The sequence below is a fragment of the Gigantopelta aegis genome, chromosome 14, assembly GCF_016097555.1.
Source record: "Gigantopelta aegis isolate Gae_Host chromosome 14, Gae_host_genome, whole genome shotgun sequence".
Classification (NCBI taxonomy): domain Eukaryota; kingdom Metazoa; phylum Mollusca; class Gastropoda; order Neomphalida; family Peltospiridae; genus Gigantopelta; species Gigantopelta aegis.
Window position 1 is genome coordinate 50,230,163 of NC_054712.1, and position 53,757 is coordinate 50,283,919.

Consider the following 53,757-nt stretch of genomic DNA (forward strand, 5'->3'; position numbering starts at 1 on the left):
TATGTACTTTCGCATACGCAGGGAATTGGTGTGTGTGTGGGGGGGGGGGGGGGGGGGGCAGTGCCAGATTTATAAGGGGGCAATTCCCTCAGGCCCCCTGCCAAAGAGGACCCCACAGTAAGGACTTCCTTTATATAAAAAAAGAAGTAATAATTATAAAAGTAGCTAATTTGTTATTTGTCAATTAATTTAATTTCTATGTTATGGGGCCCCCGAATCTGAAGTGCCCCGGGTCCCCTCAAGGTCTAAATCCGGCCTTGTGTGTGTGTGTTCGGGGGGGGGGGGGGGGGGGGAGATTTAGATTGTGGCAAGCAGTTTTCGGGGGGGGGGGGTGTGTATATAAAAAAAAATCGTCCATGATTTGAAACGGAAAAGTTTCAAGTTTCAAGTTAGTTTTTGTTTTGTTTAACATCACTAACATTTGATATGCCTATCCACACGTTTAGTAAATTTTCTTACATTCAGTCTTCAAAGATAGACAAACGTGCACATTTAGAGCAAGCTGTTGTAGTGCACGCCTGTCCTGGGCACAAGTATCGGCTTCAGCTGGTTCCTCCGTCCAGAACAGGAAAGGGTTGGGGAGGGTGAAGGAGGGACCGCCTGCACTGGCAGGTACAAGGAAGCACCAGCAGTCCAAACGTAGTTGGTAACAGGCGGGAGGTGGTATGGTGCTATATAATTTGGAATGTCCCATAGGATTAAGCCAACGGGAAATGGTGCGCATTTTAATGAAGGAAGTTTTGCGCAATTTTGATGGTCGTTCTAAAAATAAAGGGTAGGGAGTTTCGTATGAGTTTGGATTTTAGTAGGCCGAGAGTAGCTCTTTTACCTTTAGTAGCTAGGGGTCTTTTATATGTACTCTCCAAATGGCATAGGCGTACGGGCTCCCATTTTTTTGTATGGGGGAGGGGAGGGAGCAGGCTGATTTTTGCCCGAATTAAACAAAAGTGCTCGAATCTGGGTTACGTTTATATCAATATCAGCATTAAGCACTGCCAAACAACCATGAGGTTGCAAACGAATCGCCACGCATTTTTACATGGGTTACAACTAATATTTTGGATAGAATAAAAAATACATGGTGAAAATTTTTCAGGCCATCTCATTTTGCCCGAATTTCTCTATTGTTTTTGCCCGAATTTGATGATTTTCTCCAGGACTGGGGAGGGCAGTTGCTCCCCCCACCCACCCCACACACACACATCCTGTATCGTACGCGTATGCCCAATGACATGGCAGCACATACTACGGCCTTTGATATAGGCCTACTAATTGTAACAAAACAAGCCAACAAATTATATTCAAGGGTTTCGATGGTGGAGTGGTGTGTTGTGTTTCAAAGCGAATTTGTTTTTTTCAATGTATTTTCGGGCGAGCAGGGCCGGGACGTACGTAGCACAGTGGTAAAGCTCTTGTCTGAAGCGCTGTCGGTCTGGCATGATGTATATAAAAACAACCCCTTGCCAGTAATATAAAAATGTAGTGGTCCTTCTCTGCAAGTGTATATGTAAAAACAATTACCAATATTTGACACCCAACAGACTGATTAATAAATTAATGTGCTCTAGTACACGGCTGTACCCTCCTGAGAATCTTTTTTTCTACTCCAGAAAATAGCACATACATCTCGGGGTTTAATTTGTATAGTGTTTCATTTGTTTATAAAAAGTAGTGCCCCCGTGAGTTTTGATTAGGGTACGGACCTGCTCTAGCAGTGTCGTTAAACAAAACAAACTAACATTACCAAGCCCTGTTAAGTGGTATATTCTATAAGATGTCTGCATTGTGTATCTTCAGCCTGGTAGCTATTCGGCTCAGGGTGATCGTCGGTCAATGCTAAATTAAATGTGGTGCTGGCATCGTTGGTTTGCTGTTGGATGTACAGTTTTTCCTGGTATTTAGCTACGACAACCGTTTCAAATATATGTGCAGACTATGTGCGTGCACCAGGGGAGGATTATGCTTTAGGTAATGTGGGTTTCCGAAACAATATGTAAAGTTTATAATTTGAAATTATAAATTTTACGTGGACATTAATTTAGATCTATGTGGTGGGGTTGGGTTTTTTTTTAGCCGGGGGTTCCGTGCAACTGGGAACCCCCCTCCCCCATAATCCGCCCCTGTGCACGTTGGTGTAAGGGGTCATCATATAAACTGAGAACAGTTTTAGGATTTTGAGTTTGAACTCCCACAAATGGTGAACACAAATGTTTAAGACTTATTAAAATATTGGATCGGGCCTCAAAATAAATCGTGAATGAAATTTAAACTTTTCAGGCGAGGATGACTCGAACCCCCTTAAAAACCTCTAGACCCCACCCTGCAAAATTTCCTGCATACTCGTCTTGAAACCCGCTGCCGCGGCCACACAAACTACTTATACTCGTACCGAAAAAGCAACAAAGGACATACATCATAAACGAGGAATGCAAATAGCTATCGATTTTACTAAAATATTTTCCATGTAATGAAACAGCTGCCGACTTATCGACGCGAGTCGCCCAGACGATAATCTGGGGTCGTCTCCGTTTTAATACCTAGAGTGGCGGTTCCAGCTGGTGGGATTGGGGGGCAAGCTAGATATGTTTGTAGTCCCAAGAACTGTCTAGACAGATATTTGGATAATTATAATCACTTGTTATCTGGCGAGAAATTAGAAATATTCCCAGAATTAACGTCAGTCTACCTATCCAATGGCAGGAAATGAATGCACCGTCTTGCGTTAGCATTTCTACAGAATGGAGATAACATGCAAACCCCCACCCCCTACCATTTATGGATTCGCTTTAGGTAGGTATAATTGTAAGAAGGTGCACAATTATAAAAAATATATATTGTTGCCATTTGGTAAGACTGGCCTTAGTGGTGTAATGGTCACCGTGTCCAAACTCCCACCCGTTTAAGTGCCCCTTTCTATCGATTGCTATATTGCCCCGAAAACCGCATCAGACCATTTCAAAAAATGTCCGGGGTGCATGCCCCCGGACCCAAATTACACATCTCGCTTCAAACTCAAATTGCCCCCTTTTATAATTGAGACGCCCAACTCACCCACTTCTCCCTCTACAAAATCCTGATCTCGCCAATACACTTTGAACAAGTAATGAAATGTCAGTTCAGAAATACATCAGCATCTTTCCAAACAAGACCGTTCTGGCGAACATTACCGTTGGGACACTTAATTTCTAGGCTTCCATATCCTTCGCAAAGGATCAACTGAACCCATAATCTGGCCCATTTCCAATGATGATGTAGTGTGTAATCAAAACTGTCCAGTCTGGGTGAATGGATCGATGAAAATTGATCAAAAGTACAAAAGGATAAAAGGATAAAAGTATTATAACTAAAAACTCCCAAATGGCAGAGTTGAAAGCAACACGTTACTCGCTCAAACAAGGTGCTTAGGTTGCTTGATCGACAGCTCCCAATGCGTTTCATTTTGGACCGGTACCTTATTCACCAGTCCCAGTCCTGGTGTGACAACAAATCTTATGTTGATGTGGAATATTTTATTACAAACACATAAAACAGGTGTGAAATGAGGTGTATGAAAATAATGGTAGATACAATGAACAGGTAATTTACAGAACGTGCCCATAAAGCTACTTGTTACTAATGGTCCTCTAATACAGCACTAGTGGTTTCAATGAACAAAGACTAGGCCTCTAAAAAAAAAAAATTTGTTTGCATAAACCATGTATGGGTCATGCAAAAACAAATCCAGATAAACCAGTCTTTTTTTGCGCAACCCTTCAAAACCATTGAAAATGACAATTTAATGTGCAAATGAAAAAAAGGGAAGAAATGAATGTTTTATTTAACGACGCACTTGACACATTTTTAATTACGGTTGTATGGCGTCGAACATATGGTTAAGAATCACTCAGATAATGAGGAAACTTTGCTACTGCCAAGCAATAGGATACTTTTCCAATTAACTGCAAGGAATCTTTTATATGCAGCATCCCATAGATAGAAAATGTCGAAAAAAGGTTTACACAAAATTAGATTTGTGAGCGATGCTGAAACAACTATTGGTCGCACAATTTTCAGAAGCCTGAGACACACATATATCCAATTTATCAAGCCACCATCGTGAATGAAACACACATTGCAGCGACCTGAAATGCAGGGGTGAGCCAGCAATCAAAGCATACAGAATGGAACAGTTTTTGATCCTGCTGAAATGTGGAATTCCTGAAAATATCTACAAGATTTTATCTCCCTGGCACAATTATTTTCAGACTAAATATATTTTCCATCATGATTGTGCTCAAAAGAAAAGTATTCTTTGGTCATGAGTAGTTCGTACAACGGTAACCACTAGGTTATTACAACATACCCAATCATAATTCCTCAAAGTTCCGAAGATGCCTGCAACCCATATTCTAAAACAGTAACTGTCTATAAATAATCCCATATGACATCCAGAATCAATTAAGCCATCACAAAGTGCTATTTATTCAGTTATGTTGTTAGCCTCAAATTACACTATTGCAGTAAACATCTCAATTTCCAAACAAACTCACAAATATAAGGATTAATCATGATTTGATTTAAAGCTTCAATCTGCAGTTTAGTTTTAAAGTGACAAGTCCGTATTTATAAACATAATGAAATCAGATTTTACTTCCATTTTATAGTTAAGTATCTCCGAGAAGTAATGGTTATGGAGACTAGCTTGGTCTACTTGTTTAGTTCAAGCAAAAATATTCTCTGGAGAAAACTTGGGAGTGTTTTCTCTTTTATAGATACATCACCTGTCCTCAAAACTAGTGCATATTCCGTACGGTTAGTAGAATGGAAAGAACATCCCAACAGCCAATGGGATGGCCTAAAATTCTTCTACTGCACACTCCTTCCTGTTCCAGTCATGTTGAAAAGATATAAAGTATTAAGAGCCTTATCTTTTAAACCATGCAGCTTCCATGAACTGGTTTGGTGTAAATATATCACTTTTTATTGAATTTTTTTTTAGATGATCATCAACAGGAGTAAGTGTAACCCAACAAGCGAAAGCTCAATACAAAAACTTACAGCTAAACACTATAACCCTTCTAACATACAACTTAAAAACTGTTGGTGAAACAACTTTTGCTGGATTTTATCTTCCAATTTCAGTAGTAGTTGGGGTTAGAGGATGCACTTTTTATATATATACAGGTACAGTTTCCGCAGCATAGTGGAAATACTACCCATTCTACGTAACCGTCTCCTTGTTATGCTCCCATCCAAATACCTATTGATATTAGCCAGCAATGTTTTTTTTGTGTTTTATTCACATGTTCGTAAAAATACAAAGTATTTTTTAGGATAAATGCTGACTAATGTCAAATATTAAGGTATTTCAGATTGTTTGAATACTTTTCACGTAACATTACTGCTGAATATCTCAAGACTGCATAGAACATGCTTCCTTGGTCCTTGGCGTGGCATAACGTAGTTTCCATGGAATAGTAGCGTTATTAGCCTCGTCTTCTAGAAAGCATATCTTGTTCTGATATCTTCAAGTTTCTTTGACACCTGTAAGAAAAATATAAGCAAATTAACATCAGTTTCTTTTATCCATTGACAGCAACACAATGTAGTAATTTGGTTTTAACCTTCTGACTACTGAAGGCGATATATCTCGCCCGACGTCACGTCAGTCGATATACTGTACACTGTATACAGTGCATTCCCCAATTCATATTTCCCGCCGTTTTGCACACGACACTCACCGGAAACGGAAATATAATTAAAGAAAAAAGATTTTTTTTTCAAAATGGTGGCTTTTGTTTTGATTTTTTCAATTGAAAATACCTTTTCAGCAAGTATTTTCGCTTGACAACAATGGCGGCACGTCGCGGTCATTTTCAGGGATCGATAGCTGATTGTGACAGCTAATTTGATAATAAATTTGATCGTTTTACCGACAACGAAAATGACCAAATATTGCAATATGAATCTTAGTTCGGGTTTAAAAAAAAATTCTGGTCAGAAAACCACTGTTATCGGGAATAATGGACATAAATACTGGACAGCTGGCCACAAATGCCCGTAAGTAAACGCAACTTTTTAAAAATTTTGCCTAATTTTAATCACCATTAGCCGATCTAAAAATAATAAAAATTACAAAAAAAGACACGAAAATAATACTTACCGATTCATATATGAATTTTATTTCATGTATTTATAAAACATTTAAGTGAATATATGTGAGTAAAAATTATAAACTTGTACCCACTAACGTGGTTTTTGTTAAAAATTAATCCAGTAGTCTAAAGGTTAATGGCATTAAAAAATACACACATATGATATCCATACATAATTAATAAAACGATAGCAGCAAATGCACAGATGACATACTGTTGAATATAGCCAGAAGGGCAATAGGCCATTATCATATGATCAACTGCTCTATCACGGCTTTAGATTGCATCGACGTCGAGGCGATAAACGTGCCCAAAATACAGATGCCCAAATTAACTACAACCATGCTGACATAAAAATATTTCATCCGAAAACCACCGAAATGTTAAGTTTAATTGCATTAAAATAGCTTGAAATGCATTTATGAATATTGACAACTCTCCAACAGCTATCAATGACAGTAGTGAACTAACACTACTTTCCTGCGCTCAGAAAAAACAAAAGTCCCCATTGTGCCCAAATTATTGACATCTAAAGCTCAAGTCCATTACATCCTGTTACAACATATAACCCCATCACTAATTTATCCCAAGCAACTAGAAAAATAGCCATTATTTGTCATCCCAAAAGTGCTATCCTGTATGAAAGAGCATACAAAAGATTAAAGGGACATTCCTACTTCGCTGCATTCGTTTCCCACTAATAAAATATTTCTACGATTAAACTTACATATTAAATATATTTTCTTGTTTAGAATATCAGTGTCTGATATTCAATGTGTTTCTGGTCGTCTTAATATTTGTAAGACGCCTAAACTGGATTTTGTCTACAAATAATTTTGTACGTATGAAAATATTATATTTCAGGAAATAAAATAAAATTTAACCTAGTACAAATATTAGAACTATCAGAAACACGTTAAATATACAGCCACTAATATTTTATGAAGAAAAATATATTTGATATGTAATTACAATTGTTAAAAAGTCTGTTAGTCGATAACATCTTAAAATTGGCAGCAAACTCAGGAATGTCCCTTTAAAGAAAACCGTGTTTTAATACTTTGTGAGTTAGTGGTGCTACAGCTTTATCATTCTCACTTATTTACATTATAACATTTTATTAGCCAGAGCTCCTGCACACAAAAAAACTTTGTTTTGTTTAACAACACCACTAGAGCATACTGATTTATTGATCATTGGCTATTGGATGTCAAACATATGGTAATTTTGACACAGAGGGGAAACCCGCTACATGTTTTCATTAGTAGCAAGGGATCTTTTATATTCACCATCCCACAAACAGGATAGCACATACCACAGCCTTTGATATACCAGTCGTGGTGGCACTGGCTAGAACGAGAAATAACCCAATAGGCCCACCGACGCAGATCGAACCTGAACCGACCGCGCATCATGCGAGTGCTTTACCACTGGGCTACCATCCCGCCCTCTGCTGGACAATGGAAACCAGTATAAAAGAAGACCATTGTGTTTCTGTTACGAACCTCACTGGGTGTTCTCTCAAGCTCCTCGGCAACACTCTTCTGTTTGGAAATATCCAGCGAATTAAACATCTCGCACAAGTCGCCATCAAGAACATTCTACAAAATAAGCAAAACACCTGCATCAGATAGAGATGGGTCACAACATTTAAATTGGTAATGTAAACAACTGCAAATAAAATAAAAAAACAACGTATAGAGATACACCCCTCCCCCAAAAAAAACCCCAACAACAAACCAACCCAACATTTGTTCAACGACACAACTAGAGTACATTGATAATTAAAAATCAGATATCGATGTCAAAACACATAAACAAGCACTTCCACCTGTATTTGACATATCAATGGTTGTTAAGTTTAAAAAAAATAATAATTTACTTGGCCATTTAATGTTAACCTGTCTGTAGATAAGTCAATATTGCAAAAAGTAGCTTGGTGGCAAATGAGATTCCTTTATGACAATGACTAGTTGCAAATGGCTTAAGAAAACAGGACCGAATCTCAACAACATTGTAGGTAATCAGTTTTATCTGATGGAAGACAAATGTGCAGACTAATAACAGGAAGTTACTATAAACTATTCTAAGATCCCATCTGACAATTACCTTGATTGGATAATAATATGAACGGAATCCCAGGTGGTCACGTCCACACAAGGGAGGGTACTCTGATCTCATGTACATTTCTAAATGCTGGAAGAAATCGTGATCCTATAAAAAAAAAAAAAAATAAAAAATCAAATTAGAAGGGAGATATAATATATTTTTAAAATACCATACTTAAACAAAATTTACTTTAAATGTCAATTCATTCATACTACACCATTTGATGTAAGTTTCAAACGATGTGACATGTTTATGTTTTACCATTTACCATGTGTAACAAGAGGCTGTCAAATTATCAAATACATATTTTTATTTATCTTTATATCTTCGCTTTGGAATATTCTAGTGTTCATATCATAGATCACAAAAATATAGAGGTCCCTAAGTAGCAAAATATAACCAAATGCACTTTAATTTATTATAGATTTAATGACAACAATTAAAAGCAAAGTTTATTAGTGACTCAAGATGAAAATATCTGAAATGTTTGCTGACCAACCTCGTGTGATGTGAATGGCACCAGCATTCCTATAGCACCAGACAGCGTCGTGTAGACGAGGGACTCGGAACCTCCAGGTATCAGCGTCGCCTTCTGTAGAGACGTAATCACTTCACCAATGTGGAAACTCGCAACTATATCGGCCTGTTAAAAACAGAACGTCTTCACATTAGCACGATCAACAGCAGAAGGTAAAAACTAGAAACTCGCAACTATATTGGCCTGTTAAAACAGAACGTCTTCACATTAGCAGAATCAAGAGTAGAAGGTAAAAACTAGAGGTACAACACAGCAACAGTAATTCTAAAATTTTAAATGTATCGACATAATCAACCTACTGTCTACTTTACAACAATATTTTAAGTGTTTTCATCCATCGGTCCCTGCCATGTTAAATATCGATTTTACCAGTTCATTCATATCAAAATTAACATTTCTTTTTAATCTATACCTACGATCTGGTTAGTCGGAATGGGATTATTTACACTGATAACACCTAAGATATGATAATACACATGCATGGCTGTTAACAAAAGTAAAATGTTGTGACTGAAATTTCAAGGTACAGGGCATTGCCCTGGTTGGGGGTTTAGATGGCGGATGTCAGTGCCATGATTATATCACCATTCAAAATGGTAGTGTTTTACATGACAATTGTAGTCCACTTTAAATATATTTCTCCCAACCCAAACCCTGTTTGTTTTTTGTTTTATTGGACAAAAACATTAATTTGATGGGTCCTGCAGTGAACCTATATTAATAAAAATAGTCCTATTAGGCTGACATTTGCTGGGGTGTTCTTTCACAAGCTACGGACATTTTTTTTAAAGTTTGCATTATTACTTGATATTATTTATTTAGGCTTGACCGCCAGCTAATGGACGGCAAATATAATATTCAAATACATTTACATCGGGTCACCGTAGTCTTATTGCAAATTCATTATGGTAGTTAAAAATTGGGGTAAAAGCCAATGTCTGATACTGCATTACGCTAACGTTGAATAGTCCTCTGTTGATCTTTGTGTCCATTTAACAATACGTAACGCAAAATCTTGCAGTTTTAATACCCCTCTCGCTCGTGTAACGTTTTGTGACCATGTCATATTTTACTTTGGGGTCTTTAGTAATACATATATGTTAAAATAAAACGGCAATGATTGGTTGCATACTTTATTAATTAACATTACGTTGCACAATAACCCCCCCAATTACGTTTTGTCACACATCCCATAATTCCTACTCTCCTTAGTGCACGTTGAGTAGTTCTCGAATGACCCCATTATTCAATCGTAAATAATAAATAATAAAGAAGTAACATTTTTAAAAAGTTAATTTTTCACCGGATCAATTTTTATTAAGTCTCAATATCTATAATACGCAATCTAATAATCTCCCAGCAGAACTATTACATTGTAACAGTGTTCAAACTCGCATGTGCTGTTAGTTACATAATGTGACATCGGGTACGGCCATTACTTCAAAGGGAGTGAGTAGCACATTTAAATTAGGGGTTTTTTTTCCACTTAATTTACAACTACTGTAGTAACGTTTTTTTTAGGGGGGGTTTAATTACAAAAACTGTACCAAACATGATTTAAATTTTTTTTAAAATAATAATAAAATATCTGAAAAAAAGAGTACGAAACATATGTACACACCTTTTTACAAAATAAGATCGTCTGCTTAAAATAGCACAGCAAATGGTAATGCAGGATAATACTTTTACTTTCTACGTCCGTAAATAGCGGATTGGACGTGTTGCGATAGATCCCAAATATGTGTTAACGCAAATGGATGGATTAAAACAAAAAGTTATATTCTTCTACCAAAATTATATTATATCAGACAATGTAGGCATTATTACTAAAAACTACTGTATCAAAACAGGATACACCTAATTTGCATATCCAGGTCAGAGTTGTTCGTCATGTGTTCATAATCGATCGGAAAACCAAAACGAAACTTTTTCGATGTCATTTTTTTTTTAAATATACAATTAGCTAAATTTGTAAACATTTTTATGAGTTCAAGTGTCCACGATAAGAGCAACTTTGGGAATCTTTATTGTGAAACTGTTGGGTTGAAGGGTCTAATTGGGGAAAAGTTTGATATTGGATTGGGAATTTACGTTAGGGGAATGGGGCCGGTGAACGGCCCCAAAATGTATAGTAGTTTATACCCTGGGATGGGTCCCTAAAGGGGGTCAGTGGGGCAAAGAAAACGTCCGAAGCGTTGACATTACGGAAACCGAAAACGGCCTAAGTGATTCTCATTTAAAAAAAAAAAAAAAAAAAACTGAAAAATAATTTCCACAATTTCTCTGACGACGGAAATCCGTCTCACGACGGACAGTTAACAGCCATGCACATGCGCATTTGACACAAAAAATTACTCATTAAATTTATTTTTTAGATGGGGAAATAAATATATATCAAAATATACAAAAAAATTTAAAATATAAACACCACCACCACAAAAAACCCTCCAAACCCCAACATGTGGTCATCAAAAATGAAATGACAAGTGAAACAATATAGTAAAGTTCAAAGGCCTTGTTCCTTGAAGTTATCATACGTTTCATGGCAGAATTGAAATTAGAGTAATTTTCCACAACACACATGAATCCGGTAGATAGATTATATATCTAATAAACAGTATCTTTGTTAATTTTACCTTCTGTGACGCACCACTGAGAAGACCCCGGTCCCAGAGTGCCTTGTTCCCAGTCGGATCTTCATCAACATCATCAGACACGTCCGTTGGAAGGCGGATCTGATTATAACAAACAAGACAATTATCATTTACTGTTATACGTCACTGCAGATTAACTAGTACAGTAAGTGAAACAAAAAACAAATGATTAAGAAATGAATCCTTGGCACAAAAACATTAACAAAACATTTTAAAGGGGAAGGGGTACACAAACATACCCAAAATCCATTATTCAATCAGTTGTTTACAAAATCTTTACTTTTTAAAAAAATTTTTTTAGATGTAAAAGGTTTGTTTCTACGAACATAGTAAATTTTGTTTTACTATTTTTTTCTTCTGAACCAATCAAAATTAATAAAAAATCCTTACTATAGATATATTTCCAAATTTGTCTGCACCCGCTACGGTGGTGTAGTCGAGTTGACAAGAGCAGGTAATCCAGCGCGGGTTCGTATCATCGGCAAACACGATCAGCTGGTTCTCCTGTCGCTTGTATCGGACAAAGTGAAAACTTTCCTGGACGTCAGCAACCATCACTCGGTTTCCCAACGCATGGATCGACACAATGCAGTTCGGAACATGCTGGTGGAAAAAAGAAAATAAGAATGAGCAAACACTAGCAGCCTGACTAACTATAAGAAAAGGAAAGGAATGTTCAACAATACCTCGACATATGTCAGGAGGAAACCTACTGCTACCACATTAGCAACTTGTACCGAAAAAGCAGCAAGGGATCTTTCATATATTTGCACTGACAGGACAGTACATATCAGACTTTGGTGTACCTGTCATGTAGTTCTGACTGGCAAAGGAAAAACAATAATCCATCCAGGGCAATTGATCCTGTGACATCCCGCACGTCAAAGAGCACCCCACCACTAGGATAAATACTGTCCTGACTGACTGCAAGTCTCACAGCTAATTTGTAAGTTGAATTTGGCCACTGTGCAGACAGAAAACATGATGCAATATTACATTTAAATAGCTTCCACTTTCTGATTTCAGCAAGGTTTCTGAAAAAAAGGAGCAACCCCCCCCCCTCCCCCCACCTTTCATCAATTTAAGTATGTAAACGAAACTGACATACACGCCAAAACTGGATTGGTTAAAGCATGTTACTGAATATCTAAGTCGGCTAATAATATATACACAATAATCGGCAAATTACTGTTCATTTATTAACACATAACGTTTTCTACTAGCAACGCATACCTTGTTTTCACATTTCCTCAACAGTTTCTTCTTTCCCAGATCATAAACACGTAAATATCTGCCAACACCAATCAACGCACGGCCCTGAAACGCACAGATAGCTCCGGGTACATTGTCAACAGTTGTTTTATGAAGTAGTTCCAGTTTTGAGCCTTGATTGGTCAGATGGTATGTATAAAGAAAACCGCCAGTCAGAGATCGTGGGTTCAACACCAAGTCACGCGACACGCCCACTATCACAAACACCTCATCCGGCTTGCTTGAGAACTTCACAAGTGCTATGCTGTAATTAAAACACACAAATCTCAAATATAAAAGAAATATGATGCATTGCTAAGTGTACTCTCAAAATTCGCTATGGCAATGAACAATGCATTCCCAAAATTAATTAGCAATTTGCCACACTATTGGGTAGTTACTATTTTATACCCAACTGCCATAACAAAGTAGTCTGAATTAAAGGAATGGGGTGAATGTATATGCATGTCTGTGCGTCAGTGTACACACACATGCTTTATGTATTCATGTGAGTACATAATATTATATCTATTGTTATACAAACATAGTTCTGAAAAGATTGACACACATAATAACCAGTTTAAAACAATCAAAATTGCATCAATGCATATAAAGACATTAAAATATAATTTGATGTTCACTTTTAAAAATTGACTGAATTCCGTTTCTCAAAGCAACCCAACTGACCTGTCAACTCGATTACCATTATCCTCTCTCATTGGGATATTCTTCTCTCCTTTCCCACTCCCCTTTCTCACATGAAAAAATATCGATTAAAAAAAAGACAACAGATCAGGTTTCTGCTAAATTAATTGTTATGTATGATTTGTTAAAGTATAACCGCACCTGTGAGCTGCCTCGTTCTGTTCGAGCGAGATCTTGTCGAGTGTCTCTCCAGTGATGGGGTTAATAATTCGGATTATCGATGCCCACATCCCCGGTCCGGCTTTAGGAGCCCCGAAGATGACCTCTGACCGATCTTCATTCAGGAAAGCTGCAGCCATCTCGGCCGCCAACTGTTGCTCATCCTCCTGCTGAGCAGCTTCCACCATTTCCTGAAGAAAAGAACCAATAAAGTTTGTTTTGTTCAATGACACTACTAGAGCAGTGATTTATTGAACATCGGCTATTGGATGTCAAACATTTGATAATTCTGATAGTCTGAAGAGAGGAAACCCACAACATTTGTTTTAGTTGTAGCAAGGGATCTTTTATATGCATCATCCCAGTCGTGTAGCACTAGATGGAAAGAGAAATAACCCAATGGAACCATTGACGGGAGTCGATCCTAGACCAACCTCAAATCAAGCGAGCGCTTTACCACTTGGATAAACAAAAGAGACATAATACTAAAAGTTCTAAGAAAAGACAATATTTATTATGTTTAAAAGTAGCAGGCTGCCGATATCAAAGTATGGAGTTATTTTAAATATCTGCCTAAACAATGTCACTATCAGGGATCAAAATGAGCATGGTGCCTGGTAACCCATGTACAGGTTACCATACAATACACACCAAGTAACGTAAAGGTAATGACACATTTTAAAAATTTATAATTCCCACCATCCTTCCTTCATAAACACACTGATACTTTGTTATTCATTCATATCACTGTTCTCGATATACTGATTGTGTGTGTATGTGTCATGTGTGTCGTTGTGTGTGTGTGTGTGTGCGTGCGCGCGCAATTCTGGGAACATTTTGTTTTCAAAATTTTGATTAGATGTTTTTAGTGAAACTGAAAATTGATTAGCAACTATTATTTACTTTTCTAAAATTGTGTAGCAATCTCTGAAACCTGCGTAGCAAATTGCGATGCGATATTGAACAAAACCTTCCCTGTAATTTACATTAAAAAGCGCACAAATAAAACACTTACAAGTGATGGTATTTTTTTTGTTCAAAGAAGTTTGTGAACAAAGTACCATTTTCAACTTTCTTGACATGTGTAACTTCCTGGTAACCTGAACGACCGTTCTCAATTGATTTCCAATGGCTGCACTACCTAATTTATGGTGATCTGTACAGTGCAGTTGGCATAAGAGTTACAACAGCTGACAAAATTCGCCAGTTGCTGAAACACCCCCATGATATTGATTATTTAGTGAAGATGAATCACTGGAGAAATTAACATGTGTTTCGATATATTCTCAAGTACCCTTCAATGTAATGTCTTTGTGAAGTGTCTAACACTTGGAGAAATTGATGTGTATGGAAGCCTCAGGATAACTCTCTCTTTTCTAGTAAACATGTCAATGCAATGCATTTGGAAAATGTGATTATTTTTTATTATAATTTTTTGAATTATTTAACCCTTTCTGGCACTTAAATTGCGACAGACAAAATTCAAGTCTTGTAACTGCTCTGAAAGACATTAAAATAAATATAGATACATATACACGTTTACTACACACCACCACCAACAAAATTGGGCAATATGATTAACACCCACACTACAAAAAATACTAGTAGAAATAAGACACTTCTAAACGAAAATATTAGGATACATACGATGAACTGTTTAGGCAAACAGCGGGCAAGACCACAAAGTCAATGGTTTTCTCAATGAAGCCAGTTACCACAGTTCATTTAGCATTTGTCAATGACCAGCCATAACCGTGTGGCTACCAGGCTGGTGGTAAACAATGCATATATGATAATAACTGAAACAATGGTAAACTTTTGTGTTTTGTTTAACGAGACACTAGAGCACATTGATCATAGGTTAGTGGATGGTTAACTAGCCAGACTGAGTCATCAACCCTCTGATTGCTGCTGTAAGTAAGGATACACAAAATAGACCTTATGAAACATTTAATCTGAGATTCAAATCTTCAACGACATCTCATGCATGCTATTTGTTAAAGCCTGACAATCTAATGGGAGTCTCGATTCTAGATTCTAAACATTTATAAGATTGGACCAATTTGAAATTTGAACAACATAAGGAACATCCACTGGACATCAAATCTTGCCAATAGTAGCTCAGTAAGATTTAACTCTGGGCAGGATTCACTGCCTGAAGCAATCAAAGAGAATAAATAAAAATACAAGTGTTTCTTCCAGGATTTAACAGTCTAGGTATGCAAGCGCCCAAGCATGCAACTCGAGAACGTTAAAGATGCGAGAATGCTAGCGACCTACTTTATGGTTGATTTTGCATAGTTATTATATTGTTAGCAAATAGTTCAAATATACAGTTCAGCTGGGTCTACCTAGGAACTGGGAGGAAAGATCATAAGTCTAATTCTGTCCTCATCTTTACGACTTAGACTTGGGCTTGGGCTTAAAACAGTCAAGTACAGACAAGCTATATTGAGTCTGGCCTTTAATATTAGTCACCAAATTCAAATTTAATGTGCTAAATTATGAATTTCATTCTAGTGTTAAAAATGTTAAATGAACCACCCATAAACCACTTTCAGACTTCACACCTACCTCGAGTGATCAAGGTTTTTAAGTTGACTACTCCAAGGCTTCTAGAATTTTATAAAAATCCAATTGCCATGGGATGAATGATTTTTAAAATGTACTAGCCATGATTAAAAATTCACTAGCCCTACTTTAATACAATTTTACTAATAGTAATAATCAGATATGTCACCCAAAGAGAGATTGAGCTTAAAAATCCATAGATTGGGGCCAGTATATTCATATTTACAAAATATGTAACTGCAGCATTTGATATGCGTTTTTTCCCACTAGCTGTCGGGCTAGTTATAGTAATTATTTACTAGCCCAACACTGAATATCACTAGCCATGGGAGTTGGGCTACCATAATCTAGTAGCCCAGCACTCGCACCAACATACAAATATATATTTTTATATAATCTTTGTCTTGGCTAAATACCAGGAATGACTGTACATCCAACAGCAAACCAACGATGCCAGCACCACATTTAATTTAGCATTGATTTACGATCACCCTGAGCCGAATAGCTACCAGGCAGAAGATACGCAATGCAACACATGAATTCTGAGGAATTAAATGTCTCACATATAAAAAAAATATTTAATGCAGAACAATACTGTTCATTAAAGATTTATTTTGAGGCCTCATCCAAATCCTTTAAACATTTTCATTCAGCAGCCATCTTTGTTTGTGGGAGTTAAAATGCAAATGCTAAAACTGTTTTAGATATTTCTCAGCTTATACGACGACAACTTACACTAAAATGCTCAAACGCACACACACACATGCAAGATCTGGGCAGTATACTGTATATACCATTCAATATCGGTATTTTATCAATACCAATTTACTGTAACAAACAAATCTTAAAATACCGAAATGTCGGTATTGAAAAATGTTTCCCATCATTTAATAAAGAACTAACAATTTATCCGACAAATCCAAAATGTCTGAAAAGAAGAGTGGACGGATATTGTTCTATTCCTCAGAAAAACAGGTGAGTCTTAACTCGAGCATGCATTTAAAGCAGTCCATATTGGTATAGGTATTGTGTCAATACTAAATATCGTAACAATACCAAGGTAAATCGCCCAAAATATACTGATACTGAACCTGAAATTTCAATAGCACCCAGCTCCAACACATACATATTTTTAAAGTTTTGTTGTGGCTAAATACCAGGAAAAACTGTACATCCAACAGCAAACCAACGATGCCAGCACCACATTTATTTTAGCATTGATTTACGATCACCCTGAGCCGAACAGCTACCAGGCTGAAGATACGCAATGCAACACAAGCTGTGTCGAACCTGATGTAGAGCAACATTGTTCATTCAAGATTTATTATGAGGCACAATCTAATACTTTAGTCTTGGAAAAATTAGCGTTCAGCAGTCATTTTTGTTTGGTGGGAAGTAAAATGTAAGTCCTAAAACATTTTTTCATATTTTTTTATACCAACAAATGCACGAACACACATATTTTGAAGTTAAAACAGTTCTGTTGTGGCTAAATACCAGGAAAAACTGTACATCCAACAGCAAACCAACGATGCCAGCACCACATTTAATTTAGCATTGATTTACGATCACCCTGAACCAAATGGCTACCAGGCTGAAGATACACAATGCAGACACCTGTATAATATACCACATAATAGGGCTTGGTGTGTTAAAAGTTTGTTTTGTTTAAAGACACCACTATGTAGCATATTCACTTGTTAATCATTTGCTATTGGATGTCAAACATTTGGTAAATTTGACATTTTCCATTACTAGCAACGATCTTTTATAGGCACCATCATACAGACATTATAGTAAATAACACGGTATTTGATATACCAGCCGTACATAAGGTGAGTGCTTTCCCACCGAGTTATGTTACGCCCACTGGTAATGTAAACACAAGACAACAAAATAAGCTACAGACATCATAAACTGTTAATAGTTTAGGTGAAAGCTCTTTAACCGACCGAGTTACGACTAGAAAGCAAAGCAGGCAGGTACACACCCTTAATGATTAAACAAATGATTATTTTGAGACATTTCCATTTTTGCTCAAAGTTATACTTAAAATAAAGTAAGTTTAATCTCCAATATATAGCCACTTGTGGAAATGCTAACGTTTTACATATTCCCAAAATTAATGATGACCCCATTCATTAACACCATGCATTATTGAATTAATTCTGTTGTGGCTAAATACCAGGATACACTGTACTTCTGACAGCTATCCAACGATGCCAGCACCACATTTAATTTAGCATTGATTTACGATCACCCTGAGCCAAATGGCTACCAGGCTGAAGATACACAATGCAACACAATACTTCTGTGGAATGAAATATCTTGAAAACCATAACGTAATGACAGTTGCATCCACATTTATATAAAATAAAATAAAATCACAAACACAAAAAAAAACAATTTTTTTTTATGGAAGTTGTTTTACATGTTTGTGCAACTATAAATCAAGTTTTATTGATGTAGGACTTACAGTTGAGCACGAAATGTTAACACTGAACTAAATACAAAAAGTAATCAATATATCTAGCCTTTTCACTCGGTTGTCTTGTCATCAAAAACAACCTCACCCCCTTTGAAAGTGTAAATAATTAAAAGGCGATCTCTGTATAGTTAACAATCTAATTTAGCAAACCGAATGATGAAACAAGAATGAAAGAGAAAAACAAGACGTAATGAATTGAATAACTTGCAAGAAGTTGACTGTGCATGTGGAGAAGCTACCAGACTTCCCATTCCTCTCAGTGTATTTACATGACACACATTCAACACTGAGAAGACAAACCTTGGCAATCAAATTAAGCCCAATTATGGAAACATTACTTGGGGCTAAGCAATTCAAAGTTACGAAATGTAGAATGCATGCATGTCTGGGGTTTTAAGGTTATTTTTGTAGTTTTAAAAACAAAATCCACTGGTCATTATCCTTGTAATTTTAAAATTTTACTTTCCATGATTGTATAGAGAGTTCCCTGACAGGATACAATACTTAAGCATTGACTCTTGACAAGTGATTTCCATTCAGAAATGATTGAGAATGAATAAAGAGCACAGTGTTATTCAAAATTATGTGGTGAAAAAAACAATATACTCAGCATTTTGCATGTGTATAACTTGAACCAATGCACTAAAATACAATATTTTAAAACGGTTGTTGTTGTGGCTAAATACCAGGAATAACTGTACATCCAACAGCAAACCAACGATGCCAGCACCACATTTAATTTAGCATTGATTTATGATCACCCTGAGCCGAATGGCTACCAGGCTGAAGATACACAATGCAACAAATAAAAGCAAGAAAATAAATGAATATTGTGACATACTTTTGAATGTTAAAACATTAATTACAGGTAAATTAATTACAAGTAACATAAGCTTAAAGCTAAAATAAAGCAAAACCTCTTGTTTGTTTAATTTCTGTTTACAACAGCTTCAGAATAGCCCGATTAGCCCAATAACCACCACTCTATAATAGTAAAGAAAGTATTCACTCAGCTGTTAAGTTTTAGGAGAGTATAAAATCTATCACCGTGCAATACAAATTTCAGTACATCTTATCCATAGCTTCATGCGAACGCTAGCCTAGAACAGTTTCAGGAGTGATCTTCATCTCGACTTGGTTTTGCTCAGGACAAAGAATATTGTCAGTGCACTTCAATAACTGATGCAGGACCTAACCGATCAGTTCCAATTTATTTTGAGGTCAGACTGTTTTAATTGGGCTCAAGGTTGCAAAAAACTTGTACTCAAAATAAAATGGTAAAATCTGTGTTATAGAAACACTTGCAGGAGTCAAAATGCAATCCATATAAAGTGTTACACACACGCTCAACATTTATAATGACCGGTTTAATTAACATTCAAATGTGGGCACGTACACTAAATCCTACATTCATGATTAACTGGTTCTGTTGTGGCTAAATACCAGGAATGACTGTACATCCAACAGCAAACCAACGATGCCAGCACCACATTTAATTTAGCATTGATTTACGATCACCCTGAGCCGAATAGCTACCAGGCTGAAGATACACAATGCAACAAATAAAACCAAGAAAATAAATGAATATCTTGGCAAACTTACTAGTGTTAAACATTAATTACAAGTATATTAATTACAATAACATAGGCTTAAAGCTAAAATAAAGCAAAACCTCTTGGTTGTTTAATTTGTTTACAACAGCTTTATAGCAACCTGATACAAAAATACACATTGGCTATTGAGTCACAAAAGGTAATCACTGTTTGGAATGTTCGTGTTTATGCTTATATATTTCATACATAATAGTCATAAACACACACACACACACACGAAACTAGCAACACAATCTAATGTTTTATGCTTTCAACAAGTATATGGCCTTTGTATTAATTTTGTTTGTAAATAAGGGACTAGAGAAATATAAAAACAATAACCAATTTCCCCACAATGCGTGTATAATCAAGCTACAAATTTAGCACGATTCTGGGCTTCTGCAATCTCACATGTTGGGTGGGAAGTGTATGATTACAAGACGGAATCTCAAAATATCTATATAAAAATCATGTTTACAAGATTCTGACAGTAGCCTAAAAAAAAATATCCCCAAATTCAGTATCGTATAACATATGGTTAAGTTTAAGTTTTGTATGTGTTGTATTTAATTACCTCTGCCATCTGCTGTTTGCGTTGTTTCTTGGTATCCTCGGTGTACGAGTTGTAGTCAGTCTCCAGCACCACCAGGTGGTTGCTCTCGGTGTGGATGACAAATTTGCGTGGCGTGTACTGCAGAGGCCATGACACCTGGTTAAACACAGCACCCAGTTTCTCCAGAGCCAAAATCCTGCAATCAAAATCTCAACAGATCAACAAGTTGATTGTAGAGCTAATAGCACATTTACAAAGTTCAGTTCTGAAAGCTAATCTTGTAGAAAAGGAAGAAGTGAAAAGAGAGAAAGTGGTAGAAGAATAACATAAATGAAAGTATGTTTTAAGACACCAAGCAAAAAACCCCAACAACAAACCCTACTGGATATTGAGCGTCAAACGGAGGTAAGATATAAAAATGACTAAAATCACAACACTAATGAATGCATCAAATTAACTTACAAACCCCTTCCCTCCAACCATATAGAAAAAATCAAATAAAAATAAAGCTAAAAAACAAGCACAACCAATAAACAATCAACAATATTTATTTACTACCAGTTTCTTTATCCTCCTTTTAAAAGAACAATACAAGACAAAAGCAGTCTTTAAAAGATATTATGGACATGTTTATCCTTCTGACTACTGCAGGCGAGATATCTCGCCCGACATCACATCAGTCGATATACTGTACACTGTATACAGTGCATTCCCCAATTCATATTTCCCGCCGTTTTGCACACGACACTCACCGGAAACGGAAATATAATTAAAGAAAAAAGAATTTCTTTTCAAAATGGTGGTTTTTGTTTTGATTTTTTCAATTGAAAATACCTTGAAATTTTGAGTTCAAAAAGTGGTTTTCGGCAAGTATTTTCGCTTGAAAACAATGGCGGCACGTCGTGGTAATTTTCAGGGATCGATAGCTGATTGTGACAGCTAATTTGATAATAAATTTGATCGTTTTACCAACAACGAAAATGACCAAATATTGCAATATGAATCGTAGTTCGGGTTTTAAAAAAAAATTCTGGTCAGAAAGCCACTGTTATCGGGAATAATGGACATAAATACTGGACAGCTGGCCACAAATGCCCGTAAGTAAACGCAACTTTTTCGATTTTTTGCCTAATTTTAATCACCATTAGCCGATCTAAAATAATAAAAATTACAAAAAAAGACACGAAAATAATACTTACCGATTCATATATGCACTTTATTTCATGTATTTATGAAACATTTAACTGAATATATGTGAGTAAAAATTATAAACTTGTACCCACTCAACGTGGTTTTTGTTAAAAATTAATCCAGTAGTCTAAAGGTTAACAATGACATACCTCAGTGTATTTGTGGAGATGGCGACGATACCCTCTGGACACTGTTCTGAAGCAAACCCCGATGCGTATTCCAGACTCTCGTAGGACAGCGGTGTCAGATGAAATCGGCTCTGATAGGTGTAGCTCAGCCAAGTCCGGCTCGACATTGCTAGAACCTGAAAATATATTTAATTAACACTACTAAGTTCTAAATGGCAGATTCAAGTACATGAAGGTTGTCCACTTGAAAGACTATAATCAATCTACCATTTGATACATCATTCCATCCACTGAAGGTTCAAGATCCATCCTCCGAATTTCATGGCGAATACGTCCTAGACTATGAAGACAATAATTTGCTGAACATCAATTGTACAGAATTACAATTAAAATAATAATTAGACAAACATTTTATCAAAATGATCTTGATGTTACGTTTACTGAACCAACAGTATGCAGTCGATGCACTTCGTGAACAATGATACCATACAAAAGTCATTGATTAAAGAATTCATGACAAAGGACATTAGAAAAATTAAATTACCATAACACGGTCATGGGTTTGGGGGGCACACTATCTCAATAACACAATATGTGAAAAACATTCATTAAAGCAGGAAACATCTTGTTCAGTTATTGTGCTGTGATTAACTTTTAAGCTTTCAGAGATTGCTACAAAAACTTAAAATGTTAAATAGTATTTGCTTCAATTGTTATTCAATTTAATTTTTTTCAATATTCCCTGTAAAGGATTCAATTATCAAACGTTTAGTGATCTTTTACTTTTTAAATTAAGCCAGAAAAAAAAAAATATTGTTACACTTGTATAAATGTTGAATAGTGTCAGGTAAGAGGAAAAGAAGTGTGTTACAAAACTAAATATCAGGGGTGGGGATTGGTGAACTGTAAAAAAAAAGGGGAAATCTAGAGGGGTCCCGGAAATTCTTGAAATCCTAGGTTAAAATCTGTGCCATCCGACACATTTTGGAGGAAAGGATATTAAAATGCGAGAAAACGCAATGTTCCATGAGAGAAAAGCAGCTGATCCGAGGAGAATTCCCACCCCTGAAATATATGTTGATACGTACAGCCTCGGAGCCCTGCATTGATATTCTGAAGAGTTTGACCGCTCGAGATCCGATGTACCGAGTCCTCGTGTCAGAGAGATCACCTGTCACCAAGTCCAAGACAGTCCGCAACAGCACACCATTCTGATGGAAAAGAAAAGGAACATTTTGTTTAATCACATTTTAAACTACATCTATGTGGACATTTGGTATTGACAGGAAGGCATGCCATCTACTAAAAAGAAACAAGGTATCTTTTATAATCATGTACTTTCCCACAGGCAGAACAGTACATATCATGGCCTACAGTGTACCAGTCACATACAAATATTAAATAAAAATTTCAAAAGAGGTAAAGGAAAACAGTATGCAATCCTGTATCAACTAAGAAATGTAAATGTAGGTTAACTCAAGTCATTACTAAACATTCAGAAGACTTGAGATGTGCATTTAATATTTAGCTGTTAGTACAGATATTTAGCTGTTAGTACAGATCAGAATCGTAGTAATAATCACGAACAACTTCAGGTGAAACACGGATAAATGTCATCATTTCTGTACTAACAAATGTTATCCAGTTACATATATGTACATACAAGAATTGACATTGATAGTCCTCAACAACACACCATTCTGTTAGGAAAGGATAGGAAGAAACATTTAACACCTGAGCACATTTCAAACTAAGTCTGTTTGCACTGGCTGGAACGAGACAATCGGGACAATTTTTCAAAATCTTAGGTAACCAGAAGTCAGTTGAGTTTTACTTAGGTAACCGATTGTTCGATTACGTGAATATAGTTCTCGTAACCGAGGAGTTAGTCCTACCTAATCCTAGAAAACTTGCACTACAGTTCTGTGCTACAATGGTGGTTCAAATGTATTTAAAAACAAACTGATTTTCACTTTCATTACCGATATATGGTACCTTTTAATATTACAATGTAATTGCTCACCACATAACTGATTGGCGGTTCTCGTGATTTTAAAGTTATGTAACCAACATGCAAACAGAACAATGGTTCTTGTGATTTTAAAGTTGCCTAACCAACACGCAAACAGAACAATGGTTCTCATGATTTTAAAGTGGCATAACTAACACGCAAACAGAACAATGGTTCTCGTGAAATATTGTGCCCTGAACAACTATAGAGTAATAATAACACAAGACAGAAACTCCATACTGCTTAAACGACTTTACTGTCCACAAAAATGTAAATCAGGCTGCAAACTATAAAAGTAGTGGATGACAGTATAAACACGCTCATAAAACTTTAAAAACATATTATATGTCACATGCAAATATTAAATATGAATTTCAAAAGATCTAATGGAAAGCTTATGATTTGCCTTGTAACTGCAATCGTGTATCAACTAAGAAAAGTAAATGTAGGTGGACTAAACTCATTATTAAATAACATTCAGAAGACTACAGATGTGCATTTAATATTTAGATGTTGGTACAGATCAGAATCTAAGTAGTAATCACTAATAGCTTCAGGTGAAACACGGATAAATGTCATCATTTCTGTACTAACAAAAGTTATCCAGTTACATATATGTACATACAAGAATTGACATTGACAGTCCTCAACAACACACCATTCTGTTAGGAAAGGATAGGAAGAAACATTTAACACCTGAGCACATTTCAAACTAAGTCTGTTTGCACTGGCTGGAACGAGACAATCAGGGGACAATATTTCAAAATCTTAGGTAACCAGAAGTCAGTTGAGTTTTACTTAGGTAACCGATTGTTCGATTACATGAATATAGTTCTCGTAACCGAGGAGTTAGTCCTACCTAATCCTAAAACACTTGCACTACGGTTCTGTGCTACAATGATGGTTCAAATGTATTTAAAAACAAACTGATTTTCACTTTCATTACCGATATATGGTACTTTTAATGTTACAATGTAATTGCTCACCACATAACTGATTGGCGGTTCTCGTGATTTTAAAGTTATGTAACCAACGTGCAAACAGAACAATGGTTCTCATGATTTTAAAGTTGCCTAACCAACACGCAAACAGAACAATGGTTCTCGTGATTTTAAAGTGGCGTAACCAACACGCAAACAGAACAATGGTTCTCGTGAAATATTGTGCCCTGGACAACTATAGAGTAATAATAACACAAGACACAAACTCCATACTGCTTAAACGACTTTACTGTCCAAAAAATGTAAATCATTCTGCAAACTATAAAAGTAGTGGATGACAGTATAAACACGCTCATAAAACTTCAAAAACGCAAATATTAAATACGAATTTCAAAAGATCTAATGGAAAACTTATGATTTGCCTTGTAACTGCAATCCTGTATCAACTAAGAAATGTAAATGTAGGTGGACTAAACTCATTATTAAATAACATTCAGAAGACTTCAGATGTGCATTTAATATTTAGATGTTGGTACAGATCAGAATCGAAGTAATAATCACCAACAGCTTCAGGTGAAACACGGATAAATGTCATCATTTCTGTACTAACAAATGTTATCCAGTTACATACAAGAATTATGACATTGACATTTCTCAACACCACACCATTCTGTTAGGAAAGGTAAGGAACATTTAACACCTGAGCACATTTCAAACTACGTCTATATGGAGTCACATGGATATGTCAACATTTGGTCTTTACAGAAGAAAAAAACCATATAGCCAAAAAGTAACAGTATCTTTTATAATTACGCACTTTCCTACCATGTACCAGTTGTGAGGTGCTGGTTGGGTTGGGAAAGAAAACCGTGTGACCCATTCCACTTCAGGTGAACACTACTACACACACAAGTAAAGGTAAAGTTGTTTTGTTTAACGACACCACCAGAGCACATTGATTTATTAATCATCAGCTATTGGATGTCATTTTTTTAAATTCTGACAAGTCTTAGAGGAAACCCACTACATTTTTCCATTAGTAGCAAGTTATCTTTTATATGCACCATCCCATAGACAGGATAGCACATACCACAGCCTTTTATATACTAGTCGTGGTGCACTAGCTGGAATGAGACAACTACAGAGTAATAATAACACAAGTCACAACTGCATACTGCTCAAATGACTTTACTGGCAAAAATATAAATCATGTTGCAAACTATGCAAGTAGTGGACAAGAGATTTTGTGAACAGTATAAATACTCACAAAATTCAAAACCTATTATATGTCACATACAAATATTAAATACAAATTTAATAAGATATAATGGAAAACTTATGATTTGCCTTGCGACCACAAGTATGCCCCCTAAGTATGCAATCCTGTATCAACTATGGATTGTAAATGTAGGTGGACTAAAATCATTACTAAATGACGTTCTTTTAATATTCAGATGTTAGTACAGATCAGAATCGTAGTAATAATCACAAACAACTTCAGGTGAAACACGGATAAATGTCATCATTTCCATACTAACAAAGTTTTAAAGTTACATACAAAAATTATCTCATAAAAAATTTCGACTTGTGACCATGGATCCCCATTTATGCAATAGTACTCACCTGAAGGCCAATGTTCAGATACAACCCTCCTTGTGAACCTGGCTCCCCTGTTTCTTCTTTAGATTCTGATCCACCCATTTCAATAATACACAGTGATTCCGGTGGAGCTGGGAGAGCCTGCATACTTAGTGGAGAAAGACAATCCTGAAATACAAAATATTAATTAGAGAACAAACAAACAACTTCATAAGTTAGTTAGAGATTTCTTTTAATTTCTGCAATACTTGAGAAAGATACCACAGCCAGATCAATTGTTATTAAAAAAACCATACTGGGTTATGCGACGCAGTCCGAGAACTAATTTATTGCAGATTAGATTTTCTGTAAAAAAAAAAATTATTATTTCAATACAGTGTATATTTGTGGGAATCACCATTCTAACATATGCATTATAATATAACAATGCTGTAATCAGTTGGTAGCATATGCACATCAGTACACCAAGTTATAATCACAACATTTCAGGTGAAACACGGATAAGAAACATCATGTCTACAATAGAGTACATAAACTACATCAAAAGTCTTGCATATTATTCTCAAGTACCCATAAAAAATTAAATTCTGAAACGATCTTTTAAAAAAGTTGAAAAAATATTATCAAATAAAGTTGTATTGTCAGCATGTCTAATTAAATCCAGTCTATTTGAAAACTGTTTTTCACGCACAAAAGACAAAAAGCTAAAAGATCAATCCCTGCCATGCACCTTTATCGAAAGAAAGAAAGAAAGAAAGGTTTTATTTAACGACGCACTGAACACATTTTATTTATGGTTATATGGCGTCAGACATATGGTTAAGGACCACACAGATTTTGAGAGAAAACTCGCTGTCGCCACTACATGGGCTACTCTTCCGATTAGCAGCAAGGGATCTTTTATTAGCGCTTCCCACAGGCAGGATAGCACAAACCATGGCCTTTGTTGAACCAGTTATGGATCACTGGTCGGTGCAAGTGGTTTACACCTACCCATTGAGCCTTGCAGAGCACTCACTCAGGGTTTGGAGTCGGTATCCGGATTAAAAATCCCATGCCTCGACTAGGATCCAAACCCAGTACCTACCAGCCTGTAGACCGATGGCCTACCACGACGCCAACCGAGGCTGGTCGCACCTTTATCGAAGACTTACGGTAGGATCAAGGGAGATAATTCTGACTGTGTTGTCAGACAATCCGACTGCCAGGAAGCGAGACCTCTGCTCTCCGGTGGGGACTCGACCCAGTGCCATACACACGACGTCACCAGACATCTCCTTACGTTCAGTGTACTCATTCAGCTGGCCAGTCTACAAACAAACATTTCACATTATACATATTTACATTCTTGAAAATTCTGAGTCTCATGCTGTTCTTAAAGTTATAAACTGTAGATATCAATAATGATATCTTAACAATATTCAAGGCAAGCTCAAGATCCTTCTTGAAATGCTAGACAACCAATCATATGAAACTTAAATGAATGTTATTTAAAAATGTACTGCCGTGAGGACATAATGAATGTGATTTTAAATGAATAGTTTAAAAAACAAACAAGTTATGTAGTAAATATAAGTACGCAGATCAGAAAGCCAAGTTGTAAGCACGTCATGTCTGCATAGACACAAATTTTCAAATGTTAAGTTATTTAAAAATATACTGCAAGGTGATAAATTCTGCAAGACTTGAGGTGAACGCAAATGATCCATTACCTTTTCTGGTGAAGACTTATGTGGGTATATCTAAATGTACATTTGACACGATTTTGAAGACAAATTGACATTAACAATTTAATTAAGGGCACATTATATAAGGGTACAATGAAAGGTTATCACTTTTAAAATTGGAATATTTTTTCTAAGTCAAAGTAGACTTTTTTTTGCTTAGTAACATTCTTATTTTTGTTTTTTTCTAACTCATAAAAATTAAAATATATGCAATGGTTCTAAAACTACTTAACACACAAGTCTTGGTTTCAACATACTACCGTGAAAAATAAACGTGATACATGTTTACATAGAATAGTTTTAAAAACAAACAAGTTATGTAATTAAGTACGAGTACGCAGATCAGAAAGCCAAGTTGTAATCACAGGTTATCAGGTGAAACACGGACAAGATACATCATGTCTGCATACTATACAGCTGATATCAGATTCAATACAATCCCCGGCATCATACATTTTATTCAATGATCATTTTCAGGGCAAAATTACTCAACAAAATTGATTGTATCATTGCAATTTCAAATGCAGTGCTAACTGCAGTGTGTTCATTAAATTAGAAAATAGGAATTTGCTCGAGAAAGGAAGATGGTTATATATCCCGACTGCAATGATGTGCAAGTTAAGGTATTATACCTGAACTTGCACATCATTATATTAAAAAGCAGCAGCAGCAGTGACTAAAAATGGTCACCTACTGCATAACTAATGAAAATTCTGCACATTCCGGGTTGGGTTTTTGGCTATCCTGAGGCGGAACCCTGGACGGACATGCTCGAAACCTCTGTGGTATATGAGCATGATTAAACGTCTCACACACAGACACACACTCACGTGAAATAAATTTTCATGGCACTGGCTATATATATATATATATATACACATATATAAAAAAAATATATATATATATAACAAGAGACGAAGCTGCGGAACATACTGGGTCCATCTCGAAGTAGACAAGTTCTCCGCCAGTGAGGGCGATAACAACCTGTCGCTGATTGACAGCACACTTCACGATGTTCTTCTTTCCCGGGGTTTTCCACTCATTCACACGCTTGTCAGCTCTGATATGACGAATACCATCTGGATAAATCTAAGTATACAGAAAAACAAAAATCAGAATGCAGTCAGATGAACGAACATGGCAAATTTAGCAAAATGTCAAGAATTGTGTTATTCATTTTTCAAACAGAAAAATAAATAGCAAACATACACAGAGAATCTTAGGTATGGTAAATAATCTCTTTACTGTATCAAATATTAATGTATATATTCTAGATTAGACAAAAATGTGCATGGTAATTTATGCAAACAGAAGAAAAACTTTCAAATATTTAAATAAAACTAAGCTCATTTCCTTTTTGTGCAGCAAGCAGTTAAATCATATCTTATCCAATTTAAAATTTAAAAATAGGGGTTGCCTTCTATACCCTATTTAAAGGGGTTTTTTTTAACAACACTACCGCACATTCATTTATCCATTGGCTATTGGATGTCAAACATTTGGTAATTTTCATATCGTCAAGAGAGAAAACATGCAACATTCTTCTATTAATAGCAAGTGATCTTTTATATGCGCCATCTCAGACAGGATAGCACATACCATGGCCTATGATATATCAGTTGTGGTGCACTGGTGGGGATCAGAATCTATGGACTATTTTGTCTCGGGAAGAAAGACTACTTTTCTGTCTTAATTTTTCCATTCGAATTTTACATGTTAAAGCTTCTTACCTGTACCAGAGCATCATCTCCCAACTGAGAACACGAGATGGTGGGCGTGGTTCCTAAGAATCCGGAATCCGTGACTTCCTCAACGGTTTCTCCGATGGACAGCACAAGGGTGGCGTTCACGAAGGACACGATGATGTACGAGTCGTAGTCGTCTGAAAATAGACAAGAGGTCTGGCTAGCAACTCAAACCTCACAGCACAGACACACACACAGGTAGTGCTTCAAGTAACAAGACTGACCATGAAAATGCATTAATAAGAGCCAGATGTTCACCTAAGACTAAGATACTAAAAAAATAAAATTCCCCTACAACCAATGACTAAAACACGTAAAAACATTAAAATTCCCCCATGCCTGTGGATTATTATCCTATCCTGTAGAATGTCATTAGGGAACATTTTGTTTTTAAAACTTTGATTAGCAACTGTTGGTGATCTGTTGAAAATTGAATAGCTACTACTATTTAACGTTTTAGAATTGTGTAGCAATCTCTGAATTTTGTGTGGTGAATCACGACACGATACTTAACAAAATGTTCCCTGCTTATGTTTTGATATGATGGCGATTACAAACTTATTTTGGAGGTTTATAATCTTTCAATACAAATTTATGGACCTATTTTGATGAATTTCTTCTTTACCATGCAGAATCACTTTAATTTGTTAATTAAACTCAATTTCAAATTCAAACTACACAAGATGATATTCCAAATTCTTATGTATTGTCTGCCCTTAAACATCTCCTGATCCCTTAAAATGCTTAGTACCAGTCTACATTAGACTAAAATTGAGCACTTCTACATTTGTCGGAAAGCAATTTTCTAAATTATTTGCCATCGTCTTTGGCAACCTTTAAAATCAAGCCTGGTGACCTTCACAATTTGATCATGGATGTTGCAGAATTTAAAAAAAGAATTAGAAAAAATAGAAAGAAAAAAATATTCATATAGAATGGTGCACAAAAATTAATATTCCAAATAAAAATCTGTCCCAGGTCAGGTTACTGGTCATGCAAGAGATCGGACCTGGTACAGATGTGCCCGAAACCTCTGTGGTATTGAGGCACGATAATAGTTCCATGCCTGTGTCTAATAAAAACTACTGCCCAACAATTCCTCATTATACCATTACATCTAAAGCGACTTTAATAAACTCTTTACTTTCTCTTTTTTTTTCAAAATCAAACACTATCCCGAAACCTTAAACTCTTAGCCGATGAAACACTTTTGGAAAACCCCTCCCCACCAACCCTCCATCCATTTAGAATTCTATTTCAATTTATTTCTGATGTTCTAGCATCTTGTCTGTTTTTTTCTGTGATCATGGCTTTGTGATCAAGTTGCGAGCCATGAAACTTGACGAGTGCACCAACCTCAAACAATGTCCGTGGGAGTCCAAGCAGCTCCTGAAAAGAAGAACATAGGCTGGGTTGGGTTTTGACCATACCACCAGCCTGTGTTGATTAGTGCCTTCATCAAACAGAAAAAACCTGAGCCAAAGTCATCAAACAAAACACAGATGGATGAAAACAAGACACTCCACCCCTACCTCTAAGTAGTAAAGGAATGGCATAAGAATTTAGTTGGAAGTTAACATGTTGAACTCTGTTGCTTTTTCGACACTTGGTCTAGTGTGTAAATGGAAACCTACTTCTATACAAAGTAGGTTTTTTTTTAATGTGCTTTCTCAAACAGCAAAGCCCAAGGACTGTGGTGGGTGGGTTGGGGGAAGCGGGACCTACCACACTTTGGACAAGAACTTTTCCACTAAGCTGATCTTGCCCCATACTGAATTGGAAATCTAAAGACAAAATTATCACAGAAAACGGAGCTGGAGGAAGTAAATACTCTTCAACAAAGCATCTGCTGTATGTACACTCTCAATCATCACCAGTTAATTAGTTTCTTAAATGATATTTTGAATTAAATACCTAATTCATATTCATGATTTCTTTGGGATAAACTCAAGCAGAGTTCGACAAATCCGCTAGCCCGACGCCCGTGGCTAGTGGTTTTTAAGTTCGGGCTAGTGAGAACAGCCAAACCACTAGCCCGCAGGGCTAGTGGTTTCCACCCCCCTCCTTATCGCTCGATCGTGTTTTTTTGGTGGTTTTTTATTTTTCTCTCGGCTGAAATTTCGTTTAATAAATTTGATTGTGACGTTTGTCATCGAATAATATCAACAACGCAATCAGTATATAATGATAATCCACTTGAACTAGGTCTGCAAACTGCAGTAACATGCTATCTCTACATCGCCACAGTTACAGCATGCATTGTTTACTTTTCCCTTTCAAGTTTCTGGCACAGGAAATAAGTTTAATGACATGCGTGTTTTGATTGGTTGGACACGTCACGTGGTAGTTAATCTCGCACATATGAACTTGGAAATCTCGCACTTAAGAACTTGGAAATCACCAATTGCGACGACAGGTTAATCTCAATCAAGTAAACCCCGGTCATGCTTTGAATTTCAGTGTTTGTTTTATTTACCTGTTGTTTTCTAATTTTACACTTCGCTGACATGTGGTTATCGGCAATCAGGAAAACAATTTACTTTAATGGTAACGCACATGCAATGACTCTGCTTGACCTATTTGTGTATCGGTCTGGATAATGCGTCACAGCTGCCGATACAAGATGATACCTTTTTTGTTCATCAATTAACAACGGATTAGATGTTGCCGTTATATTCTTTTGATATCGGTCTGACACGGGATAATGCCCAGTATTTGAGCAATTGGCATCACCGTTCCTGGCGACATAAATAGTAGGGCCCTAAATGTATAACCTACTACCGAATACACTGAACCATCTATTACCGTGTGTCACACTGTCGTACCCTCATTTAAATTTAATTATTTTGATAGGGGGTTTAGATATCAACCATGAGTTTGCTCAATTATTTTTTCCCTGGGGGAGGGCAAACGCGAAAACCGATGGATCACACTTGACAAAAAACCAAACGTACAACACGACAAAAAACTGAAAGTTACAACATGATTTAAATGTTTGTTTTATTTTACTGTTATACTCGTAAATGTGTAATGTTACAATTTTTTTTATAAAAATCCAGTTATAATTGATCAGGAATTTGGGCTAGTGCTTTATCTTGGTGGGCTAGTGGTTTTCACAAACCCACTAGCCCTGTGGCTAGTGACTTTTCAAAATATTTGTCATACTCTGACTCAAGACATGTCACCAAAATTGCCAGTCTGGTTTGCAGAACATTATTATTTTTAAAAAGGGTTTCCTTGGCCATATCACAATAAAAATATTGTTCCATTAAGCATGTAAATATTATTAACCCTTTCTAGAAGATATTGACCACAGACGCCCTGTACTCTCCAAACAATGTTTGCCACAGATGGTTCGTGCATTTAGTATACAATTTACATACCTAGCTTTTATAGTTATATTCCATCATAAAAATATAACATAAAAAAGTTTTGTTTTGTATATGTAGTGAAACATTTGAGGGGTTTTTTTTGCAAACGACTTGTTAACATTACTAAACACAGCAAGTACACCATAGTGTACAGACAATTGTATCCACAAATTTTGATTGGTTTGTTCAGCAGCTATTAATTAATTATATTCAAGTGAAAAATTCAGTAAATGTGAATTCGGAGTGGAGCAGACTCTTTTTACATGCTCATATACCACTAAGGTTTCGAGCATGTCTGTCCCAGGTCCCATCCCTGTTAATTCGGATTGTGCTAAAGACTTGTGAAACAGTAAAAAGTTCAGAATCTGAAAATAAACTCAGTTTGGCCAAGCTCATACCTTGTAACTTATCTCAAACAACTTGCAGAAAATTCTAGTTTCAACATGAAACATCCCCAAAATACTAATTAAACACGGATCCAGTACAGCATGCTTGAACCTGCATTGATATTATCACAAAATTATATTGTACATGATTATCATCGATTTAAGAAGTAAAATATGATGACAATCTATTTTTTAAGTTAAGAAATCTCACCATCAGTTCTTTTCTTCACTGTCCATACTGCGTTGGGGTTACCGGGCAGCTCGGACACAGCCATCTCAGAAACCTGTCAAAATAACATGTTTAGATGATAAACAACAACAAATCTCTCCACCAAATACCAAAACCCACAGGGAAACAGATACAGGGTTTTAACATTTAAATTTGATGTGTTACCCATTTCAGGTCATGTCATATAAACAGGGATGTGATATCAAATATTTAAAATGAGAAGCTAAAACGTGAGAAAAAAACCTCTATACCATAGTTAAACTTCAGATCAGTCAACGAAAACTATTTTCGGCACACATACAATTTTTTTTTTATTAAGAATAATTTTAAAAAATACAAAAGTTGAAAATTCACATTCTGGTATAAAAGATGACTTTATAAACATTTCAAAATCATGAAATTTTGTTCACAAGATAAAAAATGTCATGCAAATGGAGGAAGGTCTGCAATGTTTACCTCCAGCCCATGTCTCAAAATTCTCAGTGAAGATCTGGGGCCACGCCCACATAGTGTGTAAATCTGGGGCGTGTCTTCATTTGCCAAGTCAGCAATCTGCAAAAAATACAGATAGAATTCCAACAACTGTAATTTAAATTGGAAAAAAAGGGACACATTATCAAATTAGAAAAGCAAATTAAAATGCTAAGATATTTTCTCCAACTTTAGTTATTGGTAAATGTTCAAGAAACCAGTTTTCACCAGATCAACAAGAGGCTTTTACATGCATTTAGCTACAAATTGTCATGTGTTAAGTTTTTGTAATACCAGCCACCGTAACTTGCTCCATGTCACCAATAGTTGCATCCATAGATGTCCATCCTAATGCATGTTAAAAAAAAATTCTTCAAAAATTAAAATTAAAAAACTAAGTTCAATTAAATTGAATTACATTTTTAATGGAACTCAAAACCAAGTTTCACTAACGTAAGACATACAGTTTGTGAGAAGTGGAAATAAAATGTAAAAGCATATAAAGAAAAACAAAAAAAGAAAAGGAAACCAAAGAGCAATGGTTTAACTGATATAACCCACAGGGCTTCTAGATTATGGTAGCCCCACTCACATGGCTAGTGATATTCAATGTTGGGCTAGTAAATAACTACTATGGCCATGCCCGAAGGCTAGTGAAAGAAAAAGAAGTCAAATGTTGCAGTTACGTTGATTTTGTAAATATAAATATCCTGCCTCAACCACCCCGTTTCCAAGTCCTATCTCCCCCTTTTGGGCGACATATCTGGTTATTACTGTTATTTAGTAAAATTTTATTAACTTTCAAGTAGGGCTAGTGAATTTTTAATCGTGGCTAGTACATTTTTAAAATCACTGATCCCATGACTAGTGGATTTTATAAAAATTCTAGAAGCCCTGAACCAAGTCTTAACAACAGGCACCCACAGCACTGCAGATGAATGATCTAACACCTAATACAAGTTATGTTCTATTACTAGTTACCTGTGTGTACATAATGGGAGACAAGCTGTCCATTTCATCTACAGACACTAGGTTCTTCAGTGGTCGCGGCGCAAACAGGAAAGTATCTCCCTCCTCTAAGGGCAGAGCACTGCTGAAATACGGCTCCCCATCATCGTCTCCAAGGTGAGCTATCTGATACAGGTTACTGAAATAGAGTAATTGTCATCTTTAGTTTTAAAAAATCTCATGTCATTTTAAAAAGTAACTGAACATCTTTAATGCTTGCTTAGTTATTCAGTAAAATCCATCTTTTTTTTTAATCAGATAAGAGAATTATCGCTCAAAAGATATATTCCACAATGTGATATAGAAAACATTTAATGAGTATCTCTACTACACACAAAAATCACCCCTGATATTACCGTTTATTAAAAAAAAAGTTTTTATAATGGTCACGACAGTATGGTAGTTATCAGAGCCATGGACAATGATTTGACAAAATGTATGTCTATAGATTTATAAGATATTAGAAAGTGACTGCCTGGGGTAATGTTCCAACTCACTGGTTTCCGAACTCAGCAGCTAGGAACAAGAATCCAGACTTGAGAACACACATACTGACAGCCACAGGAACAGTGTCAAAATATTTCAGTCGAATCTCGGTCACCTGGAAACACAAACAACACTACTGTCAAGTTTGAAAAAAAAACATAGGTTCATATATAAATATATGCATTATTTTGTTAAAAAAAAATATTATTAAAAAATCATGCATATCCATATCCAATATTCTTTCATTAGAACAAACAAATTTTGGGGATATTTTACAAGCTTTAAAATATTTGTTACAAAGCTAATCAGTTCACTCTCTTGGAGTCAGTTGGAAGAAGATGGTGCAAGTGGAATATTGAGATCACCCCACATCAACCATCATTCTACCTTTATTATCAACCATTCAGTTATGAATATGATTCAAATTTTACTCCCACATATAAGAATACTCACCATGTCTTCGTCAGTTTCTAATGTAATTTTGAAGATATCTCCTTGTTCTGTTTGTGCCAAGAAGAAAAACATTGACTGAAACATAAATAAAATGTAAACATTTAACGAGACAATCAATGGGTTAATTATGTAAACAATGGATATATAAAAGTCTATAGTTGTGCAATATCTTTACACATTTGAACGTATTGTTACTTTTAACACATGATGTTGCCATTGCGAAGATATATTTGAAAACAAGGTTCAGTTACTCTGTGTCTTGGACTAAGGACTACTTGTAGTTAATTTAAACTTTATTAAGCAGAATCTGTTATAGTTTTCTTAGCATACTAAATTCTAGTTTAAAATCTTAATTTAACAGCAGCTATGCAGCAAATTGACGCAGTGCCCTAAGCCATATGCTCCAGCACCTGAATATTAATCAAAATCTTATGGCCAAACGGGCTGTACTTTATTTTGCATGATCATTACAAACAAACACAACTCCCTAGTTGGTTTTATTACAAAAATATGAAACTATTCACACTTATCTGAGTGGGTGCTGTTGTGTTATATTAATACACTTGTTGAAATTTGCCTTGGTGTCTTACCTTTTTGTCCATAATGCTCTAAAGAATCTCCACTGGTTAAGGTCCAATGACCGTGCCTTCTTATTTGACAAATTCGAGGCCTGCTCAGGGTTAGTTCTGGGTAAGCAGACAATTTTGCCAAATTATCTACTGAACTTCAATAACAACAGAAACCTAGTTATTTTCTAACAAAATAGCATTACATTGTAATTTTTTTAATTACCACTTGCCAATTGTTTTTAAAATTTTCAGCTGGCAAAATTTGGCGAGTGCCAGAGCTAACCTTAAAGACAAGTTCATGAGTAAGGTATGGTAAGAAACTTCACAAGCTGACAAATAGCATTATTCTTACCTTGGTTTTGTGTGTAGCACTACAAACAAATATCATTCCCCTCTCTGGATCATCAAGATCGTACTAAAACAAACAAAAAAAGAACAATATATTTACATGTACCTCTCAAGTTTTACAAACATAGAAAATAAACTTTCCCACTACCCATATATACTGAATGTTTGTAATATAAATATGGAAATACAATGCAGATAACTATGTCATGGAAATGTAATATTAAAGTAAATGTCTTCAATTCAAAATAAACAAAAAGGCTTACAGAGTGATAGGAAAGGTTTTTAAATGATTATTCAGCAGATATTAATTTAGCAAAAATGGCAGAAATAAAATGTTAAAATGTACAAACTATGTCAATAATATAGTGTGTGAAATGAAAGCAGCTTTAATGCACTTTTTGCCACCATGAATAAAAGTGACAGAATATTTCAGCAAATGAAACAGGATTGTCACGTACTAATAATTACAAGATGTGTGTGTATATTTATTGATAAGACAAACTGTATACGAACCCTTCTTCTGGGAATAGGGCATCTGATGTCTGGCTGATCACCCAGGTTTTTGTACGTCACATAGTTCTCAGAGCAAATGAGTACACCACTAGGTCCATCATTCCCTCCAGGCACTGGCAATACAAGCATTCAGTTAGTACAAGCAACAGAGTGGAAGGAAATGGTTTATTTAATGATGCACTCGACACATTTTTTATTTACGGTTATATGGCATAAGACATATGGTTAAGGACCGTTATATGGCATAAGACATATGGTTAAGGACCAGACAGATATTTAGGGAGGAAACCCGCTGTCACCACTTCATGGGCTACTCTTTTTGATTAGCAGCAAGGGATGTTTTATATGCACCATCCCACAGACAGGCTAGCACATACCACAGCCTTTGATGTACCAACCGTGGTGCACTGGCTGGAGCGAGAAATAGCCCAATGGGAGTGATGCATGTAAAATGTTAACAACTATGTCATTAAAATCCAACAACCAAAAGGAAAAACCACCCACCACCACCCTAATTTTTTTTTAGAGATTTAGGATACCAAAAATGATTTAAAAGACCACAAAAGTAAGAGCTTGAATAATGTAATAACTACCACAACATCCGTTTAAGGCAGTCTAACTACAGTTGACTTACTAAAGCCATGGCAGTGTGGACTTTGGCTATTTCTCGTTCCAGCCAGTGCACGACTGGTATATAAAGGCTGTGTTATGTACTACCCTGTCTGTGAGATGGTGCATATAAAAGATCCCTTGCTGCTAATCTAAAAGAGCAGCCCATAAAGTGCTGACAGCTGGTTTTGTCCCTCAATATCTGTGGTCCTTAACAATATGTCAGACGCCATATAACCATAAATAAAATGTGTTAGCACTGATAAATGAAACATTTCCATCCTTCATTTTCAGCCAACATTCATTACCATAAACTGTTTTCGCTAAAAATGAACTAAGTTTTTTCCTTCAGGATTAAGGCTACATGGCTAGAATTAATTTCTACATCAGAATATCAAAGTTAAAATTTAAGTGGTTTTATAACATCACTTAAGCACATAATTTGTAACTTATTTTTAACATTATCCCCTTCTTCCCTGTAACTGGCTCTGTGATAAAAACAAACAAAAAACCCAACAAACCTGATATCAGGAAGTTGGCATGCTCCTCGAGTTGTTCCGAGTACTTCCTTACGACGTGGTTAAGACCAAGATCCAACTCGTAGTAGGTCAACAGCTGCTGTGTTCGCTGTGCCGCGTCGCCAGTGTGATCGCTGTCAGACTCCTAACACACAAACGAAACAATTACTAGCTGAACACAAATATTAACCCCATACAAAGCAGCGTTCTGTTCCGTTAATTATGTTGTGGACCAAATGACATGCCGCCATTACGAAAATGGCTCAGTCCGTTAAGTGTATTTAAGCAGACATAAAATGTTAATTTGACAATATGGAAAACAGCACATAAATCAACAGGTTAATTGACATTTTTGCTTTTAATTCTATAAATAATAAAAAAAACAAAGTCTGTTGCTAACTTGCTAATAATTTTGGTTTGCTGAAGGCAATACCCAAACATATACACTGCGACAAAAAAAGAAAACAAAACCAATTATTGCTAGAAAAAAAACATTAACCAAAGGATTTTCAATTTGCAGCAAACATCATATCCCCCCACCTCAATTACCTCATAATCGATCTCCAGGCAGGCAAACGTTGGATTCTCAAAGCCGACATCGACTCCGACCATGTGGTAGACAAGTGTGTTAGATTTGTGAGCCTCCAGAGGAGACGAGATAGTCAGCCGTGCTTGAGCGTCTCGGTTCAAAATGTACACCAGTTTCTGTTTCTCTACCGCTCCTGTAAAAAAAAAAAAAGGGTGAGAATATTCAGTAAGATTGTCATACAGCTGCTGTGTATAATTTATGCTAATTATAGTCTTTAAAACTTATTGGTATTGGTGCAGGAGAACAGCAAATACAGTGAAAGTCCTCTAAGTCGAACACCCACAGGACCAAGTCTGGTTTTAAGGGGTATCCGGCCCAGATTTACAGGGATTTCATTATATAAAATTTTAGAAATAAGGTATCAACTTTTTGTCTACTTTTGTCAAGTTTCCAACCATCACAAATGAATGTAAAAGTTTAAAAAAATTAAGTGCGAAGGAACACTTTACAAGGTAGCACTAGTCAGTAACTTTAGAAGGGAAGCCTACACTCACCAACCATAACAGCTCTGCCTTTGGGATCGACAGCCAAAAACTGACCAGGTACAATACGTCGACATCCACTTTTACCAAATGTTTCTTGATGAACCTGTAATATTCAAGTGTAGTCATCAATATTCAGCACTGATCAGTAAAGCTTCCAACTAACTTTTCCTTCTCCTTGGCTAAAATCTTTAATTTTATGCAGAATTCCAATGCATTTTTACTGTTTCATCTTTGTGTATCAAAATTACTTGTAACAAAATTCAGTGAATAGTACTGATTATAGCTATGAATGAGTCACTGACTCTCATAAAATAAAAGTAAAATAATGAATAACATCAATAACCTACCTTCTCGAAGGTATTTTTAGCAGGAATATACTCAAGAATTACAATACGTCCAGAATCACTACCAACAATTATGAAGTCTGAAATGGAAAATAAAAATGATATATTTAAGGAGTGTCTGTTATGTCTCAAGTCCATCACTGTATTACAAAAAAACAAACCTAGAAGCAAACCATGCGCATAAGTGTTGTCAATTTACACTGTCAGTATTGGAAGGTGAATTTGATTTACATTGTGTACATTTGTTTCTGTAAAACTTTTATTGGTGGACAGTGTAAATATTGTAATGATGGTCATTGTCAAAATAAGGTAAGTTTACTACTTCACTTGGAGACACTTTACTCAACATTTAGAGATCACATTCTACTAGTTATGCGCAACTATTATCTATTTCATAAGAATATTCTTTGTTTGATTGTACATTCCTGTTTCGTTTAAAAACTGTTCCAAATTTTAGCATCTACCCAAAATTCAATACACAAGTACAAATAATTTTTTAAAAACCTTTTGAACCACCGGTAAGTCTGAATGGCATGATGGCTCGAATAACTCCGAACACCTCGACAGAGAGAATGGGGTAGATTTTGCCAGTGTTTGGATCATGTCGTAATAAGTCCAGGGTCTTCCCTCGAGACACCACAATCTCCTGTAATCGCGTTCCTGAGAAGTTGCCATGGATTGCAGAAACAATTCCAGTAGCCCTCTGAAGAGTTAAATTGTACAGGAACATTGTACTGAAAGGAAAGAAAAAAAGAAAATAAAATTATAAATGTTTTTCATTCTCCACAAAATTAAGGTAGTCGTATCTGAACATCTTTTGTACTAAAGTAGTGTTGGAAATAAAATATAACTAGTTTTCATCGATAATGTCTTTCATATTAAAGGGACATACCCTAGTTTTTAAACACTAACGCATATTTTTGACTATTATAACCGTTTTTGATAACTTAAATCATACTTTACTTAGATTTTATTGTTCAGATTATCAATTTCCGTACATTCGAAGTGTTTTTGGTCATCCTGGTGTTTTCAATATCACAAAATGCATTTCTCATATTTTTAAAAACGCACGTGCGTCTGAGAAGTAACAGTTATGGAGTTGAGTTTTAATCTATTTTAGAAGGTATTTCACCATTTCAAAGTCACACACACGTTTCACTCAATTGTAACTTTATCCAAATGTGTTGCAGGTTTGTAGATTAACTAAACTTAAGTGTTAATTTTCACGGGTTGAAACTAGGGTGTGTCCCTTTAAACAGACAGGTAAATATTTTATAAATTTCTATTTAATGATACTCTACCTAATTTAGCATTTACTTGTTTGGGCTCTCATTGATACACAATGATTCACTTATTTCTGGCGTGATGGATCACAGGATCAAAATAAAGTGGTTTTGGAATGCCAATCATTAGGAAAATAATAAATGTCCTCTAAAAATACAATTTAATATTACCACTCCTGCCATTTGTGTACAAATTGTGTTATGTCAATAATACATCATAATGCTCCACTTGAATTAATAAGACTAGATCCGCTTGACAAACCGATAGTGCAATGCTTTTGCCGGGAATTTCAATCCCTGCATCATTTTTCGAACTTCCTTTAAAATCAATACCTTTTAGAAAATATATATATTTGAAGGCATGTTTTAAACTTAGTTTGCAACAAACCTAATCTAAATATGCATGAGAAGTCCACGCTAATACAGATGTCATCCGATTAAATATTAGAAATACGTGCAAAATTCTGCCATTTTGTGATAGCGTCTACCGGATAAACTTCCGGTACCCAGAAGGCAATTGAATATACTTTATTCTAAACAATATATCCAATCTTCCTTAACTAGTAAATCAAAATCACAAAAGTATAAAAACTCGTATCACTATACATACATATTATATAAAAAACAGAATCCGAATTACTAATACAAAGCCGTTATATAACTACAAACAATTGTTCAAATGTAAAGCAGTTTAGCATGGTAAACGGAAAGAAAGAAACAGGAAAAAAAAGAAACAGGAAAGAAAGAAACAATTTTGGCTAGAAAAAAAAGAAACAGGAAAAAAAGAAACGGAAAGAAAGAAACAGTTTTGTTTCATACTTTGTTGACAATTTTATTCTCATATATGAATTTCTTTGTATAATTTAGGTCATAAGCACTTGGTAATGCGAATGTTGTGTCCGACTCCATGCAAAAACTGGGTACAGGCCAAAACGGAACCATTTTCTTTGGCGAAAACGGAACCATTTTTGTTGGCGAAAACGGAACCTATCATAGCTAAAACGGCACCATATATAAATATATATATAACTTATCTTATTTTTAATTTCAGGATTAGGGTTAGGGTTCAGAGCGATGAATAGGGGTTGGGGGGGGGGGGGGAATTCGGAAGTCTTTCCATTTTGATGACGTAGATTGGCCACACTGTTTATGTAATGTTACTACTAATAGGAGAAGCCACGGTGACGTCACATGTTTTGATCACGTGGTACCGCGTGAGCGCTGGTAGGCAAGAAACCAGTTGACAATACTGGCATTAGTAGTAATGAACAATCGAATGTTTTTCCGTCAATTAAATCAGTGTAGACTAGTTTTGATGAATGGTATTTTGTCATGGTAATTTCATACGTTGTTGTTAGATGCACAAGTCACTGTAGTAAGGATTATGAAATTAGTTTCATCAAATACAGTGGAAGCGAAACGTTGAACAGTTAAAGCTGACAACAATCAACTTTGCCCATCCCACAACGGAGATCGTCATTTTATACAAGGTTTGTTGTATGTTATTCATTCGTAATACTAATACACGTCAGTATTTATTGAAATGAAAATTGAAAAGATAATAAAAAAAAAAATAATAATAATAAAAGCCCCCACCAAACTGACATGGAAACAAAGTTACCCTGTGAACAGTAGGCCTACCCAGTCAATCGACAAACAACGTTTTATGTAACTTTTTGTTTGTATTGACAGATCCATTATAGTGGGTAAAACAAAAATCTGAATATATTTTATATTGTATTATGCCATAAAATATGTAGGTGGCTGGAGTATTTATATTTTTTAATTAAATAACAGGGAGCTGTGTGTGTGTACGTGTGTGTGTGTGTGCAATCAAGCATATATATATTGTTTCATATGAAAATGGTTGTGAAATATTTCCATTTATTAATTATATTATATGTTAATTATAATGTTTTACTTTTTTTATTGAAGAAGTGATCCACAGGTGTATTTGTAATGTGTAAGTTGATTTTTTAATAATAAAATAAAAGGTATAAACATTTCAGGGTGGGATATCAGGTGTATGAAATCATTTGTTTGGGATTAAAAATAAATAAATACTAATAATAAAACTGGATATTGATCCACAAGTTGGTGATAGCCATTATATTTTATTTAAAACATAAATTATGTTACATGCATTTATTATATAAGTTATCTGAATTTGTTTGCAGGAAATAAAGAAAGAAAAGGGGAGCTGATTGTATTTATAAGTATTATTGTAATCAGTGACAGATGTCAATATGTCTTCACAAATACATTTATGTGTATTCAAATATTTCAATAATATTCAATATACACAATATAAAACTTTCATACTTATATATCATAGAAAATTTACCAATTTTCTTATTTTTTTTTCCTAGGTATCAGTGATCCCTGTTTATGGACAAAAAGAGAACTGGCAACTCTTGGATGAAAAATGGGCCTTTCACGATGAATTAAGGGCGTTTAAGTTTTAGGGTGAATTAAGGGATGCTAAGGAGAACACTGGTATCAGATTCAGCGATTCTTTTCTACAGTATCTCATGTTTCTGTGCATAAGAGGGATACCAGAACTTTTTTCACTGACTTTCCAAAACTACCATGTGCAATATTATTGGGGCTATTCAGTATGTGATGATGACATTGATAACACACTGACTTTCCAAACTACCATATGCAATATTATTGGGGCTATTCAGTATGTGATGATGACATTGATAACACACTGACTTTCCAAACTACCATATGCAATATGATTGGGGCTATTCAGTATGTGATGATGACATTGATAACACTTGGATTTAATCTTTTTTTACCAGGATCTCGATTTTCTAATAAAAACAGACTTTACAAAATCAATAAAATTATATCGAGAAACAGTAGACAACACATATTTATTATTTTCTTTTTCTATTATCATTATAAACCAATGATCAAATGATATTTGCATTGTGTTAATGTGTGTCTTACATTAAAACATTGTATTGTTACCATTTTTACAGTAATTTGTTGTTTTAACTGGTTTATTAATCAGGTTGAAAGTGATAGCCTTTGAAACTGTGCCTCTTGTCAAAGGTAACTGACACTGTTTTAGATTTGAAAGGAAGGAATCTTTTATTTAACAATGCACTCAAGTCATTTTAATTACGGATATATAGAGTCGGACATGTTTAGGGATCACACAGATAATATTAGGGAGGAAAACCTGCTGCTGTCACATAATGGATTACTCTTTCCGATTAACAATAAGGGATCTTTTATATGCATCAGCCCACAGACAGGATAATAAATAGTGTAGCATTTGTTACACCAGTTGTAGAGCACTGGCTGGAATGAGAAATAGCCCTATAGGACCACCAACAGGAATCAATCCTAGATCGACTGCATATTAAACTATGTCCTGGCCTGCATGGGATTAGGTGATTAAAATATTAATGGCAATTTTTATGTATATATATATAAAAAAATAATGCTACAAAATGTTCTGAAGATGGAACCACAAAGGTGAGGGACCAAGTAACTTTGAGATGTATCCGGTTTAAAAGGCTAAGTTCTGTACTAATATTTAAAAAGGGATGCTGTAGCTAGAGGGAGCAATGTATGTGTGGTCATGGAACATGTATGGAAACTAAATTTAGGTTCCTCCATTTTAATACAATGTGTTAATATGTATCCGATATCAGCAAGTTTAAGGAATAAAAAAGGACTTGATAAAATTAATAGTTTTAAAGTTTTTGTAAAGTTTTCTAATAAGATACTTGCTTAAATTTATTGTTGATGAAAAGCCTTACAAATGAACCAGTAGACAAGTCTGATGTGTTATATATATATATAACTACTGTCTATATATTGTCTACTGGTTGTTCATTTGTAACAAATGTTCATATATATATATATATATATATATATATGTATGTGTATCTATATGTACATATATATGTATATGTATATATACATATATGCATATATATATATATATACATATATGCATATATATATATATATATATATATATATATATATATATATATATATATATATATATATATATATATATATATGGGTTATTTAAAATTGTTAAAAGAAATAATTTCCTTTAACAAAGTGTAGGCCAATTATTTCTTTTAAACAGTTTTAAATAAAAAATATAGGCCTACTCGTTTTATTTTATTATTTTTATTTGTGTGTGCGCGCGCTCGTTTGTAATGCTTTACTTGAAATATGGACCAGACGCTTTAAAAATACATGGACTAAAAATATTTATTCAGGTGAAAAGAAAAAAGAAAAAAAAGGAAGTTTGCTATAGTTTTTGAACTCGGTCAATCGTCAAATTGTATGGGTGGAAAGAGTACATGTAGCTATGTAGAATAGCGTTCCCGTGCTACAAGCGGTAATTTAAGCACGTGTTGGCCATTCTTTGCTATTCACGCTACGCTAGTTCGCTTTGTTACTAATGGCCATTATGATAGACTTCTGCCTACCAGATGCGCGCGCATGCTGATACGTGACGTCACTTCCCTAAACACATGGCTTCTCCTATATTAATAGATTATAACGTGATGTAAATACGTAAATTAAGAGCACCAAGTGCATTACTACCCCATTCCCCCTCCCCTGCCCCCTCTATGTCTGATTTTTTTTTTTTTTTTTTACATTGGTACACTTCACTCTTTGTACATACTTTGATGCCTAATATACCGACCTCGGTAGCGCTGTGGTTAAGTCATCGGTCTCCAGACAAGTAAGGGAACCGGGCTATCATTCAATAAACTCAAATTGCAACACAGAAATATCATTTGTTTTCTTGAATTTACAAACGGATTACTCAACAGGCATAGCCCATGCATGAGCTCTCCTAAGCTCATATATAATGATTGCATAAGTTGAGATAGATAATGATTCGGTTGTTCCATATCTGTAATAGGAAGCGTTTTGGCACGGTTCCGTTTTAGCTATAACCCCAAAAACTCAGGAATGGACTTGTAACCATTGACACGGTCCTGGCACAAGGATTTGAGTCTCCTCTGGAGGCGAGTCTGACCCTTGTTCTTGCGCTTCTTCGGGGGACATAAAGAGAAGGGATTATCCTTTGAATGGGTCAATTAGAGAATGGCTTCTTAAAGAAAATGATAACTGAGACATTTAAAGAACCCATTGAATAGGTCAAGGACTCAATGACAATTAAAACTCAATTGGGTAAGTTAATTGGGAAATATTATATATAAATACATTTTTAAAAAAAAGGAATTTTAGTAAAAATGTAGTGTTTCTTTCATTCCGTTTCTTTTTTTCCTGTTACTTTTTTTCCGTTTCTTTCTTTCCTGTTTCTTTCTTTCCTACAATCGTTTAGCATAGCGTGATATTTTTTTTCTTCTTCAGATTCATACTGAAAAAAAGGATCGTAGTCATAACGGCCCCAGTACTAAACGGCCTTAACAATAATTGGTCAAAACGGCCAAAGTGAAAAAGTCAAAACGGCCCTTAACAAAAGTCAAAACGGCCAAATTAAAAAAGTCATAACGGCCTTTGAAAAAAGTCAAGACGGCCTTAGATATAATACTTTAAAAATGTATTTCATCTACACAAAGATAATGGTATAAATCAGTTTAAAGGAAACATGTCACGTAAACCATATTTGGCACCAACCATGTACAATTAATTATAAATTGAATCACCTAAAAAAAAAATTTATACAAAATTAATTACTTAAAATATCTCCATAAAAGAACCCCAGATACGAGCTCTTAGCGGAAATTGCCGATCTTTAATGAGCAGGGCAATCACGAGGTCCGTGACGTCAGAGATGCGTCGCTTGATCTGAAGCCTTACACTTAAAAGCATTAGTCCGTACCACTCATAAAGAATCTAAGACTTGCACAGCTTACCAAAACATTGAGTGTTCGTTCGCAAAACGTTTTGCCGTATCAATATGAGCTGTTAGTAAATGAAGAAAGACACACATTTACTTACAACAGTGATACTGATGAAAAAAAAACGGATAGCTAGTCGGAGGGTGGAGAAACATGGTGCCAGACCAGACCGGTCGACCAATTTACAGCCCGGAGCCCGAAAGTAACCCGGAGACAAAACCAAAACTCGGATGCTAATGCCGAGGTGTATACTGTTCATATTTAGCATAAAGATACACCTCGATATGATGTATTTAAATATGTAAAAAATATAAATGTAGGACAAACATTTTTTGGTGGGTTTTTTTTATAGAAAATATCGCATTTTTTATGTTCGGGCTGTACATAATGAAATCTGTATGCACAGTGTAAACAAACGCTCTAATTTACGACAAGGCGCTTAACCTGGCTTGTAAAACAACATAAATGACTTGAGAGTATAATCAACTTTTAAACTAAATATATTTCTATTTGCATCAATAGAACGAAATGGGGTTATAGTATTTTTCTCTCATAAAAAAAGTAGCATATTATTAGGCCTATTGGTAGGGTGCGTTAGAGTAAAAACGACCACTCACGATACCCAAGTGATAATTTTCTTTTCTTTGGTACTACGTAATTGGTCAGTTTGTAATTTTATATGGGAAAGTCTACTTAATCAAGGGTTTTACAGCATTATTTACAGTAATGAAGCAGGGCGGCTGATAATGTCCATTACATTGTACTATAGTCGCGATAGGTTACGCCACAATACCCTGTGATCTTAAAAAAACTGGCACGTATTTTGTACGTATGTCTAGACCGTGGTAATCACTTACCTGGTCGATACCCTGCAATATACACCTGCCAATCAGGAATCGCATGTGCAGGCCACGGAAAGAAAGGACCAATTAACTAAAACAAACACTCCGATTCTCAAGTCAGCCCGTGGATGAAACATAATAGTTATTTCGACACCGACAGTAGTGGTTTATTTTGTATTGAACTTCGTGTTGCTTTGGGGCTTCGGGCGATGAGGAACGTTTTTGTGACGTATTCCGCCCGAAGATTAAAAACATTATTTAAAATTATTATTGTTTTCTACACGTTTTTTAAAAACATATTTTAAATACATCGTACTGAGATGTATCCTCATGCCAAATCCCATGTTTGTATATGCCATATTTAATTACTTGTTGACGTTTCCTTCTTCGGACGGTGAATACAGATTTTGTTATGTAGGCCTACAGCCCTAACATGAAAAATCTTCTTTTTTTCCCAAAAAAATAAATAAATAAAACATTCTACATTTTTGTTTTAACATATATAAATACATCATGCTGAGGTGTATCTTTGTGCCAAATATGTACAATGTACACCTCGGCATTCGCAACCGAGTACTGTTTTTGTCTCCGGGTAACGTTCGGGCTGTAAATAGGCTGACACCAAAGTACTATGCGGTGTTGGTGTCCAATCTTTTCTTTTGCGATAAAATACACGCGTCTTTCTTCGGATACAATCCTTTGGAAAACCATAAAAAGACAATCCCGATCGTTTAAACTGTTTATTTTTACACCCAAAGGCCGCGCAGTACGGCACTGTTGGACTAAGACAAAAGATCGTAAGCCCCTTACTCCATATATAAACAGTTAACAACAATGGAAGAGTACAGCGGCTCTGACGTCACTTCCCTTTTTTTCCGAACGCTCACGAAGAAATATGCATAAATCGTACTTTGATACTGATTAGCGTAATTTCTTCATTTTAAGTTAACTACACGTATTTTTATTGTTATAAAGTTATTTGTATATTATTTTTATATCATTTTTCTTTTAAAATGAGTTATAATATGGTCTCGTGTCATGTTTCCTTTAAGTTATAGGAGAAGCCATGTGTTTAGGGAAGTGACGTCACGTATCAGCATGCGCGCGCATCTGGTAGGCAGAAGTCTATCATAATGGCCATTAGTAACAAAGCGAACTAGCGTAGCGTGAATAGCAAAGAATGGCCAACACGTGCTTAAATTACCGCTTGTAGCACGGGAACGCTATTCTACATAGCTCCTGTATGGAGGAGATACATGTACTCTTTCCACCCATAAAATTTGACGATTGACCGAGTTCAAAACTATAGCAAACTTCCTTTTTTTTTCTTTTTCTTTTCACCTGAATAAAATATTTTTAGTCCATGTATTTTTAAAGCGTCTGGTCCATATTTTAAGTAAAGCATTACAAACGAGCGCGCGCACACACAAATAAAAATAATAAAATAAAACGAGTAGGCCTATATTTTTTATTTAAAACGGTTTAAAAAAGAAATACTTGGCCTACACTTTGTTAAAGGAAATTATTTCTTTTAACAATTTTAAAATAACCCATATATATATATATATATATATATATATATATATATATATATATATATATATATATGCATATATGTATATATACATATACATATATATGTACATATAGATACACATACACACACACACACACACACACATATATATATATATATATATGAACATTTGTTACAAATGAACAACCAGTAGACAATATATAGACAGTAGTTATATATATATATAACACATCAGACTTGTCTACTGGTTCATTTGTAAGGCTTTTCATCAACAATAAATTTAAGCAAGTATCTTATTAGAAAACTTTACAAAAACTTTTAAAACTATTAATTTTATCAAGTCCTTTTTTATTCCTTAAACTTGCTGATATCGGATACATATTAACACATTGTATTAAAATGGAGGAACCTAAATTTAGTTTCCATACATGTTCCATGACCACACATACATTGCTCCCTGTAGCTACAGCGTCCCTTTTTAAATATTAGTACAGAACTTAGCCTTTTAAACCGGATACATCTCAAAGTTACTTGGTCCCTCACCTTTGTGGTTCCATCTTCAGAACATTTTGTAGCATTATTTTTTTATATATATATACATAAAAATTGCCATTAATATTTTAATCGCCTAATCCCATGCAGGCTAGGACATAGTTTAATACGCAGTCGATCTAGGATTGATTCCTGTTGGTGGTCCTATAGGGCTATTTCTCATTCCAGCCAGTGCTCTACAACTGGTGTAACAAATGCTACACTATTTATTATCCTGTCTGTGGGCTGATGCATATAAAAGATCCCTTATTGTTAATCGGAAAGAGTAATCCATTATGTGACAGCAGCAGGTTTCCTCCCTAATATTATCTGTGTGATCCCTAAACATGTCCGACTCTATATATCCGTAATTAAAATGACTTGAGTGCATTGTTAAATAAAAGATTCCTTCCTTTCAAATCTAAAACAGTGTCAGTTACCTTTGACAAGAGGCAGTTTCAAAGGCTATCACTTTCAACCTGATTAATAAACCAGTTAAAACAACAAATTACTGTAAATGGTAACAATACAATGTTTTAATGTAAGACACACATTAACACAATGCAAATATCATTTGATCATTGGTTTATAATGATAATAGAAAAAGAAAATAATAAATATGTGTTGTCTACTGTTTCTCGATATAATTTTATTGATTTTGTAAAGTCTGTTTTTATTAGAAAATAGAGATCCTGGTAAAAAAAGATTTAATCCAAGTGTTATCAATGTCATCATCACATACTGAATAGCCCCAATCATATTGCATATGGTAGTTTGGAAAGTCAGTGTGTTATCAATGTCATCATCACATACTGAATAGCCCCAATAATATTGCATATGGTAGTTTGGAAAGTCAGTGTGTTTATCAATGTCATCCATCACATACTGAATAGCCCCAATAATATTGCATATGGTAGTTTGGAAAGTCATGTGTGTTATCAATGTCATCATCACATACTGAATAGCCCCAATAATATTGCACATGGTAGTTTGGAAAGTCATTGAAAAAAGTTCTGGTATCCCTCTTATGCACAGAAAACATGAGATACTGTAGAAAGAATCGCTGATCTGATACCAGTGTTCTCCTTAGCATCCCTTAATTCACCCTAAAACTTAAACGCCCTTAATTCATCGTGAAAGGCCCATTTTTCATCCAAGAGTTGCCGGTTCTCTTTTTGTCCATAAACAGGGATCACTGATACCTAGAAAAAAATAAGAAAATTGGTAAATTTCTATGATATATAAGTATGAAAGTTTTATATTGTGTATATTGAATATTATTGAAATATTTGAATACACATAAATGTATTTGTGAAGACATATTGACATCTGTCACTGATGACAATAATACTTATAAATACAATCAGCTCCCCTTTTCTTTCTTTATTTGCTGCAAACAATTCAGATAACTTATATAATAAATGCATGTAACATAATTTATGTTTTTAATAAAATATAATGGCTATCACCAACTTGTGGATCAATATCCAGTTTTATTATTAGTATTTATTTATTTTTAATCCCAAACAAATGATTTCATACACCTGATATCCCACCCTGAAATGTTTATACCTTTTATTTTATTATTAAAAAATCAACTTACACATTACAAATACACCTGTGGATCACTTCTTCAATAAAAAAAGTAAAACATTATAATTAACATATAATATAATTAATAAATGGAAATATTTCACAACCATTTTCATATGAAACAATATATATATGCTTGATTGCACACACACACACACACACACAGCTCCCTGTTATTTAATTAAAAATATAAATACTCCAGCCACCTACATATTTTATGGCATAATACAATATAAAATATATTCAGATTTTTGTTTTACCCACTATAATGGATCTGTCAATACAAACAAAAAGTTACATAAAACGTTGTTTGTCGATTGACTGGGTAGGCCTACTGTTCACAGGGTAACTTTGTTTCCATGTCAGTTTGGTGGGGGGCTTTTATTATTATTATTTTTTATTTTATTATCTTTTCAATTTTCATTTCAATAAATACTGACGTGTATTAGTATTACGAATGAATAACATACAACAAACCTTGTATAAAATGACGATCTCCGTTGTGGGATGGGCAAAGTTGATTGTTGTCAGCTTTAACTGTTCAACGTTTCGCTTCCACTGTATTTGATGAAACTAATTTCATAATCCTTACTACAGTGACTTGTGCATCTAACAACAACGTATGAAATTACCATGACAAAATACCATTCATCAAAACTAGTCTACACTGATTTAATTGACGGAAAAATATTCGATTGTTCATTACTACTAATGCCAGTATTGTCAACTGGTTTCTTGCCTACCAGCGCTCACGCGGTACCACGTGATCAAAACATGTGACGTCACCGTGGCTTCTCCTATAGTTACATCATCCTTTTACGAGAGATTCGTCTAGTTAGACCACGGTTATTGCGGCGGTTGAGTGAGTTTTTAGTGGGGAACGTAATATCTTGCTCAAAATCAAAATCAAAGGAACCGACACCAAAGCGTGGTACAATAATGATTAAATTAATTGGGGATAGGCACGTTGTAGCCACTAAGAACTTGTTCAGGCGATATGCACTCACTCGGAGGATCTATACGGTCCACTACCCCTTTTTTCTTTTGATCAATGAATTATTAAAATAATAAATTACAGGGCGGGCACGCACGCCCCCCCCCCCCCCCCCCACCTCCGACGAGTAGCTCCACTTGGAACTCGTCCGGGGGGCACGGCCGGGTCGGGATATCAGTGTTGTTAAATAAAATGTTAATTGGTGGTCTTAATTGCGTTGTGTAGGCTAATAAATTGTTACCAGTGATTCCGTTGTTTTGGTTGTTTTTATATATTTTTTTTTTTGAACTGCCTGTGATATAGGCTATATTGGTTACTAATTATTACTAATGGGACCGTTCTGACCATTTCTTTTGGCCGTTTTGACCATTTTCTTTGGCCGTTTTAACTTTTTTCTTTGGCCGTTTTGACTTTTTTCTTTAGCCGTTTTGACTTACATGTTCAGGGCCGTTTCATCATGGGGCCGTTTTGACCGCATACCCTGAAAAAATAGGTAGACTGCCATATTATTGTTTTGTTTTTGTTTTGAGATATTTTATTGACCAAAAAAGAATCAAAAGGATTGCACAACAGGCAGAGCCATATTATTGAGTAGACTCTATATCATTACGGCCACAATTCTACATAATTATTTAAAAAAAAAC

At 35.3% G+C, this 53,757-nt stretch overlaps 1 protein-coding gene across 1 annotated transcript; it reads right to left on the reverse strand.

The window, feature by feature from the left end:
* Positions 1 to 3,494: 3,494 nt before the first annotated feature.
* Positions 3,495 to 42,260, reverse strand: LOC121389564 (splicing factor 3B subunit 3-like). Its single transcript, XM_041521240.1, has 28 exons — positions 42,147 to 42,260; positions 40,980 to 41,209; positions 40,479 to 40,555; positions 40,141 to 40,234; positions 39,607 to 39,779; positions 39,061 to 39,202; positions 37,931 to 38,043; positions 37,422 to 37,484; positions 36,501 to 36,575; positions 36,059 to 36,162; positions 35,535 to 35,700; positions 34,539 to 34,634; positions 34,065 to 34,137; positions 30,082 to 30,233; positions 29,285 to 29,440; positions 27,779 to 27,934; positions 26,649 to 26,792; positions 23,162 to 23,284; positions 22,095 to 22,249; positions 20,776 to 20,950; positions 13,533 to 13,741; positions 12,669 to 12,951; positions 11,826 to 12,038; positions 11,418 to 11,516; positions 8,743 to 8,886; positions 8,244 to 8,348; positions 7,640 to 7,735; positions 3,495 to 5,523 (listed from the first exon to the last, which is right to left on the reverse strand). Exons 2-28 carry the CDS (start codon positions 41,203 to 41,205, stop codon positions 5,479 to 5,481), a joined length of 3,657 nt encoding a protein of 1,218 aa, XP_041377174.1. The 5' UTR covers positions 41,206 to 41,209; positions 42,147 to 42,260; the 3' UTR covers positions 3,495 to 5,478.
* Between the last annotated feature and the right edge of the window lie 11,497 nt (positions 42,261 to 53,757).

Excerpts from the sequence above, each read along its gene's own strand:
- LOC121389564 (XM_041521240.1), bottom strand. The coding sequence starts at position 41,205 with ATGTTCCTGTACAATTTAACTCTTCAGAGGGCTACTGGAATTGTTTCT. Across the intron at positions 37,485-37,930 it reads GCCCTATTCCCAGAAGAAGG|TACGATCTTGATGATCCAGA; the intron begins GTTCGTATACAG and ends TGTTTGTTTTAG. Across the intron at positions 36,576-37,421 it reads GTGCTACACACAAAACCAAG|TCAATGTTTTTCTTCTTGGC; the intron begins GTAAGAATAATG and ends TTTATGTTTCAG.